Source organism: Typopeltis vanoorti, chromosome 11 (genome assembly GCF_054136105.1).
Source record: "Typopeltis vanoorti isolate ZY-2024b chromosome 11, IOZ_Tvanoo_1.0, whole genome shotgun sequence".
In the NCBI taxonomy this organism is placed as follows: Eukaryota; Metazoa; Arthropoda; class Arachnida; order Uropygi; family Thelyphonidae; genus Typopeltis; species Typopeltis vanoorti.
Genome location: NC_143559.1, coordinates 47,248,031 through 47,320,119, shown reverse-complemented (window position 1 = coordinate 47,320,119; position 72,089 = coordinate 47,248,031). Strand labels below are relative to the sequence as shown.

General features: G+C 34.0%; 1 protein-coding gene across 2 annotated transcripts; it reads right to left on the bottom strand.

The window, feature by feature from the left end:
* Positions 1-51,083: 51,083 nt before the first annotated feature.
* Positions 51,084-68,055, bottom strand: LOC150101531 (cytochrome P450 2J4-like). 2 transcript variants are annotated; one of them, XM_090400423.1, is made up of 8 exons: positions 67,741-68,055; positions 63,471-63,598; positions 60,137-60,243; positions 59,430-59,731; positions 57,434-57,549; positions 55,033-55,285; positions 54,548-54,735; positions 51,084-51,454 (listed from the first exon to the last, which is right to left on the bottom strand). In XM_090400423.1, the coding sequence occupies exons 1-8, from the start codon at positions 67,950-67,952 to the stop codon at positions 51,276-51,278; spliced, it is 1,485 nt and encodes a 494-aa protein (XP_090256549.1). In that variant the 5' UTR covers positions 67,953-68,055; the 3' UTR covers positions 51,084-51,275. The 2 variants fall into 2 exon arrangements, with proteins under 2 accessions (XP_090256549.1, XP_090256550.1); XM_090400424.1 differs by lacking the exon at positions 63,471-63,598.
* Between the last annotated feature and the right edge of the window lie 4,034 nt (positions 68,056-72,089).

Genomic DNA, 72,089 nt, shown 5'->3' with positions numbered 1-72,089 from the left:
GTCGTCTTGACTAATTACTGCAGTATCCAAAACAGTTTTGTATCATCAGCAAACAACTGAATACCTTCCTTCCACTTATTTCCTATATTCACTTAAATACAAATTAAACAGCAGGTCATCACACGTTTGTTATTTGATGCTTATACCATCAACAGTTAAAACATGTGGGGTCGTACGTCGCCTGGATGAACAAAGTGCGCGATAGCAGTCGAGCGATCGGGGTTGAATCAAAATGTGGAATCCGATACAAAACAGACACTGAAAATGACAGAACTATTATCAGTAGGAATATGGAATGTACGGACACTTTGATGTCAGAAAAACTAGAAATACTTCTCGAGGAAATGAAGAGATATCGGTGTGATATACTAGGACTGGCGGAGATGCCATGGACATCAGCAGGAAAGATGAATAGATGGGAAGTCATATGGTCATGGCATGACACCAAGAATGTAGCGTGAGTTCGTTTCCTCTTAAGAAAAAAAGCTAGAATAGCCCTGTTAGGCCACAAACCAGTCAATAGCTACAAACCACTTAGTTGGGAAACTGATTGTAGAATTGAAGCAAATATCACCACCATGTAATGAGTATTACGTGGACATTTTAAGAGAAGAGGTAGAAAAATCAAAAGAATGGGTAAAACACAACAAGAGCACTAGTAATGATAAAATCAATGGAGAAATGATTAAATATTTCATCATTTCTCCAGTGATTTTATCATTGGTGGCGAAATTATGGTTATAGAAGTGCATCAACTGTGTAATATGGTATGGAAGGAAGGGAAAATGATAGAAGAATAGCTGACATCCATATTAGTGAATTTATAGAAGAAAGGAAATAAGCTAGAATTAATTGATATATATATATATATATATATATATATATATATATATATAGAATGGAATTGATAGAAAACTAATAGCTATATTAAAATATGTTTATCAGAATACAGTTGCAGCAGTTAGAATAGGTGATGGCTAGGGGAAATGGTTTAGAACAAGCAGAGGTACAAGACAGGGCGATCCAATTACACAAAGAATTTTCATCGCACATTTAGTAAGCAATAGTTAAAATGAAGGAAGATGCAAAGGGAATATCAGTGCATGGGATGAGAATTAACAATCTGAGATTTGCAGATGACATTATTATTATTGAAGAAGACGAAAGAGAACTACCAAAAACACTGAAATTGTTTAACGAGGAAGGGAAGAGATTTGGACTTGTTATGAACTTGGAAAGAATGAAGCCAATTGTATTTGGTGAGAAGAACATGAAACAAAATATACAAGTAGATGGAATTGATATAGAAAATGTGTAGAACAATTCACATGTTTGCGAAGTAAAATGACACATGATTTGGACTGTAAAAAAGAAATAAAGATCAGGATTACAAAGGGAAGAACAAATCTGAAGGCCATGGATAACATCTGGAAAAGTAAAGTAACAGCCTGAAAACAAAATTAAGGGTACTGGAAACATTCATCTTCAGCTGGCTACTTCATGGATCTGAAACTTGAGTAATAAATAAGGAATCAAGAAAAAGAATTTTGGTATTTGAAAGAACTTGAAGAAGACGAAGATGGATACAGAAAATCACAAAGGAAGAGCTGTATCGGAAGATTAAACCAAAGGAGAATCTTTTGCAGAAGATTAAACAACGGAACCCGCAATTATTTGAACACATCTGTAGAATGGGTGAGGACCGGAAGATAAAGACATTCATGTTCGGTATTATGGATGGGGTTAACTGAAGAGGTAGAAAATACAAAATATAGATCGATTGACTATATAAAGGACTGGTGTTGAATAGGTTTAGAGAAATTGCCAAACTGTGCACTGGACAAAGAAAGGTGGAAGAAGATAGTGAACGAGGCATCGAACACCAACGGGCAGTGAACGAATGGTTCGTGATGGTGATGATCCAAGCACCGTCCCACGAGTCAACTTATTTCTCCTAGATTCTGCTCTTCCATACGCTATTACTTTTTGGAATCTGTCCATAGCTGACCCTATAAGTTCAGATGGCCTAAAAGAGTTCCATGTGGCATCCTGTCAAAGATATTTGCAAATTTAGCAATATAATTACCAACAGAAGTAAGAGAATTTCTTACTTCTTTTGATACCCGAAAATGTACCAATAATCACAAAATGAACACAGTATATCTCGATTAATTTTTGCATCTTCTAGAAAAGTTGAAAAAATAACATAAGAATATATAGGTAACACTACTTAAGGGTTCTGAGATTTTCAGTTTTGATTTAATGTAAGTATTGTTATAAAAAAATCTAAACGTATGTGCCAGATATTTCATTCTTAGATTACCTGAATTGTTAAGTCTTTACATACTCATTTCCTCTTTTCATAGTGATATTATGTGAGTGACATATGGCATATTCGGGAATACAGTCATAAACAGTTAGAATACCAAATAATTTACTTTTTTTGGTAAAGGGGATCCGTTTTTTTTTAATATCTATCACGATCGCAATTGATCATGGAATTACTCGGAAAGCATTAACACCAACACGGGTTAATGATATGAATCATTAATAGCCCATGTTAGGGATAATGAGTCGAGGTTAGGTTTAGATTACATAGTTGATTACCTATTTGTTAGGATATATTCTGAATTTTAGATATCACCTAAGTATTACTTTTTATTTAATTATTTAAATGTTAATGGATATTCGGTGAAATATTCATTAACATTTCGCGAAACACAATTCGTTTAGCGCAGAGTTTTTTTTCCTTTAATGCTGTTCTGTTACCACGGAACGCCTTTGCGTGTGATTCATAAATTTGAATGAGCATCTGCTTTGTACTTGTAATCGTCAGGTATGCAAATTGCCCGTAGCTAATTCGTCTTATTTGCAGTTGTAATCTTCCAAAACCGTGTTTGTCCTTAGGTATAAAATAGTGTATATAAAGATTTTTGGTGGTTTATGATTTGAGTATAGATTATTTGGTTCATGAATCAGCGTTAGCCTATTTTATCTGATTTAGTGAGTGGGAAAAAGAAGTCTTAAATGGTTCTCGTGACACAAAGGTCATCTAATCTAATCTTGTGGCCTCCTCTTCAAGAGGGTTGCAGCTTATGAACATTCCGCTTCCATGCCTCTCTATCTCTTGCTTCTGTAATATTCTTGCCCGTCCAATCTTTGATGTTGTCTTTCCATTGCAGTCGGGGTCTTCCTCTCTTTCCCTCCACCATCCACTGCAATACTATTCTGGGAAGCTCTCCAGAAGAACCCCCCTCATCAAATGTCCTGCAAACGCTATTATTCTTCTTTGGATACTAGCCATATAGTCTCTTTTCAATTTGGATCTTTTAAGAACTCTTCATTGCTCACTCTTTCAGTCCAGCTGATACGATCCATTTTTCTCAAGCACCACATTTCAAATGCATTCAATCGGTCACTTATGTCCTTATTGATCGTCGAGGACTCACATCCATACGTCTTGAGGATTCTTACTTTTAACTGATTTTTCAGATTTATGTTTCCTAATGTGTGCTATATTTGGAAAAACGTTGGTTTTGCTTTTTTAATTCTATGCTTAATTTCATAATTAGATCTATTGGCTTCTGTTATCCAACTCCCAAGTTATTCAAAACTTTTTATATTTTATACTCTTCGTCCATTTAAAGTGATTTCCATCCCATCATTTCCTTTCCTTGAAATCTTCATCACTTTGGTCTTCTAAATGTTTATTTTAATTTTATATCTCTCATTGTCAACCCTGTTCAGTCTGTTAAAAATTCTTTGCAAGCCTTCCTCTGTTTCGCTCATAAGTACAATGTCATCTGCATATATTATTTATCAGGTATCCGTTCATCTTTATTCCATCTTTCAGATCTACCAAGGCCTCCCTCATCATCCATTAACTATAGACATTAAAAAGGAGTGGGAAAATGCCACACCGTTGTCTCACACCCTTTCTTCTGGGGATCCATTCAGTATCCTCTCCTTCAAATCTGACCCTGGCTTATTGAGTTTTGTAAATTCTGGACTAAATTCTTATAATATTTTAATCTATTTCTATTTTATGCAAAATACCAAATAAAACAGAGTGATTAAAGCTATCGTCGAAAGCTTTTTCATAGTCCACAAAGCATAGGTATAAATCTTTATTGCAATCGATCATTCAAAGGTCATATTCTCCTCATATTTTTGTTTTATTGACCTACTGCTGAACTAAATTTTTGGAAAACTGCCTACCTCTACAAGACTACACCACAGTGTTTCTTAGTGTGTGTGTGTGTGTGTGTCTGAGAGAGAGAGAGAGAGAGAGAGAGAGAGAAATATGTAGCCTTATCTGGTTAATGCTGGCCTGGTTGGCTGAGTGGTTAGCGTATCCGCTCTCCAGCCAAAAGGCAGCGGGTTCGAATCCCGTCTTGGGCATGGATGTTATGAAAATACTAGTGGTGGCAGTCGGTGGTAGATGGCGTTGGTGTAGTTTGTGACTGGTGAATTGGCGGAGCCGGGGAGTTGTAGAGTAGGTGTCCTCCCTTGATGAGCCTTTGGACTCCCTGGAGGTCTTATGTAATAATAATAATAATAAATAATAATAATAATAATCTCTCTCTAGTTCAATCGCGATCAAATGGTCGTAATCCTGAAAACATGACAAATTCTCAATTTCAACCTTATCCTTACAATTTGCTAGAGAAACAAGTCACATACTTTTTCTTTTTACAATGCTATTCCAATGAAGGTTGAATATATCTGGATTTAAAACGAGAGAATACGTGCAATAATATTGCCTGCAAAACATCAATGAACTGTAGTTTCCTCTTCTATTAAATATTCTGCAAAATTACCTTCTTAAAAGCTACAAATGTACAGAATGGGCAAACAGATTCGTAAAGGACTTCCGCAATCTAACAAAATTTCTTAATGACAAAAATATTTCTTATGACGCATTAATCCTCAAAAGAGGGGGGGATAAGAGTCGTTCTCTGTGGCATAACCGAGTTCTGAATCGCCGAAAGAGATTCTCCTCGAGAATCTCTTTCGGCGATTCTCGAGGAGAATCGCCGAAATCTTGTTTTGCACAGTAGTTTCCAGTACAAAACAAAGAAAAGCCTTAGTCGAAATTAATAAAGCCCGATATCATATTTATGATATCATACAGTATGTTACTTCAGTAATCAATACTGAGTCCTTTAAACGCAAAGTGACAAATACCGTACTGCTATGACAGTCTTGAGAAGTACTTGCGTTCAATTAAATATAGTACTCTGACCTGAATTTTATACATAAACATATCAGAGTAGAGCACACAAGGAATTTAAATTCACAGATTATCAACACAAATATAAAACTAGTTTCGAAATCTTGAATTTTTGAAATCATTAAACAATTGAAATGCAGGAAGACCTATGTCTTGATGGAATATTTAATAAATTATTGAACCATCTCTCACATAAATAAGTCATTTATTTAGTTGTGATTATAAGCTCAATAATAATTATTAATAATAAATGATTTTCCACAAAGCTGGAAGATTGCTGATATTTTTCCAGTGGCTATACTGAGTACAGAATTAAAGTTTCCAGAAATTTATCGACCAGTCAGCTTGCTTTTCTGAGTGGGAAGAAACATCCTTTAAGTTTCCAGGTAAAACATTCGATTAAAAAACTCACCTTCACTACAGATGTGGAATTTGTTTATTCAAAAGCCACAAAATCATCAAGCTACAACCCTCATAATATTTCTAAATACAGAAGATCAAAATCAATCGTTACCGATCGTATAGTGTCTAACACAAGCTCACCAAGTGCTGGACAAATGAAGGGATGAGTAGCCAAAGACTCATTTCATCAGTCACTGAAGTCACAGTCAAGAATAATTAACTGACATTTAGTCAATTTTTATTCATAGTATATGACAATGGTACTGATATTGTTTATTCTATGATTGTAACCCGAATCACTGAAATGGATAAAACGCGTCCTCGCTGGCCAGCGAGGAAGAATTTTAGTTTTGGGAAGAGAGAGATGTCAGAGGGAGCCAAATCTGGGGAATAGGTTGGATGTTACAACAATTCATAGTGCAGATCCCTTAATTTTTCTTATTGCCAAAAACACCTTTGTGGGAAGGTGCATTGTCCTCATGAAAGATGATTTTTTCTTCAGCAAACCAGGTCCTTTCTCACGAATATTTTCGTCTAGTCTGGTTAAAAATCGGAATGATATTTCCCGGTTATTGTTTTACTCGTTTCAAGATAAGCAAATTAATAATTAATAAACAGAATGCCTTTAGTATCCGAAAACACCGATGCCATGACCTTTCCTACTGATAGAACCGACTTTGTGTTCTTTGACGCTGAACAACCGGCTTTTTTCCACTGTTTTGACGACTTTTTGGATTCTGTTGTGTAATGGTGAATCCAAGTATTATCCATAGGCACTAAATCGACGCATAAAATCAGATTTATTCTTGTTAAAACCTCTCCAAGCACTCTTCAGAGATTTTCGTGCGAGTACGTTTTTGATCTGCTGTGAGCAAGCGCGGTGCCCATCTTGCTCAAAGGCTTTTTTATTTGCAATTCTTCCTGCAAAATATATCCTGCAAGTTGTTTTGAAATACCTATAGTCTCAGCAATTTCACGCACTTTGAATCGCTGGTTATCCAATACCGTATCGTGCAACTGATCAATAATTTCAGTTATACTTTTTGGACGTCCTTCGCGTGGATCATTTTCAAGGCATCCGATTTCTTAATTGTCGAAACGAAGGAGAATAGTACCCATAGTCTTTTATGAACGTTAAATGAATTTCTTTTGACGTTAAACTTTCCTTTATAAAAAATTTTATAACCGCACGAAACTCAATTTTATTCATTTCAAGGGATACAGACATAACAATAACTACTTGATAGCATGACTTGCAATTTCAGATGGATGCTTATGACAGATGTATCAACTTAGAAAAAAAAAATCGTTCCGATAGTGTCGCCATCTATTATCGACTCCGAGAACTTTCAAGACCATCCTAGAACTTAGTCGAAATATTCTCTCAAACACAAGTATCAAAAATAGGCACGCACATTACAGCCGGGGAATAGAACACGGTGTCCCACAAGGCACCATAGTATCACCTACTCTATTTCAACATATGCATTAACAACGTTCACAACCTGGTAACAAGAAGCGAAATACATGTATTAATATGCAGTCGGCATCGCTCTACTCGCACTCTGCACAGGCATCAACATTACCGGTTTCTCCAAAGCACCGAAAGACCTAAACGAAATCACTACTTATTTCTATCAAAATGCAATTATAATTAAAAGCGGATGTTAATAATACATAATCTGCGAATCATGCGCCCGCACCACTATAGCTGTACTCTCACACAAACAGCTGCATTAACAACAAAAATAGCTGCCAATGTGCCGAGAACACTCCGTCACACAATAATGTTCTCTCTCTGAAATGTGTATTTATATTAAAAAAAAAAGAATACGTACAGTATTGTACACTGATTAATACCTGTAGAGGCGAAATAATCTTACCTTATTTTAGTTGTATATAAAACAATGAATGCATGTATGTAAAATTATTATTATTAATAATTATATAATGAAATGAAAGTTATATAATGAAAACATGAAGAAAACATGGGCCTTAGCGAATTACTAATTAGAAAAAAGAAAACTTCATCACAGGATCTTATCTCAAAACCCTTTGGTCAGGATATAAATCAAAAGGAACTAGCAGACACCTATTCAACAACTCCATCATAAACAATATCACACAACTCAAAAAACATAATCTACCAACGATAAAAAAAAATTGCCATTACAATGTCAACAGGAAACCATCTATTTTCCACCAGTAAAAAAAAAATAAGAAAAAAAAAGCAGGAACTAAAGGAAGCGCTCTTACAGCTAAAATCGAAAACCACACCAGGAATAGAAAAAAAAAACACCCCCAGAAGTTCTAACACACTTTAAACAAGTAAATTTGAATAACTCACTTCTGAGACTCGTGAGCACAATATTCTACAATGGTATTATTCCACAACAACTAAAAACTGCACTTATCACGCCAATTTACAAACATGGCAAAAGAAATGGTACACGTGAGTACAGACCTATAGCTAACCTACCAGTCATCCCCAAATTCTTGAAAAAATAACACACACTAGACAGAACTATTTACAAAAGTACCACATTATCTCACGAAAGCAACACGGATTAAAAAAAAAACTTATTAAAAGATATTTCTGACGCTATAAATAAATATAGCTCTCGATAAAAACAAGTTTGATAGTCCTCATAAGTGTTGATTTAAATAAAGCTTTTGATATACTGCTGATCAAACTACATTCAATTGGAATAAGAGTTACACTGCATGCCTGGTTCAGGAACTATCGCTCAAACAGAACACAAGTCAAAAAATAGGTACATGTCACAGCCGGGATATACAGATAAAAATCCACAAGGGCATTTCTATCATCTTCCCTGTTGATATACATTAAAAACGTTTGTAAAACTCGATGTAGCTTAGAAATATCAAAGCGCTTTACATCGATTTTTACATAGGTCAAGTCCCATGAGAACTGTAAATAACCTTGTTTGTTTCTATGTTTTTATGCTAGATATTTTTGTAAGTGACCCTATGGGAATTAATTGTATTTACTCCTTTAACTGAAGTTTCTAGAATGTCAAAAACAAAGGCAAGGTTCCGATGGCAGAGCCATCGGAACCTTCTGTAACGGCTATGCATAAAGAACGCAAGAAACTTGTTTACTATTAAGTGTATGTAAAGGTTGTTTACTTTGTATATAGCTATTTATAAAGAGCGCAAGAAAGATTGCTTTGGATAAAGTGTGTGTAAGAGGTGGTTGCGGGCTCTGAGCATAAACATCTTGGGAGAGATCCGCTAATTTCAGAAAAGTTTCCGCTTTCGACAAAACAAGGAAAAAGAATGCACGGACGAGAAGAAAGAACAAGCCAGCCTTATCAAAAGGATCAAGGAGACGTGCCGATCTTCTTTGGGGTTTACAACCCTTAGTGCAAGGTCTCAGAGAAATGTAATAAAAAGGGACTGAAGCGAGCAGAGAGGGCTTCCAGTTGTCGACAGAGAGAGGGAACCTGGTTGGCAGTCAAGAGAGAGGAGTCGTCGGCAGAAGGACACGGAAGTCGGAAAAGGAGAAAGAGGAAGCCCAGTTACTAAAGAGAGAGAACAGTCAGAACCAGAGGCAGTCGGAACCAGAGCGCAGGCGAGCTGCAGACCATAAGCGGAGTCATAACCAGAAGCAAGTGTGTCGGATGGCCTTTTGCGTTGGAAGTCAATCGGAATCAAAAGGCGCAGAACGATCTTCAAGCCTGTATGCTGAAAATTCTTGCCTGAGCTTTTTGAATACCGAAAAAAATTGCAGTCCAGGCCCGTCAGAAATCCGACGAAATCCCTTGAAGCAAGACTCTCCGAATGAAAGCCAAGGCCTGAGGTAAGAAAAGGGCATAGAAACTTTAATGCAGAAACTTTCGAAGAGTGTGTGATAAAGAGCCTCTGTGAGTTCCATCTTTATTTGAAAATTATTTTTGTAATCTAGGAGATATGTTAGATGGACTGATAAGAATTAGTAATAAGGAATATCTAAGAAAGTCCTCTGATCTGTTATTGATTGAAATATAACCTGTGAGATAACTTGGCATAGTCAGCCAATCTCTTTGAGAGTAAATTAGTGTCAGTATTTGAATTAAATATGCAGAGGAGTAATTGAGTAATTATTGTATAGTTATCTAGTTTTGATAAAAGGAAAGTTTGGTTCTTTATGTTAAAGGTCTAAAGGACAGGTAGAGAGAGTAACCTCTCTGTCACTTAATTAATATGCTTTATATTTATTGTAAATAAATATGTCTTATTTAGATGCCAGTAGAGTGCTGCTTGATCTTTATTTTACAACTGCACTATTCCTAAATAAATCGGATTTGTGAGCAGGAAACAACTAAGTACTCAAGGAACCACGACTGCGCTTTTAATGCCTTAGTTGTTTCCCGCTCACAAATCCGACTTCTTTAGGAATAGTGCAGTTGTAAAATAAAGATCAAGCAGCACTCTATCGGCATCTAAATAAGACATATTAATTAATTGACAGGGAGGTTACTCTCTCTACCTGTCCTTTAGAACTTTAACATAAAGAATCAAAGTTTCCTTTTATCAAAACTAGATAACTATACAATAACTATAAAGATAAAATATATATAGAAAAATATCACCATATTATTACACGTTCACAACTTGACCACACGAAGTAAAATATATCAAAACGCAGACCCTGCGCTACTAGTAGTCCACAAAGACATCAAAACCCTCTTTCCACAGCAGAACAAGACCTAAATGAAACCACAACCTACTTACACCAAAACTCAATTATAATGAATAGCACCAAAAAGCAATGTTAATTATACATAATGTGAGAATCATGTGCCCAGTACTACTCTCTGAAATACCACTGCTTTAAGAATTTGTTACATCCGTAACAAATGCAAATTATCTTGCTCTTTACATTAGATTGCCACTACAAATGGATAAAACATACTAAACTGCGCATGATTGCAGAAAATCCTTTCCCGTAAAAGACATGATTCCATGTAATGTAATAACAAAACAAAAAAAAATTTCATATCACGGTATCTCAATTCGCTACTCAGGTACGGCATAACAATTACACAAACGCACCAAACAGCCATATGTGGATGAAATACGGGAAATATGGGTATGTGGATGAAATACGTAGCCAGATTTGGTTAATGTCTCTTTAGTTCAAATGCGATCAACTGTCGTAACCTGAAAACATTTCAAATTCTCCATTTGAACCTTATCCTGATAATTCGCAAGAGATACAGAAAATAAATCAGATAATTTTTAAGAAATTAATAATAAACGGACGAAAATTAAGATGTTTTCTTCCAATCAGAACGTTATTCAATTTATGGTTGATTATAATGGATTGACGTGCAATAATACTGCCCACTAAACATCGATGAACTTCATTTTCCTCTGCCATTAAATCCTTCAAAATGACCTTAAAACTTAGTAAAGGACTTCGGCAATTTAACTAACTTTTTTGAAAAAGGTTTATAAACTATAAAAGCCAGCTTAGTTTATCTTGTTCAAGAACTCTTCGAAAAAGAGAACGAACAAATAACAAAAAAAAAAAAAATACCGAATATGGGGATTTGGTTGCATGTACCAAAACCTAATTCCCTAAATCAACAACAACATAAAGAAGATCTTGTCATTAACGGTCTTCCTGAAGCTACATCCACAGAAAATCTCAGAAATCATCATCATCATCATACATATCAAGGATTTAGGCCTGGCGTGGCCTGTTCCGGCCTTAGAAGTCATCGTGGAATCTTTTAAGAGGACGTAATCTTCCAATTTTCATTCTTTGAACGTGTTCCATCCATTTGTGTTTATATTTTTTAATTTTTTTCTATTACTGATTCTTGGTTTAATTCTTTCAAAATTTCTTGGTTTCTTTGTGATCAAATAGAGTATACTTTGCAGTTTTTCTCATAAACTTCATTTCTGCTGTTGTTCATCTTTGTTTGTCTTTTTGTTTTATTGTCCAGATTTCACTTCCATGCAATTAGACTGGTAGGGCTAATGTATTGTATACTTTTAGTACGGTTTGTTTTTGAACTAATTTGGTTTAAATAAAGATTTAATTACACCTGCTATTTTTAAATACTTTGCAATTTTTACGTTTCTATCTTTTTAAATCTTAGTTCTTGCTGGATCTTGTCCTTTAAAGGCCATAGTTTTGATTTTTCTGTTGATATTATCATACCATAATCTTTGGCTATCTCATTTAGATCTAAAATATCTTTCTGTAAGTTATCTTCAGAATTTGTAATTATGATTTGGTCGTCGGCAAAAAGGAGAATGTTTAAGTTCACAGTAGGAGAAAGTTTAATACCGCGATGGAAATTTTTATTCTATTTTATTATTATTTCATTTAGGTAAATATTAAAAAGAGTTGCTGAGAGGGGACATCCCTGTCGGACCCCTTGATTTATCTCTCTCGTATATGATAGCTCATGATTTAATCAAAAATACTCTCGGGGGGGGGGGCTGTAAGCCCTTGAGAGCGCATCCTCTGGGTTACGGATAGGGGAGCCCACCATGTGTGTGTGTGTGTGTGTGTGTGTGTGTGATGGGGTGGTCCGAATATACTGAATAAGGACTCGTGGACCAACACGGGTAAAAGGGAACAATCATCTTGATTGTAAGGGAGGTGGCACTCCCATGAACCGCTAGCTGGATCTATCCTCTTCTTCCTCTACTTTGAAGAAGACCCACTCACTTTAATCTTTCCTATAAGGCCTATTCGGCCAACATTTCTTATTTTATGACCCTTATGCTATTAGAGTACTTGAGGGCCATGGGGTCTTCCAATTTCTGGCCTTACAGCTATGTCCTCTCTATAAAACTTTACTATAATTCTGCTGTATTCTCCTATAATCTACTCTTTCCCCTTCAATATACCCTATTCCTCCTATGGATTTAAATTTGGAAGAAGGCTAGTTCAGAAGCTTTAAAGTTGCAGCCCTACCACTGAAATATTCCATCGTCAAGCTAGTCACCTGACATGGAGAACATAACTCTACTTTTAAGCTGACAGAAAAATGTAATCGGAATGAATCTATGGGAAACGACCCTGGAATGGAAAAGGTAAAACGAAAATCGAAACGACAAAATATAATACATATAGCAAACTGAAATGTAAGAGGAATAGCATATACAGAAATAGAATTAGACCAAATATTAAATGAAAGAAATTTTTAAAAAAATCTCAGAGTTGTAGTTTTAAATTTAGACCATTCAATTGGCATTACCTCCTACAGCATAACGACATTCAGACTGTAAATCAGATTCCCAGGAAGACAAAAAACAAGGCTGGACAGCCATAACCCAAACCAGTCATAGTTCATCTTAGAAACAAATCCACAAGAAACAATCTCATAAATGCCAGCAGACTGAATTTTCTTGCATCGCAAGAAAATTGACTAGTCTTGCTATCTGAGTATTTAACACCTTTCAACTAGGATCTGCTGTACTAATCAAGAAAAGCAAAAACAGAAAAAAAATGTCAATTTTTGTGGATTAGAGACAACAAGATATTCTTGACGAAGTCACAAACTTCAAAGTCGAGACAAATCAAAAGCTTAGAAGACATATATAAGCTGCCATAATGAAACAAAATACTCCTAATCAGATCAAAAAGAAGATATCAGCAAAAACAATATGAATGTGAACCATCAGACAGATATAACAGCAGAATACATCAACAATTGTACTTTTGACTCGCTCGATGCATGGAAACAAAACACAGTACAAAGGATAGGTATCTCCATACTGCATATTAATATAAGCTTCAGTAAACATTGGTTAATGCTGCAAGTTTATTTGAGGAATTACACCGGTGTTATTGATATATCGGTCCTTACAAAATAACTTAAAGCAACTGCTTTCCAAATTCCAGGCATTCAACAACATACTCGTAGCTCATGCTGCCAAACAAAAGGGAGGTAGAATACCAATATTTATCAAACATAAATTGATGGAAAAGAAACTGTTTATCAATTTGAGCATGCTGAAACATTTTGCATCGAAATCATCAATACCGCCAATTGACAGCATCCCATAACACAAAATGTTATTTATAGGCCAGCAAACTTAAACGTGATAAAATTCTTGCACGAACTCAATTGCTGGCTTTCACGCCAAGAAATATTCTGAACAGAATACCTAACGATAATCGGCGACATAAATATGAAATATTGCAAAAGAAAACCAGAACAACACAATACAATACTAGATAAATACTGTGACCACTTCCTGCTTAGATCATGTGAACATTCTGGCACAACCAAAAGTTACACTGTAGCTGTCATAAAGTGAAAATAGCAGACCATTACTTTTCACTTATACAGGATGTCCCAAAATTCACGCAAGAAGTAATTTTGATAGAAATCACAGGTTTTTATTTAAAAATTAATTTATGATTGATTCATAAAGTATACAGTATAGGGTTATGCATGGAATAGCATATTGGGCAAATGGCCTCCACGGTTTTCTGGCACATACGCACTCTTTTGTCGAAATTTTCCATGACCGTTTTGCATAAATGTGGCTGAATTTCGTTGATACAGCACTCAATTTTCTTCTTCAAGGCGTGGGTGATCGTGGGCTTGGCATAAACCTTAGACTTCAAAGAACCCCAAAGAAAAAAGTCCAACGGCGTTAAGTCACATGATCTGGGCGGCCAATTCTGATCACCAAAACGAGAAATTACACGACCAGGAAATGACTCATGCAGTAATTGAATTGTTTCTCGGGCTGTATGGCATGTGGCACCGTCTTGTTGAAACCACATGTCGTCCACATCCATATCTTGCAATTTAGGCACAAAAACTGGATTATCATGTCGCGATAGCGAGCACCATTAACTGTTATTGCCTTACCAGCCGCATTTTCGAAGAAGAATGGACCGATGATGCCTCCAGCCCAAAATTTGCACCAAACAGTGACACGTTGTGGATGCATTTGTTTCTCAACAATTACTCGTGGATTTTCTGAACCCCAAATGCGACAATTTTGTCGATTAACGAAGCCATCAAGATGAAAATGAGTCTCATCGCTGAAGATGATTTTGTTCGAAAATAAGCATCCACTTGTTGTTCCATAATCCATTCAACGAACTTTCTTCGCTGTGTGTGGTCATTTTTAATAACCCTGAACTGTCAGCTGTCACGCTGTCTTTTTTTTCTCGTTGGCAACACTTTACCGCACAAATGGCGCTAAATTTAAATCTGCGTGAATTTTGGGACATCCTGTATATCAAATATCCATGTTATGCTTCACATATGACAAGCATTACAAAACAATAAAAGATGAAGAAATAGTCAACCACGAAATGAAAAATCGAGAAAACAACATTAAATTCACACTGGAAGAAATATATAAACGAAATCTGCCAAGAAAATCAGAATTCGCGCACAACAAAACCCAAACTCCATGGATACACAGAACTTCTTCCTAGATATACACAAATAGGATATTCAATGGAAATAATAAAAGCGATATCCACATAACGCAGCCTTAAAAACAGAATATAAGATTACAAGAAGTCTCCTTACTATGCAAAAAGAAACTACTACAGAGACAAATTAACTTCTTCACAAAACAGAATGAAACAAACGTGGCATCTGATGAACGATATGCTAGATTGTGCTCACAATACATGTACCTACCTCTGAAATCATGAAACACAGCTTCGTGAAAGACGAAAAATCTATCGAACAACTAAAAAATGACTTTAACCAATACTTTACAGAATGCATCCACGAAATTCACAGAAATATCCCTCCAATCACAAAACCTGATCCCCCAACTTGGACCACAATCAAAACAGACATAATGGTCCCCAACCATGACAGAAGCAGAACTTCTCTCTGTAAGAAATCAAATTAAACCACAAAGGCCCAGGAATGGATGGTCTAAGACTTAACGATATTGATTAACCAGCAACGAGCCTAGGTGTTTCGTACTAAAATTAATAAATAAAATATTTAAAACCGGAAAAATTCCAAGTATGTCAAAGACTGACATACTACACCCACATATACAAACCTGGAAAAATAAATTTAATCAGTAATGTCAGATCCATAGCCACATTACCAATTATCAATCAAATTATGAAGCTGATTGTATTAAGGAAACTCGCAACATATACAGAGAACTTTCATATTATCCCCCAAAAATAATACGGTTTTTTTTTTTCAGAAAAATAAGGGAACAACATCTCTCTTTCTTTCTCCTGGAAGACTTTATGGACGTAATTAATACCGCCTTAGATTGAAAAAAAGTTGTCGATTTGACTGAAGCATTTGGAACATTCACACATCAAACCTTATTAGAAAAGCTGAGACATGCTGGAATAGATGGGCCTCCGCAGAAGTGGTTTATAAAGTACTTTCAAAATAGAAAATATATCACACGTATCGGGTCAAACAGAAGTAGACCTGTGGAGTGCCACAGGGAACTGTTCTCTCACCAACTATATTCAACATTTTATGCACTATTTTAACAACCTACCTCACAAAGTCAAGATCTTGAAATATGTAGACGATACAGCTATAATATCCATCCATAATAATGCAAGCATAGCCTAAACAAATATGCAACATGACATAAATCTGCTCATTGACTGGAAATATTAGTTGAAAATACATGTATAATCATCAACATCGACTAACCAACATAAGAAACACACAGAACGATAAAACCAGGTTGAAACAATATCTTGGAATCTACCTTGGCGCAGATCACACTCAGAACAATAACTGGCAAATCCTACGTTAAAAGACATTGTTTGCAGACTAATATACAAAGCACTATGCCAAAATATACTAAGATACGATATAACAACGTATGCTTCCTGTGCACACTACACACTAAATAGATTAATGTCATTACAGTACAAAATGATAAAGCTGATCCTTTGGGAACAAAGAGAAAATACCTGCTTTGTATATACAGCACTATCAGAACACAAAAAACTACTGACAGCGAAACACGTATGTCACTATGCAGCTATGCTAAATCATTATTTCGATGCCAACTACAGTACAACCAGAAATACATACCGTATAACAAGACCTCAGACAATGAATTATATCACATATAAATATAATAATCGCTACGGAAAGGCTACTTGAAGCTTCTACATCCCAGTTATGATTAATAAACTGCCTTTTGAATGTAGGTCTTTAAAAGCTACATCTTTTAAAGACCTACTTTTAAAGCCTGAAAAGAGACCTATGGACATATTACGAACAAGAAATACTCACTGTAAACACCTGACAAATTCAAGGAAACACAATATATTAGTTCAGGCTTTTCAGTTCAGCGACACGTCATGACATTCCGAATTATCATGTGAGTGTGGGCGTGTGGGTGTCCCTACATGTCAGACCTATCAGGTCTTTTACTTTTCAAGTAAAAGACATGATTCCATCTAACATAAAAAAAAAACTCCTATATCACGATATTTGCGAATCTCTACTCAAGTACTTTATAACGATCTATGCAAACACATCAAACATCCACGTAACAAAATTAGAAATATTACCTAAGAAAAGTGTGTCAACAGTGATTTGGAGACCTTATACAAAATAGCCAATATCATTGTTGCGATACACAGACAACAGCATTAAAAATCTGAAATGCTACATAGTATGACTAAGGAATTAATTCAACATCACTTATCGTAACAACAGAGACACATATTGCATAACACGACCAACAACAACTCTTTATATCCCAAATACTTCAACAATTCATCCAGTTCTTTTGTGAGATCACATCTGATAACCACGCTGCTCACTACCAAGGCATTTAAAACACATAGACAACTACAGAACCTTAAATCACGAAATATTGAAGCTATAATAACACAGTTAATAGAGCATTAACAAATATACACTTCGCAAATCACCAGCAGCCAACGCCTACATTCTATCCATAAACAGTATCAAACAACTTATCAATGCTCTCCATCCTCCATCCTCCATCCTCCATCCTCCATCCCTTCATAAAACGAACAATAGCTTCGAAGTATTTCGGATTAGCCCGCCTCATTTAACAAACGTATTAAGTATTCCTCATAATCATAGCCTGCAAATTATTGTAATCTGTATGTCAATACGGTGTATAATAATGAATGATGATACTGATGTGAAAAAAAAATGTGTATTTATATTCAAAGAAAAAAAAAAGAAAAAAAAGGTACTTGTAATGAGTACAGAATTTTGTACAAAGCAGGAAATGTAATATGTCTTAATTGTACATATGTAAATACTCTATGATGATAATGCAAAAAATATTATTAAAAAATTATTATACAGAGAAACCATATATATTGTTATTGTATATATATAGAGAGAGTGTAAACATGCAAAAAAAATCTGTAATATTCATCATTAATATTTTTTATAATATCCGTTGTAAACAATTATTATTATTATTATTATTATTTAAAAAAAATATTATATTACATGCAAGTATCTGTTATGCACAATTGTGTTCATGTAAAATATTATATATATATATATATATATATATATATGTGTAATATTTTACATGCACCAAGTCGATGAGGTTCCCCACAATAACAAAAGAAGAACTATCACTGGCAATTCAACAAATTAACCCTAACAAAAGACAGAATCAGACCAAAATACATCAAAAACACTCAACCAACCTATGTCCAGTTATACAAAAACAGTTAAATAAAATCTTCGAAACAGGACACATACCTGAAACACTCAAGACTGTATTAATCACACCCATACACAAATATGAAACAAGAAACATTATAAGTAATTACAGACCCATCGCACGTTGTCTGTAATGACCGAAATCATGAGAGCATAATGCATTGCAAATGCTCCACATGCGTTGAAAAATTTCGAATCTTACCCAAAACAAAATAAGGCTTTCAAAAAAAATAAAGGAACAGCAACACTCCTGGAAGATTTCACAGACCTAATAAATGATGCTGCATTACATAAAAACAGAATAACATTAGTCGTATTCATTGACCTAACAAAAGCATTTGACACACTAACACACAAAACCTTGTTAATGAAACTAATGCATATCGAAATCGGAGGTCGTCTACTCTAGTGGTTTAAACCATACATGAAAAACAGGAAACACATCACACATATAGGATCAGCGTACAGCAAAGAGGTACTGGTAACTTGTGCAGTACCGCAAGAATCTGTCCTATCTCCCATTCTATTTAACATATACACACACGACATAAGCCAACTCCCCCTAAAAAGTAAAATCTTCCAGTATGCAGACGACACGGCCATAGTATCCATTCACAACAATGCAAATATCGCTTACAAAAATATGCAACACGACATCAATCAAATAACTAACTGGTTAGCCGAAAACGGCATATATATAAACCCTGGAAAAAAAAAGCTAATGATATTAAAAAACCCCCAATCCCTGCCCATATAAACAAAATATCTCACTATCCGACATTCACCCACCTATACACTAAGTGCTGAACCTAAAACCACAACCATCACACAGGTGAAAACAACACGCTCTCTCGGACTTCACTTCGATGCTGATCAAAGTTGGAATAGCCATACAAACTACCTATACACCAAGCTCAGGATAATAGCAAGCAAACTATACCAATTAAAAGACATTGCCCAAAACACATAAAAATACTAATCTATAAAGCATTATGTGAAAACATTTTAAGATAGGCAATCACATCAAATGATTCTGCGCAAACTACAGACTTAACAGGTTACAATGGTTGCAAGATAAAATGGTAAAACTGATATTCTGGTAACAACCCACACTTTTTCAGGCAGCACGGACGCAACATAAAATATTTAAGATGAAACATTTATGCAATTACACAGGCGCGTTGAAACATTACTACAGCCCAACCTATAGAGCATGGATTCCGAACCTGGGGAGCCCGTACCCCTAGGGCATACGGTGAATAGCAGGTAAATAAGTATATTATGCTATTAATATATTCCAAAAATAGTTATGTTATTAACATTTGCGGACTATTCCATGTTGGTACTGTCTGTCAGACGAGTTCCGAGCGCCGATCTGGCAATTTCTTGAATCTTAACCGGGCATTTTGAGTTATCGGACCCTGCAGTGAGAAAAACGTCTATGCAACCTCACTGTGTGAGGTTGCATAGAGACCTGAAATGTTGCTGGTGTGGCTGACATGTCCAAATCCAACCCTCCTTGCAAAAAAAAAAAAGTTAAATTGTGTAAGCAGTTGAAGTCTTCCAAGGACATACCAACAAACAGTAAAATCAATACCTGTCTTGCGATCAGTATAAAAACATTACCACGAAACCACCGCCATCTATTATCTTCCTCAGATAAGCACTGCAAAGCTTCGAGGAAGAATTCAGAAATGCCTCCCAAAGAAAGAAATTAAGACATTATACAGAAAAAAAGAAAAGAAAGAAAATCTGTGCAAATTTCATTGTTACAAAAAAAAAAAATTAAAGCTGTTGTAAATATGTAATCAGAATTTTAATAATAAAAAAAGATTCATTTTTTAAAATTTAATCAATGTATGTATCATATGCAATCAAATAATGTAAAGTAATGTAAGAATCATGTGTAATCAAACGCACGTAATGTATGTATCATATGTAATCAAATGTATGTATGTACGCAATGTATCACACTTAATTTAAATATGTAATCATAAACTTTAATTAAAAATTATAATAATTATTATTATTATATAAAAATATTATTAACTTGCAAGTATCTGTTATTCAGAATTGTAATGTATTATAAATATTATATATATATATATATATATATATATATATATATATATATATATATATATATATATATATATATATATATATATATATATATATATATACACACACACGTGTATATGTAATTATTATTATCATATCTATGTATGTAATTTATCTGAGACATAATAAAATGTAAAAAAAATTCTATTATTATTATTATTATTATTATTATTATTATTATTGATTCAAAAAATAGCAATGTTAAAAAGTGAAATGAATCCATTCAGCATTCTCTATTGATAACAAAAAAAAAAAGTTTAAATATAATTTATGAATTAAAACGAACTGCAGATTGAAATATAAATGTAATTCTCATAATGTAGAAAAGAAGGTATTATTTCTGGGAAATTTTCATTACTCCTCTTAAATAACTATTATTTTTACGGCTATTTTTGTCTGTTTTCGTTTAGGAGTGTCCTTATTTTAAACACATCGGCTTTTTACTCAAGAATTCTTAGGTTATTCTAAGTGCATTTTAAAGGTAAATATAAGCAGATTAATAGAGGAAGAAATTTTGCACATACCTTGTTTGAAAGTTAGGATATCTTCTTTCTTCATACTTCTGCTGTTTGCTGTTAAGAAAAGGGTGGGGGGTTCGGAAACGTGGAGGTTCGCAAACGTAGAGAGGATGTTTGAGGCAAGGTGAGAAGATAAATTTGAAAACCCGGTTGTTGTTGTTTTTTTAAATAGTATATATATATTTAAAGGTGCTTTTTGGGGAAGGGGAAGGGTTATATGGGAAACAGGGTCGGGGGACAGCAGAAAAGAATTATGTGTATATTCACATAAAATTATTCCATATCCAATATCGTTAAGATGAAATATATATATCTCTCTCTCTCTTATCACATTAAATGAATCATTGTAAATATATATCGGATAAAATCTGAAATACATTGCTATTATTATTATTTATACAGTAAATATCTTTTAAATAAGATATTCACTTAACATTCTGTACTGAATATTTGTAGTGAAGAAAAATGTAATAGTAATGCTTCAGGTGTATATTTATCAATATGTGAAGATGATAATAAACTTTATAAAAATTATTATCGATTAAAAACTAGCTTTGTGAAAAAGTAAAATTAATGCATTCAACGTTCTTATTGTATTAATAAATGATATGCATGAATTGTCAACAAGTTTAACCTGCTATTCCGTCTGGCTTCTTCAGGACAAGTATGACTGTACAATAACGTTTGCTAGTAAAAAAGAAGTATATCATTTATTAACGTATGGTCAACGAATAAAACCAAAAAATAAAAAAAAAGAAGTTCTTATTGCATGTTAACAGAAAAGAACCTGATTATGTAAATAGTTAATCAAGATAAACTGTAAATAGAAATTGAAAAATAAATTATTATTATTATTGATTCAAAACCTAGCAATGTTAAAAAGTGAAATGTATCCACTCAGCATTCCCTTCTGATAGAAAAAAAAAAAAGATGTAAATTAATTTTAGAATTAAAATGACTGCAAATTGAAATATAAATGTAAATGATAAAAAATAGATGAATAGAAAAAAGTATCTATATTTATATAAAATTATTCCAAAATATATAAAAAAATAAATATTTATTTTTTATACCAAAATGTATTTATTCCAAAAAAATAAATATTTCTCTCTTTCTTAACACATTAAATTAATTATTGAAAATATGTATGTGAAAAAATGTAAAATACATAGTGTTATTGTTTTTGCATATGGAAATAAGATATTTACTTAACATTCTGTGCTGAATACTTGTAGTGAACAAAAGTGAAAGAGTAGTACTTCAGTTGTGAAGAGCCTCGGTAACTCAGTCGGCATAGACGATGCCATTTGGTCAGAAAGACCGGGGTTTGATTCCAATCCATGACTTGAGGAACCTTTATCTGATATCTTTCGATTAAGGGTGAATTAGACGGTCTCATCCGGGTAAAGAGAGTTTTTATCTGGAAACTCGGGTTTTTAGTCCCTCAGAACAGTCAAACCAGTCCCGTGAACACTTGCTAGAGTAAAAACATACATATTTAATCCTTCATACCATGAAGGATTAAATATGTATGTTTAACGAGTCTTAATGAGTGGGCATACGAACAAAATAAATAAAACTTCATTTGTACAACGTAAATCTGCCTTCTTCTTTTACTACGCATTATTCCCGCTTCTTATGCAGGGTCTGCGTGTTACTTATATGCGACTTCTTTGTTAGTACTACTCAACCGACCTGTCGCGTAGTCTGCCGCTGGGGGGTATATATTTTTGACTGTAGAAGAGTATGTTCACGGGGCCGGTTTGCCGAATGAAAAACGCCAGATAAACTGGCGGGAAAACCTCACTGCCCGCGCCCAAGACCGGCTAATTTGGCTATGTCCGAGGAAGATCCTCACATTCCTCACGTCTTCGACGGGACTCGAACCTGGAACACTGCTTCCCAAGCATATGGTTGCGAAGCGCAAAGCCAGTAGGCTAACCGCGCGGACTTGTACAAGTAAATCTGTAAATATGCAATATATGTGAAGGGGATAATAAACTTTGTCAAACTTATCAAAAGAAAAAAAAAACTAATTCATAATAACAGTCAGACAACTAATTATATCACATTTAAATATAATAACTACTATAGAAAGGCCACTGGAAGCTTCTGCATTCCAGACATGAAAAATAAAGTACCTGTTGAATGCATGAAGCTTATAAACTACAATAGCTGAAAAGAGTTTTGAAGACATAGTATGAACAAGAAATACGCAAACAACACAACTTACAAACTCATTGAAACCCAACATATTATTTCAGGATTTCCAGTTGTGATGGGTCATGACATACATTCCAAAATATTGCGCGCTGGCGTGCGTGTGTGCGTATGAGTGTGAATTAATTTCTTTCTCATCCTACAGCTGAAGTGAATATCAGACCTATCAGACATCAGCCAACGTCCTTCACGTCAATCAAACCAATATAAAATAACTAACCGGTGTCATCCTCAGAAAAGTGTACTAAAACGTTTCGACAATGCAAGCTGAGACATTAAGACATTACATCACAACCGAGATCAACACAAAGGAAAGAAAAAAAAAATCTATTTATTACATTTAAGTGCTGTAGTTACAGTGCTTAAATACATTTAAGGAAATTTATAACTATATACAATTTATATGTTATTGTATAAATACTGTAAAAATGTAAAATGAAAAAATATTATATAACATTCTGTACGAAACTGATAATATAATGGGCGAACAGGCTATAATGTAAATAGCCCGTATGACAATGATAACACTTTGTGAAACGTTTTCTAAAAAAGCAAAATTATATATGAAATAAAATGTAATATGCAGCAAGTAATCATAGTAACCACCTTGTGTAACGGAGAACTATATCGGTAAAGGATTGCTGTGATCGTTAAGATTCTGTTATATGAATTCCTCTTTGTACAAAGTATAAAGGTAATAAGAGTGAAAAGTGTAACTTTAGAAATTACAGTACTGTTGCCTAAATATTACAAAATATATATAATTTCTCTGAGAGATAAAAATGTTAAAGTAGAGTGATACAAAAGTATTGTACCGAATCGTACAGATGTTTAGTAGAAAATTGCAAAGTGTTAAAATTGTAGTTTGATTGTTTATAAGATTACAATGTAGATGCATATAAGTGAAAGTACTTTTACGCCGATATGTACACATGTATATAATGTAAACAAGTAAGTATAAATAATAAAATTAACAATGACTTGAAAAAAAATCAATGCTACCACAAGTCATACTTGTAGTAGTATGCAGTGAGATCACCTCATACCCAAACTATTCAATAACCTAACAAAAAAATAAAACATATAAACAATTACAGAACATTAAAATACGAACTGCGGAAGCTATACCAACACAGTTAATATAGCATTAACACCTACAGTACATACACTTCACAAATCGCAAAGCATTTAACACCTACATTCCATCCTTAAAAGTCTCAACCAATATAAATAGTGCATGCTAATCTGCCTGTATTCTTAAAAGCTAACTCTAGTTTCGAAGTCAGCGGGATTTGCCAATCTCAGATAGATTAAATCAACTAATCCTTATAATTATGAGAATCATAGTTGTAATTAAGATTGCAATTATTCACTAAGCACTGAACATTGACCTCTTCGAACATACTGCAATGTGCTAACCAAATAGCTTGAATGATTATGATAATAATCTCTCTGTAAAATGTATATTTATAAAAAAATGAATAAATTCAGAATTGTGCACTTAATCGCTGTAGTGACGAAAAAATGTATAATAACTATATCTTAGTTGGACATAAGTCATACATTTTATGCAAGATGATGTATATGATGGGTTTTAAATAGCATTATGAGTATGTATCAAGTATTTGTTTGCACATATGCGTAATGTTTCACAGAAAATTTCGTCCCTTTTCCTCTCATTTGGGTCATCTCTACCACTTCCTTATCTCCAGGAAACCCAGTTGACCAGACCTGTGCACAATAATCCAGATGTGCATTTATCTAAACCTCAGTAATGATAAATCTTTATCTCTGCTTGTTAATGTTTTCTTCAATAACCAAATCATTTTATGCTACCTTAGATATCTTAGCAATATTCTCTCTGAACTTCAACTCTGATTACCATCCCACAAAATCCATTCCTTCATCAATATTTTAAGTACATTAATTTGAACATTATAATGTGCAGTTATCATTTAACCATACAGTCGTCTATTTACATCATAGAGACATTGTCTTGACTAACTACTGTAGTATCCAACATAGTTTGGTATCGTCAGCAAACAATTGAATATCTTCCTTCAACTTGTTTCCTATATTCATTTTAGTACAAATTAAACAGCAGTGATCCAAGCAGGATTGTTATCTGATACATATACGATCAACAATTAAAACATTCCCGCTTGAAAGTAGCCTGGATGAACATGGTCCGTGATACCAATCGAGCTGTCGGCGTTGGATCGAAAAGTGGGATACCGAAAGAAAATAAAAAACGAAACTGACAGAACTATTATCAGTAGGAACATGCAGTGTAAGGCCACAGTGTCAGGAAAACTAGAACTACTTCCCGAGGAAATGAAGAGATATCGTGGTGATATACTAGGACTGGCGGAGATGCGATTGATAAATAGATGCGAAGTCATATGGTCATGGCATGACACTAAGAAGGATGTAAGAGTTGGTTTCCTTGATAACAAAAAAGCTAGAAAGGCACTGTTAGGGTACAAACCAGTCATGTGGGAAACTGGTTGAAGAATTGAAGCAGATATCGCCTCCAAGAATTGAATACGACATGGACATTTTAAGAGGAGATGTAGAAAAATAAATAGGCCGGCTAAAACACGAAAAACACCTGATAACATCACTAGACAAATGATTAAATAGGCTGCGATAGTATGTTTATAGAAATGCATCAACTATCTAATTTGGTATGAAATGAAGAATCCCAGAGGAATGAGTGAAATCAATATTAGTGACATTATAAAAAACGAAAATAAGCTAGAATGTATTATATTAAAATTATATTAAAATGATGGAATAATTGCTTTGACAAGTCACCTTAGAAAGGTGATGATGATGATACTGACAGAAAGATTGAGAACACAATTAAAAGCATAACTTGCAGAAGAGCAATCAGGATTTAGGAAAGATAAAGTACAATTGAACAGATTTTGACAATGCGGTTAATAGCAGAAAAAGCTAGGAGAAAAAAAAAACAGTACATATATTTGCTTTGTTGATTTTCAGAGGGCATTTTACAGTTTCGCCCACCAGAAAGTGACATTAGCAATGCTAGAATCCTATAGAATTGATGGAAATCTAATAGTTATATTAAAATATGTTTATCAGAATGCAGTTGCAGCAGTTAGAATAGGTGATGATTTGGGGAAATGGTTTAGAACAAGCAGAGGTACTAGACAGGAGGACCCAATATTACCAAGCATTTTCGTTGCACATTTAGAAAGAGCAATGGATAAAATGAAGATATATCGGTGAGAAGAACATGAAACAAAATATACAAGAGGATGGAATTGATATAGAAAATATAGAACAATTCATCTATTTTGGAAGTAAAATGACGTATGATTTGGACTGTAAAAAAGAGATAAATATCAGGATTGCAAAGGGAAGACCAAAGTAAAGCGATCAGACTGCATACGATACTAAGAATACTAGAAACATGCATGTTTAGCGGTGCATTGCAAGGAACTGAAAAGGTGGTAATAAATAAAGAATAAGGAAAACACTATGGCACCGGAACGAATTTGTTACAGGAAGATTCTAAGATTCTTTATAGAATCATCATCATCACGAACTATGGGCTCACTGCCCATAGGTGTCCGATGCTTCCTTCACTATCTTCTTTCACCTTTCTTTGTCCATTTTCGCAGTTTCCGTACATCCATTTCACACAAGTACTTTACGTCGTCTATCCATTCTTTGTATGGTCTACCTCTTCTGTTTACGCCATCCAATATACCAAACATAAATGTCTTTATCTTTTATTATTTGTTCCTAAACTCACTAGTAACCGAATTTTAGTATTTCCAAATTAATCTAGGTGGATGAGATTTGATTATATCTGATATATTTACTATCTTTAGCCATTGCATCTTAATTTTGTTTAAATTCAGAAAATTGCTTGCTATGAAGTGTGAAAGTATTCAAAACTATAAAATTATAAGCAATAAAGTTAACATCGTATACTTTTTCTGCTACTGTCTAGTTATTTGAATTTGCCTTTCAAATAACCAGACCTAAAAGGATAAAAGAGATTCTTTAGAATCTTTTAATCTCGAGATAAAAGATACTTGAAAATCAGATTTTGATAACGTGGGACCACGCGACACAAGATTGCTCTTATAAACGTCGGTTTTGTTGCGAAAGTAAATACCATTTTTACGAGAGAATTTTTTTATTTCTTTTGATGCTGTAAAATGTACCAATATTCAAAAATTAACACAGTATATTTGGGTTAATTTTTTCATCCTCTAGTAAAGTTGAAAAAACCATAAGGTAAGAATATATATATAGATAATAATACATAAGGCTTCTGAGATTTTGAGTTTAGATTTGATATAAGTATTGTTGTAATAAAATCTACAAACATGTGACAGATATTTCATTCTTAGATTACTTGCATTGTTAACTCTCTCCTTTTTTCATTTTTCGTGGTGATATTTATTTAGACACATCTGGCATATTTTGAATAACAGTCATACTAAGTTGGAATACCAGATAATTTACTTTTGGTAAACAGGATCCGTTTTAATTTACTGTCCATCATGATCACAAATTGATACTAGAATCAGTTAGAAATCAAGTTAGAGTTCACATAAGTATTACTTTTTATTTAATTATTAAAAGTTAATGAATATTAATATTCAGGTATTTATTAGTAATTAAGGCACCTATTGATACAAGTGTTATTACGCATGTTACAAGAATCCTTAGGGCAAAACTTGTCGGCCAACTGTGCTAAAATTCTTGATTTAAAATTATTGGGTTTGATAGTTGAACAGTGATATTCAACGCTACACAAGGTGGAATTTGAAGCGTATTTGAAATCTAATTAATAAACATACTACGTCCATTTTTCAGAATGTAAGTCAGCTTTTAAGCATAAGCGTTTCTTAATGATATAGTGACCGATTTTACGTGAATTTTTTTCTTTTAATCAAACAAAAAGTTAAAGATAACAGATAATAACCACCAATATCTTCTACTTCAAAAGAGCTGTACCAGATAACACCGTGCGAAAGTCAGAAAACATATCAGTCTATTTGTGCTTACTATTATCCTTAAAACAGCTATAAAGTATTCTATGGCAAGTTATAGAATGAAGTGAAACAGATTTCAATATGTTTCATTTAAACAAAAGGAAATGTGCAACCCCTCCCCCCCCCTCCACAAAAACTGTTCACTGAATTTCAGAAGAAAGATTGGCTTCTGACATCAGCGGTTTCTATAATATAAGCAGCTATAACAGAACCTTAAACTTAGAAACTTAGGCTAATTCTCCCATAATTATTAACTCACTGTGACGTGGCACACCAGTCAACAATTGCTGATCGAGAGAATCTGCAGAAAACTAACTGCATTTCAATCCAATTATGACGTCATCATTGTTTACGTCATAAAAATAAAAATAAGGTATAAATACTCTCAGTGCACAACGTACATTCGAAGGTAATCTCAGAAACTTGCAAACTGAACTGTGAGTTGGGATTAACTTCCAGGTGAGGAGAGGTGAGGGGCCGTTCGGTGATTAGCTAGCGTTGTTTTTCTTGTCAATGGTGCCTGATAAGGAGCCATTGGCATTAAACAAAGCATGCTGCATGGGATGTTCAGTGAGTGTTTCTAATTCCATCCAGAGCTCGAGTGATTAATCTCGGACCTTTTCTGAACCTTAGGTTTTCCAGGCCTCTGTGGTTCCTTGATGAGGTAGAATTTTTTGTACTAAATTACCACGAAGTAAGGAAGTAAATGAAAATTGCTTTAATGTTAATCTTAAAATTTACGAATCAATGGATTAGGGGTAAGCCATTGATTCTCATATAATAATAATTGAATTTTAAGTTCATAAGAATATATAGAAAGGAGAGGCGTTGATAAAGTCAAGGAGCTTCTGGTTGCTTAAGTTTCAGAATCGCCATCTTAGGTTACATCATATATTCCTGGAGGAGTTAGGGACGGCTTATTGAATGTTCAGAGTCCCATAGAAGATACGGAGTGAAAATGACGATCGCAATTTGGAGTTAACCGATTTTGTGCAAAAATAGTTATTGTTAGCGGGCGAAGAAGGAGAGGAGATGGCGAGGGAGCAGGAGTTACGGAAACGTGACACACTGCAATTTAGTGGCGGGTGGTGGGATTTTTACGTTGAATTAAGTTGAACGAATAAAATAAAATTAAAAAAAAAGTATTTTATTGACTTTTTTTGAATTTTGTGTTTCAAGTTTTATATATATTTTATTGTACTCTTTAAATTGAATGTTTCAATGTTTTTTTAACTTTTGCTGGTCTGCTAGGCTGAGAGATTAGTGTATGCGCTCTTAAAAATTGGTCGCTTGTTTGAATCCTTCCGTGAGATGTTTGTGTTTGATATTCATGAAATTCATGTTAGTGCTACACTTGGCAGAAGAATTTCATGGATACCAAAAAACCTTAGTCCGCTCGCGGTGCAAATATACTATAGTTTTCAAACTTATTTTTGTAGGTTAACCAGACGCAAAGAAAAAAAAACAAAAAAACGTTTTCTGCTTTTACTGTAGATAGTACTGCAATCGTTAAAGTGTCCATATTAAAAAGTGCTGAATATTCATAATGTTACAGAATACAACGAAAACTAAAATCATACATACTAAAATTAAGAGTTTATAATTTCGATTAAATTATTTACAAATGTTTGCTTTTTCATTGAAGTGATTTTATATAGGTTTTGAAACACCTTCATTAAAAATCAATTTAGTACACGTCTTTTATATTAATATAACAAGCAATATATACGTTTATCAGTTAACAAAAAATGTCCAGAATGTTTATAAAGTTGTCATTCGTGGACGTCCCCACTTCCCTCATCAACAAACACATAGTGAATACAAGAAAGAAAGCTGGTACATTTTTAGCTGCATATGAAATATGTTCAAGACTACAACCAGTTGTGAATATAAATTTATTGCTAACATACTAATAACATATACTGGTCAAAGGATGCGATAAATTTCCTACAAATTAAATTACAATACCTTTTTTTTGCAAAGATTACAAACTTTCTCAGGACGTAGTAAATTAATGTACGGCGCCTAACCGAAACTATACGGAGAGATAGTTCAGTATAGAATATATCTACCCCGAAATGCGATGCAGCTCTCACAATTGTATCATGCTGAGCGCCAAATGATTCAGGAATTCTTGAGACAAATTGATGCACTCCTACTTCATAGCAAAGATAACGCTTTTTTGTTTTCTGGAGTGGAACGTTTGGAAGAGCAGTGCGTTTCCCTAGATGGTACTGCAATCGAACTTGAAGTGTCCATATTAAAAACATTTATATTATAATATTCATAATAAACATTCATATACAGAATATTCATATTGTTATAGAATACAACGAAAAATGAATTCACATATTTCGAATTTATTTAATTTCCATTAAATTATTCACCTTACAAATAGTTGGTTGCTTTTACATTTTAGTGACTTTATATATGATTTTAAACACGTTTATTAAAAATAATAATTTTAGTGCACCTCTTTTATATTAATATAACATGCAATTTACACGTTTCCCGTTTATCAAAAAATGTCCAGTATGGAATATGTCCACCCGCACAATGCGAAGCAGATCTCACAATCGTACCATGCTTACGCCAAATGATTCAGGTTTTCTGGAAAGAGAGAGAGAGAGAGAGAGAGAGAGAGAGAGATGCCGAGCAGCAATTCTTTTTTCTATTGCGTCCCAAACATGTTATTGTGGAGTGAGTTTTCATTTAGTTGTGATTACAATCTCAATAATTATTATTGGTCATTATTATTGTTATTATTATTATTATTATTATTATTATTATTATTATTATTATTATTATTATTATTATTATTATTATTGGTCATTAATTCATTGCTAAGACTTTGGTATTTTCCGCAATGCTGGAAGATTGCTGATATTTTTTGATGAGCATACTGAGTAAAGAATGAAAATTTTCAGAAAATTATCGACCAGTCAGCTTGCTTTCCTGAGTGGAAAGAAATATCCGTGTAAGTTTCTAGGTGAAAAATTCGATTTAAAGACACCTTTACTACAGATGTGGAAATTGTTTATTCAAAAGTCACTAAAGCATCTAGCTGCAACTCTCAAAATATTTCTAAATACAGAAGATATAAATCAGTCTTTACTGATCGTACACTTTCTAATACACGCTCACCAAGAGCGGGACGAATGAAGGGATAAGACGCAGAATACTCAATTGATCAGGCATTGAATTCAGCAGTCAGGAATAATTAACTGACATATCAATATTTATTCGTAGTAATGACAATGGTATTATATAGTTTATTCTAGAGAGAGTAGAGCTAAATCCAACCAGTAATCAATCCTCTCCAGAACAAATGTTTACCGGAATAAATTTCAAGGGAAAAAAAAATAGGGAAATTTTCCTCTCCATAAATATCTTCAACCCAGTGAAGATCGACAAAAACAACGTCCGAATTATAGGATAGCTCTAGTCATCCTCCACTCAAATGAACACTGAACAGCTGAACTACATCCATCTCAATATTCGAAAATTCGTCTCCACAAATACATATGAATGAATACAGACGAATGAACACGAATTATATATAAAACACTTACGGACTACCGGATGCTTAATAAATACGTTGATAAAAACTTGCCATATCAGACATTTGTTGTTCCTAGCAAAAAAATCTCATACTTGTATTAAGAAGAATAATAAAGTCAATTTCGACGGACGAAATCAACATCAACATTGATCTTCAAAACAGAGCGTTTTACTCAATTAAAATCAGTGTCGGTTGTATATCCAGGGATAACAAAACACCATCCTTGCTTAGTTTTGCTTGAAATCAGTAAAGACTGGCGACATATATATGATCTTCAAACAGTCTCTCACTTAATGATAACAACAGAAGCCGTAAATCCAAAATCAGGTACTACATGTCATGCCTTTGAATAGTTTGACGTGGCTCATTGTTGCTGCAAAACTGATTATCATTGCTTTAAATGCGGCGACAAACACTCAGCCGCCTCCTGCAATCCAACAGGAACACAACCAGCAAAATGTGCCAATTGTGAAACCCCCATCTCCCCACTAAGAGAGACTGCATACATTTTACAGTTAAACAGAGATATCAAACTATGCATAAACTGAACAACACAGAACAACACTTCCTCATTGGCAGCAATTAATATCCATGAAACTTCAATCCCTTCAGAACTTCTAACAACCAAGAAAACTCACGCAAAATGTCGCAACTTCTAAAACACAATCCAATGTCCAATATCCAAGCAAGCCTAATAACACCAATTGCGTGGCAATCATCATTGGAGAAATTCTGGTAGACTTCAAACTGAACCATCGCACTCAATGAAGCCAAAGAAATCATTTCTAAATATACTCAGACAAGGCTGTCCCACTTCTCAATGAGTATCCGAACAAAACCCACCTCGATACAGATTAATATCTATCAACTCCAACGGCTTGAACAACAAAATGCCAGTACCACAGGAAGTCAATATATATAGAATCAATCAGATAGCATCATTATCAAAGAAACTCATCTCCATTCAGCCAACAAACCCACGATCAGGAATTAAATCCTGCTTCCCGGTTTGGATCAGGAACAAGAATGTAGCAACCTCGTAGGAATTCATATGGCAAACTCGGGATGTCCGATGATCTCTGCATAGAATCCTGCACACAAAATAGTTCTTGATTCTGATCTACAGGGAAGTACTTAAAACGGAAAAACAGTAATAATCGCTGGTAAGCTGAACCCCAAACACAAAATCTGGTACAGTAGATTCCACAAGAATGGAAAAATCTTAAATATATGCGCAGTCACGAGGAAATGTCAGTAATCGGTACCAAACAAACTTCACATACTGCACCACAGGCTGCCTGGAACCGAGATTCCAGTAGTTACGCGATACATTAGTGAATAATGTACCGCATAACTACACTATACAAACAATCAACGATCTCAGCTCAGATCATTACCCCTTCTCTTTATAGTGCAGCTATGTACCGCACAATAATTCCATCCGACAGCACTACCGCCCATGAGCTGGAACGATTTCCTGATTTTCCATGAAAACCTCGCCGAGTTCTTCACATAACTACACTGAAAACCGAAAATGCAATAAGATCCTTTGAAACTCAGCTATAATAGCACTGACGTCCGTTACTATTACTGCCAATATCAATCGAATAACCAGAGACTGGCTCTCCGAAGAAATAAAAGGCACATTTAAGAGAAAAATCAACTATGATGCCGTCAATCGATCCTGCTGAACGACAGACATTCTACAGGAATACAAATCAGTTTCACCATGCATTTGAGGAGTACAATGGGGTACGCAAATTCAACACCTAAACACAAAGGACAAGTCAATATGGAAAACTATGGAAAAAATATGCACTAGCCGGAGGCTTCTCCAACAATAAGTGAAGAATGAACCATTACGTGCAATGAAAGCCAAAGCATTGGTAGATAGCTTTGAAACAATGTAGAACAAATTACAGTTACGCATCTCTAAATTTCATCGGACAGATACACAGTCGTGTTCGCAGAGCATTCAGAAATACCAACCTTCAAAACTGGACCAAACCCGTGTCGCCCGCTGAAGTTAAAGAAATCATTAGGAAACCAAATACCAAACAAGCGTCATGACCAGATGGGAGCTTTAACAAATTATGCAAATTGCTCTCCCTCCACAAAGGTATCACGCAGTTAATGACAATGCATCATGTAATGTAAACGGATGATACATTGTCATTAGGTTTTCTAATTTTGCGAGTCAATTTGTTTTATCCAGTCTATTAAGCCAGCAGTGTATAGAACAACTGATATAGCCTAGGAGTTCACGCTATACTCAGTCGAAATGAGAGGAACCCTGCATATATGGTTCAGGAACGATCTCTGAAACAAATATATGCACACATTATGGCCTATAGGGCGCCATATTATCACCTACTCAACATATACATTTACGATGTCACAACATGATAAGAAGAAGTCAAATATTTCAATATTTCAAAGATTTCAATACTCAGACGGCACCACGCAGCTAATACTCCACACAGACCTCAACATCACCGCTTTCTCCTAAGCACAACATGACCTAAACGAAATCACAACTTAATTATACAAAAATTCAATTATAATTAAAAGCAGATGATAATAATAAATAATCAAAGAATCATGCGCCCCGCATTACTATCGCTACACACACACACACACACACACCGCTGCATTAACAATAAAAATACCTGCGAATGTTCCGAAATATCCTCCCCCACAATAATAATCTCTCTGTGAAATGTATATTTATAAAAAAAGAATACGTTCAGAATTGTACAATAATTAATCCCTGTAGAGATGAAATGATGTAACCTTATCTTCGTTGTAGTCAACTGCAAACCATGTATTTTCCACGAGTAACAATAAATGATACACAGAACTACACACTGATAGCTAATCTAACAGTCATCTCCAAAATTCTTGAAAAAAAATCACAAAACAAACGACAGAACTATTCACAAAACTACAACATTATCTCTCAAAATCAATACGGCTTCTAAAAAATGAAAAGCACAATCACCTTATTAGAAGATATTGCCGACGACATAAACATAGCTCTCGATGAAAACAAGTTTGCTGTCCTCATACGTATTGACTTACCTAAAGCTTTTGATATACTGCTGACCAAACTACTTTCAATCGGAATAAGAGGAAAACTGCATAACCGGTTTAGGAACTATCTCTCAAACAGAACACAAGTGACAAAAATAGGCACACATTACAGCTGGGATACACAGATAACTCACGGAGTCCCATAAGGCGCTAAGCTATCAGCTACCCCCTTTAACATATTCAAAACTTTAACATATTCACGCCGTTCACAACTTCACAATACGAAGTAGAATATATTAATATGCAGACGACACCGCCCTACTAGCAGTCCACAAAGATATCAAAAACCTCTTTCCACAGCACAAGAAGACCTGAATGAAATCACAAAATACTTCTATCGAAACTCAATTATAATGAATATCACCAAAACGCAGATGTTCCGAGAATCATGCGCTCTGCACCACTATCTCTACACTGTCACACATACCACTGTATTAAAAAAGAAATAGCTTCCAATGTCCCCAAATCACACCTGTAACACATACAAAATACCTTGGCCTTTACCTTATAGATTGCCACTACAAATGGACAAGACCTATACAATACCTACACACTAAATTCGGCATAATTTCAGCAAAACTTTTCAATTACAAGACATGATTACATATAACATATAACATAAAGCATTCCTATATCACGGTATTTGCGATTCGCTACCTGAGTAGCGAATCGCAGATACCGTGATAAAGGAGGGCATAACAGTCTATGCGAACACATCAAACAGCCATCTAGCGAGAATAGAAACATTACATCGGAAAATTATTTCAACAGTGATTTGGAGGTCTGACATACAACATCCAATAACCACAACATTTTTTGCATTGCCCTATATATTGCGATGAACAATATCCTGAGCATAAAAATATGAAACACTACTTAATGTTACTAAGGAATTACTTAACAACACCTATCGTAACAGTAGAGACATGTATCGCATAACACGCTCCACCACAACTCTTTACACCCCAATATCCTTCAACAATTCATAAGATTCCGCAGTGAGATCGCATCTCATACCCACGCTACTCTACAACCTATCACATAATTTAAAGCACATAGACAATTACAGAACATTAAAACACGAAGTGTCGGTTAATATTGTATAGAGATATATATCCATTGTTACTATATATATAGAGTGCAAAAATGAAGAAAAAACGAATAATTATCGTTAATATTATAATAATATACGTTGTAAACAATTGTTATGATTATTATTATTTAAAAAAATATTATAATACGCGAAGTATCTGTTTTTCACAATTGTGTTCATGTAATGTATTATAAATATTATTATTTTATTCACATAATTGATACACAGTCAAAACAAGATATCGTGTAAATAAAAATTCGACTGGTGATACAGAACAATTCAGATTCTATCCAAGAATCTAAGAATAGTCCGTCAGGTAGCATCGTAAAATATGGACTGTTCCAAGTAACGCTGTTTTTTGCAGGTCATGTGGGGTCACTTCGTTGATGTTTAATTGCTGTAAATAATTGGATAGCTTCTTTGAAGTTGTACCAAGTGCACCGATAACTATTGGGATGACTTTGGGGTGTTTAAGCTACAGTCAGCCAACTTCGATTGCCAGATCTCGATATTTAGTAATTTTTTTTTTTACAGTTCTTAGTTTTTAATGTTTTTATCACCACTGGGTACTGCGATATTAATAATCCAAACCTGTCGATGTTCGATAATTGTGATGTCAGGCCTATTGTGTTCCCGGACAATTTTTGCTGTTTCGTTTTCCAATACTGTCTCTATTTTATGCTGCCACCAGTTATCAGAAGTAGGAAAACCATGTTTTTTGCATACATGCCAATGAACTATTTCGGCCACTTGATCATGGCGGTATTTATATTCAATTTGAGCTATTTTGCTGCATGCACTGATTAGATATTCTAGAGTCTCATCTTTCTGATCGCATAATCTGCATTTGCTGTTATTACAGCAAATGCAGATTATGCAGATTATGCCATCAATAATAATTGATGTTCAAAAATTTTGCTTTGATTGCATTAGTTTGTAATGCCTTTTCTTGAGCTGTAAGAATAAATCCTTCTGTTTCCTTTTTAATATATCCTTATTGTAGCCATTCCCACGTCTTGTTCACGTCAATTTTGTTCTCAATATCTAAGAAATTGGCCATGCAAGGATTTATTTTTCGAGCGTATATATCGGTTATTTTGTTGTTCCTTTTTGTAATCGCATTTGTTTCCTGTTGCTTTTAGAAGGCCCTCTTGTAATTACGCTTGAAGCATTGGCTCAGAGCTATTGTCGATGCAACTTCTTATATTATTATTATTATTATTATTATTATTATTATTATTATTATTATTATTATTATTATTATATATTATGTGTATTTATGTATATATATATATATATATATATATATATATATATATATATATATATATATATATATATATATATATATATATATATATATATATATATCGATGACAACTACAGGACAGTTAGAAATACATACCGTATAACAAGGCCTCAGACTACTAATTATATCACATATAAATACAATAATCACTACGAAAAGGCCACGCGAAACTTCTACATCCCAGACATGATAAACAAATTATCTTTTGAATATAGAAACCTTACAAATTACAATATCCTGAAAAGAGCTCTAAGGACATACTATGAACAAGAAACACGCACCCAAAATACTATACAAACTTAATGAAACATAATATATTCGTTCAGGCTTCCAGTTCAGCGACGCATCAATACATTCCAAGTTTGTGTGTGTGTGTGTGTGTGTGTGTGTGTGTGTGTGTGTGTGTGTGTGTGTGTGTGTGTGTGTGTGTGTGTGTGTGTGTGTGTGTGTGTGTGTGTGTGTGTGTGTGTGTGTGCGTGCGTGCGTGCGTGCGTGCGTGCGTGCGCCCGCGGAATTTCTCAATGATAGATTTCGTAGCTTCCCAACACAGCAAAAAAAAAAAAAAAACAATAAATAATAACCAAATTGTGTCATCCTCAGATAAGCTTTATAAGCTTCGAGGATGAAAGCAAAGAAATTAATTCTCATCGAAGATGTATCATATGTAAGGAAATGCATGTAATGTACGTATCACATGAAAACCAATGTATGTAATGTATGTATTATATGTAAACCAGTGTACGTAATGTAAATATCAAAATGAATGTAATGTATATAATAACTGTAACAAATGTATGCAATGTAAAAAAAAAAATTCTTTTAAAAGTAAATCATGAGTTTACACCGTATGTTTGTGAAAATAAGGACACATAATATTTAGATTGCATATGTATAAATACTGTTTTATAATCACACCTTTTCAAACTTGAAAAAAAATAGTAAACCACAACATGTAATATTATACAACTTATGTAACTCTGAACAATATAATTGTAAATTATTATTATGAATGTTTTATATATATATATATATATATATATATATATATATATATAAAACTGTTATCATCATTACTATTTAAATCTCATTATATGTAGCATAAAGTGCTGAACCTTGTAAAAATATACTGAATAGATGATCATTGTACATATGTAAATATTTGAAAGAACAATAAAAAAAATTATTATTATTATTATTACATTTTTATTACATTACATGTTGTAGCAAAACTCTTCCAAGTAAAATATATTATTCCACCCAACATAAAAAAACTCCTATATCACGGTATCTGCGAATTCCTACTCAGATACGGAATAAGAGTCTTTGCAAATACATCAAACAGCCACCTAACAAAATTAGAAACAATACACAGGAAAATCGTGTCAACAGTGATCTGGACATCTTACACGCAACAACCAATATCCGACAAGCACATGGCGATACACAAAATTCTGAGCATTAAAAACCTGAAACACTGCACGACATTAACAAGGAATTACTTCAACATCACCTACCGAAACAACAGAGACACATATCGTATAACACGACCTACAACAACTCTCTACATCCCCACACCCTTCAACAACTCATATGGTTTTTTTGTGAGATCACATCAGAGATCCACGCTACTCAACATCCCACCAAGAAATTTAAAACACATAGATAATTACTGTACAGAACAATAAAACACGAACTCTGGAAAATATACCAACAAAGTTAAGAAACCATTAACACTAATATACACATTATAAATCACTAGCATCCAATGCCTACACCCCATACATAAACAGTAGCGACAACACAAATAGTGAAGGCTACATCCCACTCTCTTCATAAAAGCTAACCCAAGCTTCGAAGTAGGTGGGATTAACTTGCCTCACTCATCTACAAGTAATCCTTATATGCAGATGCAGAAATTTGTATGAATAATCACTCTTTCTCAAACTTTAAAAATAAAAAATAAAAAAAATATATAAATAAAAATTAATGAGAAATAATAATTGTAATTATTACTATTATTAATTGTTATTATTACAAATGAGAAATAATAAAATGTTAAATTGTTTTTAAAAAAAATTTAATTAATAATTAAAAACATCTGTAATAATCATCATTATGAATATTATAATATTATACGTTATAAACAAAAAAGTATTATTATTATTATTATTATTATTATTATTATTATTATTATTGAAATCTACTGAATATTTGCAGTGAACAGAAATGTAATGGTAATACTTCAATTGTATATTTATCAATAATCTGTATATGTGAAAATGATAATAAACTTTTTCAAAAAAAATATTATCGATTAAAAAGTAGCTTTGTGAAAAAGAGAAATGAAATGAATGCATTCACCATTCCTGTTGTGTTAACAGAAAGGAAACTGTTTATGTAAATTGTTAATCAAAATAAACTGTAAATAGAATTTTAAAAAAAATTATTGATTCAAAACCTAGCAATGGTAAAAAGTGAAATGTATCCACTCAGCATTCCCTTCTGATAGAAAAAAAAAAGATGTAAATTAAATTTTGAAGTAAAATGAACTGCACATTGAAATATAAATGTAAACGATAAAATGCAGAAAAACGTATCTATATTTATATACAATTATTCCAAATATACAAAAATATTTCTCTCTCTCTCTCTTAACATTAAATTAATTATTGTAAATGTGTATGCGAAAAAAAAATTAAAATACACCAAGTGTTATTCTTAGTGTCAGTTAGTTAATTTTATTGTTTATGCCTATGTAAATAACATATTTACTTAATATTCTGTACTGAACACTTGTAGTGTACAAAAATGAAATAGTATTGCTGATATTGCGAAGAGTTTTTGTAGCTCAGTTGGGATAAATGAACCCAAATCTTCCTTACCATGTAGTTGGCATGACTTGGGTTCAATTCCCATCCAAGAAACCTTTATGTGGGTTGTTTCCATTCTAGATGAATTAGCAGCTCTCCTATAGAGGCGAAGTTCCTTCATTTTTTTCTCTCCCGGAAACTGTGGTTTTTTAACCCTGAGCATAGGCAAACCTAATTATTACATGTTAATGTAATATTTAAATGTTACATTTTAAAGAAATGGTCAAGGTAAATAGTACTATAAGGAATAACACATTAATATTCTTTTATGTGACCAGTTATTTTGATGTAATATAACCAAGAAACAATGAATAACGAACATTTTCTTTATTAAACTCATTGGAAAATGTTAAGAGTATAAACTAAATCTTGTGAAAAATTTGTAGATAATTACACGATTCCAATTATTCTCTGTGAATATACTTGCAAATAATATTTCAGCAAAATATAATATGCATTTGTAAACTTAAATGAACAAAGTTTGGTGTCAAAAAAGTTAACATTTAATTAGGAAAAAGTAATGAACTTTTAATATCTATAAAATGGCATCTACGAAGAAGATTTGTGGATTTGTGTAAAGGAATCATTAACGCAGATTAAAATATTGGTTGAGTTATATATGCAAAACGATTATTGGAAACATAGATTTCTGCTTAATATATACATGAAAAAAACATTTAAGCTTTTTCCTCAGTTCTTCTGATTAGAAGTTGATATATCAATTCATAATTTTATCCCTTAATACAATTCTGGCACTAAGAACCAAATTGCAGTAAGAGTAAAGGAGTGGGAATGGAATGTCACTGTCATCCATGTCTGTTCTTATCAGATGTAGATTTGAAATATCCCACACACTAAAACAACCATATCGTATTGCCATATGTTAATACTGTGAAATTAATGCAGGGAACGAAAGGGGAAAAAGTGTGAAAAACTGAATATCTAGTAATTATTTATTTTGCTTTTTAACTGAAAACACTAATCGTGTCCTTCAAATAAGTTAATTCAATTGTGAACTGCTCAGAGTTCTACTGTGGAGTGCGTTGATTCTATTGAGAAACATGTGTAGGTTTTACATATTTGTCCTGCCAGGTGATGAAGATATTATCTACATATCTCCACCATATTGAAGGTTTAGGAGTAATGCTGGTGAAGATTTCATTTTCAAATTTCTCCATGAAAAGGTCTGCACATGGTGGTGACAGAGGGTTGCCCATGGCTAGGCCTTCTAATTGTTTGTATACCTTGTCAATATGTTTGTCAATAGAATCAAAGCACTCCACAATAAAATCAAATTTACTCTGGAAGTAGAAAACAATGCTCAGAGTTCCATGAACTGCTAAAAATGACAAAGTGTGTTTTTGTCACTAAGAACCAAATAGGAGTAAGGGGTAAAAATCTGTTCATGAAAAAACGATATTGGTTGTCCGTGGTACATACCCTGCTGTAAACATTTCGTCCATGTCCTCGAAAACCAGAACTGATAACCTCAATTAGAATGTCGGTGTCATTAGCATCACAGAAGGACAGCGCATAAACATTAAAAGGGAGGATATGAGTCATGATTAGTTACCATTGACTTTTACACCCACATAAAGGTAACGCTATAATCTAAATTTTTAAATGTTTGGAACTTAGTAACATCGAAATTAACAAAGTATACTACAGATCTAATATTTAGTTGAAATAATAATAAATAACTATTTATTTGTGCTCGCAAAAGAAGTTTGTAATAAGAAAATGCTAATACAGAGTCAAATCCTACCTTTGTCTGGTTTCCTTCAGTTAAACCTTACTAATGGTAAAGAAACATACAGCAGTTCTACTTGGGAAGTTGTAATAGAGGGATTAAGTTTAAAATTATAGTACCAGACCTAATATTCAGTTGAAATATTAATAAATAATTATTTATGTGTTGAAAAAAATACGTAACATAATGACTGAGTAAAAAAAAAATTCACTATGTGAAATTAATGCTGGGAATGGGAAAAAAAATCCATAATACCATACGTGAAGAAAAAACTCATCTCACTTGTTAGAATTCCATACTCTAATGGAATTCTAACAAGTGAGATGAGTTTATGTTTACCATTACCCACATTTCCACACTCGAACCAAAGACACAATGTGACATCATTGACAGATGATTCCCCAGCAAAATTCCAAGGATATCCATACTCTAACCATCTTCCACTGATATCCAGTAAACTTAGAAGTTGATATATCATTTCATAATTTTATCTCTTAATACAAGTCTGTCACTAAGAATATTCTGCTTAGAATTTGTAATAAAGTTAATATTTAATTAGGAAAGTAATGTAGTTTTTAAGATCTTAAAAATAACATAGAAGCAGTAAAACTGAGATTCAAGTAATTAATTATTTTAGAAAATGTGAACACGAAAGAAAAATAAATGTGCATGTCTGTTTCAGTGGGTGAGGAGGATACCACTCATATCCAGTAATTAATTATTTTAAAACTGTGACCATGAAAGAAAAGAATGTGTGTGTGTTTGGGGTGTGGGGAGACCACTGATATCCAGCAGTTAATTATTTTAGAAAATGTCTACTGCTAACTATTGACAAATAGTTTCCCATAGTTCCACACTCGAGCCAGTGACCAAAACACTTGACCAAATATCCTCCTAGAATTCCAATTTCTGATCATTACCCATAATGCCACATGCAAACAAAAAACTCATCACATGTTACTGACAGATACCGCTACATCCCAGAATTCCACACTCTGACCATTACCCATAATTCTATACTCGAACCAAAAAGACGACGTCATTGATGGATGTGTCACCCCGGAAATTCCAAGAATTCCATACTCTGTCTTATCTCTAACCATCACCTACAATTCCATACATGAACCATCACCCAGCATTCCATACGTGAACAATTACCCAGAAATCCATATGCGAACCAAAAGACACAACGTGACGTCATGTGTCCCCCAGCGACATTCCAAGCATTTCATACTCACGATGTCACTGACGAATCATATACAATGACGTCACTGATCTTATCAGCCAATGACGTCCCGAATACGTATCTTATCTTGATTTGATCTTGTTCTTTATATCCCCACTACTACTAGTGTGAAAAGCATTCAAAACTATATAAAATTATAAGCAATAAATTTAAAATTGTATAGCTTTTCTACTATTGTCTGGTTATTTGAATTTGCCTTTCAGGATCACTTTTGACTTTTAGGTAAAAGTGATCCTAATAGGCTAAAAGCGATTCTTTTAGGATCTTTTAATTTAAAGTTGAAAGATACTTAGAAAAATCAGTTTTTGATAACTTGGTTTCATGACATTGCTGTTATAAACGTTGGTTTTGTTGTACACGTAACTCATACCATTATTAATAGAGAATTTCTTACTTCTTTTGATGCTCGAAAATGTAACAATAATCACAAAATGAACACAGTATATCTGGGTTAATTTTTTCATCTTCTAGTAAAATTAAAAACAAAAACATAAGGTGAGAATATATAGGTAACAATACTTAAGGGTTTTGAGATTTTGAGTTTTGATTTCATAAAAGTATTGTAAAAAAAAACCTACAGTTATGTGTTAGAAATTTCATTCTTAAGATTATTTGCATTGATATTGCTTTACATTTTTCCTTTTCATATGGATATTAGGTTAGAGACATGGCATATTCTGGATAGCAGTCATACTACAAATAGACTAACAGATAATTAACTTTTTTGGTGAAGAGGATCTGTTGTTTTATTACTTTCCATCACGATCGCAACTTCACCCTAGAATCACTTGGAGATCATTAGCACTAACATTAGCTTTAGATTAGATAGATGATTACTTATTTCTTAGGATATATTTTAGATTTCACGTAAGTATTACATTTTATTTAATTATTAAATGTTAATGAATATGTAATATTCAGGTATTTATTAATAATAAGTTAAGCAATTGGTGAATTGGGAGGATATTCACTCATTCAATTTCTTTGTTTAAAATATTTATATAATTAGATTACATTAATGACTCTTAAGGCAACTACTGATACCAGTATGATCACGCATATTATAAGAATCCATAAGGCAAAAGTTGTCGACGAATTGTGCTCCATTTCTTGATTTAATATTACAGGTCTTTCATTTTTTGCCGAAGATATTCAACACTACACAGGGTGGAATTTGAAGCGAATATGAAATCTATTTAATAGACCTATTTTTTCTATTTTTCATAATGTGACACAGTTTTTATAGAGCGCTTCTTAATGATATATAAAAAATAAATACGAAAAGTAATAAATATGAACACACTAGTATTCATATTTATTTTCACACAAACAAGTACCCCACCCTCAACCCACTCTCACATGTAACTGTTTATTGAATTTCGGAACAAACTTTGGCTTCTGACATGAGTGGTCTCTATGAAGCAAGCGAATACAACTGAACGTTAAACTTAGAAACTTAGGCCAAAATCTCCCATAATTATGATATCACTGTGACGTCACACCAGTCAACAATCGCTGTTGACAACATGTCTTCACGTTGCTGACTGGTGAATTGCATTTCAATCCAATTGTGACGTCATCATTGTTTACGTCATAAAAATAAAAATAAGGTATAAATACTCTCGCTGCACAACGTAGACTGGAAGTTAATCTCAGAAACATGCAAACTGAACTGTGAGTTGAGATTAACTTCCAGGTGAGGAGAGGTGAGGGGACGTTCGGTGATGAGCTAGCGTTGTTTTTCTTGTCAATGGTGCCTGATAAGGAGCCATTGGCATTAACAAAGTATGCTGCATGGGATGTTCAATGAGTGTTTCTAATTCCATACAGAGCTCGAGTGATGAATCTCGGACCTTTTCTGAACCTTAGGTTTTCCAGGCCTCTGTGGTCCCTTGATGAGGTAGAATTTTTTGTACTAAATTACCATGAAGTAAGGAAGTAAAAGAAAATTGCTTTAATGTTAATCTTAAAATTTACAAATCAATGGCTTAGGGGTAAGCGATTGATTCGAATATAATAATAATTGAATTTTACGTTCATAAAAATATATAGAGAGGAGAGGCGCTGATAAAGTCAAGGAGCTTCTGGTTGCTTAAGTTCCAGAATCGCCATCTTAGGTAACATCATATATTGCTGGAGGAGTTAGGGACGGCTTATTGAATGTTCAGAGTCCCATAGAAGATACGGAGTGAAAATGACGATCGCAATTTGGAGTTAACCGATTTTGTGCAAAAATAGTTATTGTTAGCGGGCGAAGAAGGAGAGGAGATGGCGAGGGAGCAGGAGTTACGGAAACGTGACACACTGCAATCTAGTGGCGGGTGGTGGGATTTGTACGTTGAACTAAGTTTGAACGGATAAAATAAAATTGAAAAAAAATCATTATTGACTTTCTGTTATAAATTTTATATTTCAAGTTTTATATGTTTATTTTTATTCTCCTGCATTAACCAGAAAACATTAACCGTTTTAATGCTTTTTTATAAAACGTTTGCTGGTCTTTTAGGCTGAGTGGTTAGTGTATGCGCTCCCAAAAAATGTCGCTTGTTTGATTTCTTCCTTGCGATATTTGTGTTTGGTATTTATGGAATTCATCACACATCAGCCTAAAAGAAAAAAAATTATGAAATTCATCCCACTGATGTGGGATGAATTTCATAAATTTTTTCATAAAATATTTTGTGGGTGAACCAGACTCAAAAAAAAAAAAAGAAAAAAGAAACCTGTTTTTCTTTTAGCATAGATAGCGCTATAATGGTATGTGAAGTGTCCATATTAAAAACTAAAGAATATTCATAATGTTACAGAATACAATATATTACGAACTTATAATTTCCATTAAATTATTTTCCTTAAAATGGTTTCTTTTACATTTTAGTGATTTTATGCATGTTTTGAAACACTATCTTTAAAAATAAGAATTTTAGTACACCTCTTTTATATAAAGACTAGGGGGAACCGTCTCCCTGACGCCTACGCGGCCCAACTCCCCGAGTTCCGGACTGGTAGGCCGTTTCTCGAATTCCGATTACTCGAATTTTGAAGACTTGACACTCAGGGTAGCCCCTGAGTTTCAAAACGTTTCAAATAACTTGACAAAAAACGTAACACAAAAACGTTTCATAAAAAGGCTTATCATTTTATATTATAGAGTAGATAACATGCAATGAATTTCCAAGATATCACAAAATGTCTAGAATTTTTATGAAATTGTCATCTGCGGCCGCCCTTTTCTTTCCAGATGAAGAGAAACAAAGAATACAAGAAAGAATATTGGTTTTATTTTTTATTCTACTCAGGAGGTGTGATTTTTACCTGCAAATTAAAAAGTATTTACCACTACAGCTAAATGTGGATATGGATATATAAATTTATTGGTAAAAGTAATAAATTATACTGCACAAAATATGTTATAAATTTCGTACAAATGAAATTGCAATACATATTAGCAAAGGTTACAGAGGACGTAGTAAATGAATTAATGTACAGCGCTTACCGAAAAATATGTGGACAGACATTGCAGTGTAGAATATATATGTCCCGAAATGCGACGCATCTCTCACAATCGTACCATGCTTAGCATCAAATGATTCAGGAATTGTTGAGATCAAACGGGCCCACTCCTTCTTCAGAGCAAAGATAATACTTTATTTGTTTTCTGGAGGGGAATTTCGAGCAGCAGTGCGTTTCCCTATTGCGTTCCAAACATGTTCTCGTGGGGTGGGATCTGCGCAGCGTGCTGTCTACTTGATTTGATTATTATTCTCGGTCTGCAGAAGTATTTCCACTGTGTACGATATGGTGTGGCATTGTCATGCATAGAAATGATTACTTCGTTTGCAGCGCCATGAAACATTCGAACATGACGTTGCAGACGTTCGTTGGAGTATCGCTCATTCAGCTGTTCATGCCTCCACATATATACAATGATCCCAACACCGCCCTATCTATCCGTTTCAAAATCATTCCGGCGAAGGTAAACAGTGCCACTTTCACTGTAGATCAAGTGTCGTCTAGAATTGGAGGAAAGACTAAAACGACTCTCATTTGTAACGATTACTTTAGACCATTGGTGTTTTGTCAATATTATGGATACAGCACCACTGAGAACGTGCTCTACGATTAGCTGTGGATGAAGAGATGCACACTAGAACGATTCGGGCGTATGGTCCTACTTGTCGCAGACATCCTGTTACAGTTGTCGTGATATCTGCGTACCTGTGCTTGTATGGAGCTGACTTTTCGTGGTTTGTCGATTAAATTTTGCTGTTATTAATAGAAATCTGTCTTCATGCTCCGTGATAGAGCGAGAAAGATCTTTTGGCAAACGTCTAGAACACTTTCTATTCGTTTGATACGTTGCCTATCGACTGGATATAACAGTATGTACGATTCGAAACTCTCTGGGAATATCAATTAGTCTGTGGCTTTCTTCAAGCTGTCCAATAATTCAATATCGCATGAAATCATCTAGATAATATCATTGAGACATTAGAACACATCCAAATTTGCACCTTTTCCCCTTCCCTAAATGAGCTTTCTTTAAACACAATTTCCTTAGCGCAGCGTTTTGCATTTTATTCTGTTGTGTCAATGGTACGCCTTTGCGAGCGATTCTTAAATTACAATGAGTATTCGCTTTGTACTCGAAATCGTGAGGTATCCAAATTGCAACTAGCTTATTCGTCTGAATTTGCAGTTATAATATGCTACTTCGGACGAATTTGCAGATTACAACTGAGCTAAGGTTATGTTCATCCTTAGGTTTACAATAGTGTATATAACGATTTTTGATTGTTTATGCTTCTGATATTCTTCTCAAATTTTTGTTTTATAGTCCTACGGGTGACCTGCATTTTTGGAAAACTACTGACCTCTACCAGACTATACACCGCGCAATTTCTCATGGTGTGTGTGTGTGTGTGTGTGTGTGTGTGTGTGTGTGTGTGTGTGTGTGTGTGTGAGAGAGAGAGAGAGAGAGAGAGAGAGAGAGAGAGAGAGAGAGAGAGAGAGACGTGTGTGTGTGTGTGTGTGAGAGAGAGAGAGAGAGAGAGAGAGAGAGAGACTTAGTCCGATCTGGTTAATGTCTCTGCAGTTCAAACTCGACAAAATGGTCATAATCCTGAAAACATATATTCAAATTTCTCCGTTGGCACCTTATTATGACTATTTGCAAGAGATACGAGTCACATAATTAGAGACAAAAAGGAATATGTCTTCTTCCAATCAGAACGCTGTTCCAGTGAAGGTTGATTATAACTGGATTGAAAAGGACAGAATACGTACAATAATACTGCGCGCATAACATCAATGAATTGCAGTTGCCTCTTGCATTAAATCCGTTCTATATTCAAAACTACAAATATAAAGAATGGGCATCCAGATTCATGACGACTTTCGCAAATTAATAAACTTTCTTGATGACAAAATCATCCGACTTTTATAACCCATAAACATTTTGACCATCTTTTGACCATGTCGTCGTCTATCAACATCATCCTGCAAGCTCTCTGCATCGTCTTGAATAATTACTGTAGTATACAACCCAGTTTTGTATCATCAGCAAACAACTGAATATCTTCCTTCATGTTATTTCCTATATTCACTTATGTACAAATTAAACAGCAGTGATCCAAGCACGGAGTCTTCATCCACCACAACTAATTTCTCCTGGATTCTGCTCCTCCATACACTATTATTTTTTAGTATCTGTCATCAACCACCCTTGTATCTATATCACCATTTTCATATTCACGCCTATTTCTTTAGATGGCGTAACTGACAGATAAATTCCTTGTCGCATCCTATCCAGCAATATCATCTTATAGCCATTCCCTTTATCCAGTTCAGCTGTCACTCTATTATAAAAGTTAGTACGTTAGTAACCAACTAATACATGCCTGACCCTTTCACAAAACCATGCTTTCCTGCATAGAATGTCATAAACATATCTGCCCGTTCCCGAATTCTTTGAACAACTTTTCCGATACTTTTTACCACCACTCAAGATGTGCTTAATGGTCTAAATAAGACTTACTTTTTATTTAATTATTAAATATTAATGAATATATAACATTAACATATTTATTAATAATAAGTTTAGTATTTAGTGAATAGGGATGATATTATCTCATTAAATTTCTTTGTATAAAATATTTATATATTCAGGCGTTATACTGGTAAGTTTAGCGATTAGTGAATAGAGATTGTATTATCCCATTCAGTTTCTTTGTATAAAATATTTATATATTAAGATCACATTAATGACCCTTAAGGCAACTACTGCTGCCCGTGTGATTACTTATATTATAAGAATCCTTAGTATTAAACTTATCAACCAACTGTGCTACAATTCTTGATTTAATATTATAGGTTTTTCATTTTTTGACAGAGATATTTAGCAACACAAGGAGGAATTTGATATCTGATTAATAAACCTTCTTCTTCTTCAAGTGTCATCCCCTAGAAGGAGGTTGGCAACCATGTCACGGAACCTTTTTCTTTCTTTGGCTACTCTGGAACATTTATGGTAATTCAAGCCAGTCCAGTCCTTAATGTCTTCAAATCACATTCTCCTGGGTCTACCTCTCCCTCTTTTTCCATCCAATTTCCCTTCTAATATTAATTTCTGAATGCCTTCTTGTCTAGTTAGATGTCCAAAATATTTAAGTTTTCGCTCTTTAAATATTTTCATTAATGTTCGTTTCATTTTTGCTTTCTTTAAAACATCTTCGTTTTTCATTTTCTCTGTCCATGGTATTTTCAACATTCTTCTGATTGTCCACATTCCGAAAGCTTCCAATTTTTTCTCTGCCTCTTTATTTAGAGTCCAAGTTTCACTGTTGTAGAGAAAGCTTGACCAGATATAGCATTTTATTAATCTTTTTCTCGTGTCTATATTAATGTCTCTGGATGTTAGAAGAGTTTTCATATCAGTAAAGGATTTTGTTGCTATCTCTATTCTTCTTTTTATTTCTTTAATGGAATTTCCTCTGTCTGTAAACATTTGTCCCAAATATATAAAAGACTGAACCTGTTCAATTTTCTTTTTGTTAACAGTTATGTTTAGTTTCTTATTTATTGGTTCTTTTGATATAATCATGCACTTTGTTTTCTTTAGGTTAATAATTAGTCCCATGTCTTAGGTTCTGTTGTAAATTTCTGTGACTAAGTTTTGAAGATCATCTTCAGATTGATCTATAAGGAGTGTATCATCTGTATACCTGAAGTTGTTGAAGTTCCTACCTCCGAATTTTACATCCTTCAGTTCTGAAATATTTTAAAAAAACTTGCTTACTATATATGTTGTAGTAAGGTTGACAAGACACATCCTTTACTTACTCCTTTTTTGATTTCAAAGTTGCCAGAATATGTATTTTTATATCTTATTGAGGCCATTTGATTCCAATATATTTGTAATTATAGGTAGATATTTTCCTTTTAACCCATTATTTGTAGAATATGTATTAATTTCTTGTGATCTATTGAATCAAATGCTTTGGTGTAATCAATAAAACAAAGATATATGCGTTTTTGGTTGTCAAGGCTTCTTTCACATAATGTTTTCAAATTAATAAACCTACCATGTCCATTTTCAGTAAGTGATTCGGGTTTTAAATATGACCGTTTCTTTTATGATATAGTGATCCAAATAACGTTTATTTTTTTCCTATAGCACAATAAAAGGTTATGGAGAACAGATAACAACAACCAATATCTTCCACTTCACAAGAGCTGCACCAGATAACACCTTGCGAAAGGTCTGAAAACATATCAGTTTCATGGTGCGAACTACTTTCCTTAAAACATCTGAATAATAGTCTCTTCCAATAAAAACTGATAGCCGTGAACTAAGTGAAACAGATTTCACCCTCTTTCATTTAAACAAAGAAAAATGTGCATTTAATTTGACTAAGGATTAATTATATTTTCTTATATTCTAAGAAATTGATAGTTAAATAGATTCCAACTGGAGTTTATTAATAGAGTAAAATGTCATCCACAAACACAAAATCGTGGAGCTGCTCATTGATTATTCAGTATTCATATGAACAGTTTTCACATAACATCGAATTCCCTGAGGTATGCAATTTAAAATTTATTTAGGCACTCATTCCTTATATTACAATAATTATTTCCATGCACTGCGGGCTATCTTGGTACGAAACACAAGTCCTTTTTTATAGGATAATAAAACGGGTATAGTATATCATCGTTCAAATTTGGTTTATCTCCTTCAGGAGATTTCACCACAAAGTGTTGTAATATTGAGGATGCGTACATGAAGAGACTCATATTGGCAGCAGCTTCTCCTGGACAACTTCGCTTACCTAAAATAAAGAAACGAAGAATCAAATCATAAAAAAGTCCTTTTATCTTCGGACTATCTGTAACAATAATAATTAATAATAAGTGCAATAATTGCAGTCTAACTTGAATAAGGTTTGTTGTTTCTAAAATAATGGAGAGAGCCATTTGCGTTCAACTTACATTTTAAGTTGAAAACCATCAAGTAATAAATAATCTCAAATATGCATTCCAACATACTGGCAATCACAAAAATTATTATTATTATTATTATTAAGAGAGACCTCCAGGCAAAGAACTCATCAAAGGAGGCCACATCCTATTCGCACCAGCAGTAATACTTCTTCTTGAATTCATTTATCCTATCTCACAATCCAATGGCAATGATAGAATTCATTCACAACCTCCAAGAACGCCCTATCGTCCTTTCTCCTACCCTCCATAAATGAAAATTCCATCTACTAAAATCCCTATGCCTCTTTCAGAAGTTTGAAAGTCTCAATCATATGAACTCATTTTTTCCTGTTTGCTAGGATCTCTAGTCAATAAATTCTCAGTCTATTTTCAGAATCACTATTCCACAGTCGTGATATTATTTTTAACATTCTCATTTGCACCGTCGCCACTGTATTAGAACTGCTACAAAAACTAGGAGACAAGACCTGCGCACAATAGTCCAAGTGAGGCCTTATCACGGCCTTGTAAAGAGCAAAATGACTTCCTTAACTGTACATGTCAAGGTTTGTTCCAGCATGAACTTCAACTTTTTGTTTTTAAAACTCCAAGATCCGTAGAACGATCACTTTAACCCCTCCCTATTAATACGACATTAGATATCTAATCATCATCATGTTTTATTTATAATTTGTAAGATATCTAATCATAGAAAAGAAACAGAAAATCCATGTCTTTCATTTAGTAACATTGAACTGATAGCCATTTCCCAATGCCAACAATTCCAGCCTATTGAAAGTAGTCTGCAAGTGCTGCATATCAGCCACACCCCTGACTACACTGTCTATCTTTGCATCATAAACAAATAGCATTAGCTTATGATGCAAAGATAGGCAGGGTAAGCAAATAGTATTATGTCGACAAATCCTTCGTAATGTCATTAATGTACAGATTGAATAGCAGTGGACCAAGCACTGATCCTTGGTCCACTGCTATTCAATCAGTATATACCACATATACCACTTATTAATATTTGTCAGTCAGCCATTCTCTTAACCGCGCTGATATTTTATAATCCAATCTCATATTCTACAGGGTGTTCGGGATAAATTTGACATATTTATAATTAATTATATTTTTCCGTAAGTTACATGTATTAACACACACTTCTCTTCATTTAAAAGTTTGGACCCTTCTTCATTCATATACAAGATGTCAGAAAGGATGGATAGCTGGAACCCACCTGAATCATGGAAGAGAATAACTTGTATCATGATGATTCGTGCCCGCCATCAAAATAAGGATATTACGACTGCTGCCCAATGCTCCCTGAATACAGTAAAAACAATCAGGCATGAACTAGAGACTTGCAATGGTGACTACGAGGATGTAGCAAGAAGAAAGATCCCTAGCAGACGATCTGATTGCGTTCGTACAGCAGAATTCCTCGCAAATCTGCAGGAACAGGTGTTGAAGAACCCTGGCATTGGAATTCGGGCTTTGTTCGTGGAGTTGCTAACTGTAGTCAAGCCCTGGATAACAAGGGTAGGCAATGGTAGGCCGTATGTATGGCAGCAGGATTCGGCCCCTTGCCACACCTCTGGGAAAAGTCAAAAATGGTTGTCTGAAAATTTCTACGACTTCACCAGTCCAAATGTTTGGCCTCCAAACTCCCCAGACCTTAACCCCATGGATTATTTTGTATGGGGCGCAGTTGAAAAAGACACCAATCGCACTTCCAGTAATACAAAAGCCCAGTTAATGGATAAAATTAAAACAGTTTTTGCGGCCCTTCCCAGGGAGACTGTAGCATCAGCTTGTTCGAGGTTCCGAAGCAGAATTGAAGCTGTGATCGATGCTAATGGTGGTTATTTTGAGTAAATCTTGTTGATAGTATTGTAATTAACTCTGCCTGTAATGTTTTTTTGTCAATTCATTAAATTTAATAGATACAAAGAAGATTTTCTTTTTCCTTACGAAACTGTCAAATTTATCCCGAACACCCTGTACAATTTATGCACTAGACTTCCATTCTGCATTCTGTCAAAAGGCTTAGCAAAATCCAAAAGTATCATGGTGTATTTTATGGTATGTCCATTATTTTACTTAACGCAAGCATTATTATAGAACGTAAGCAAGTTGTTCAAACATGACTTTCCTTTTGTAAATCTATGCTGTTTTAACCCTTTTAACACCCTCCTGTCTCTGTCAGTCATTTTCGGGGGCCACTCTGGGTGTTCTCTTGCGCTAGTGATGGCAGAAAGCTTCCATTCGTTGATCAGATCGCCAACCGTTGATTCTGGATGCTCCAGTTGAGCAGCAATGGTAGGTATGGACATTCCCCCAATGTGGCAGCCCACGATGATACCTCTGTCGAAGTCGCTGAGTTCACGTCGTGTTGCCATACCACCTGTATTCAACTGCTCTGATGAAATATTGCTTCCTGCTATATGTACACCGGTTTTTATGTTATTAACAAACCCAAAATGCTCTATAACTTCAAATTACAGGGGTGTCCAGACAATTATTGGTAGATAGTGTATATTAGTTATGAAAAGTGCGAAAACGTACAATAATTATGAACGTTAATAAAACATGTTTGTTAAGTTACTGTTACACCGGATGACATAATTTATTCTGTAAAATATAACTTCAGATTAATTAAAAAATAAATTAAAAAAATAGATTTAATAAGTAAATAGATTTATTTTAAATAAATTTATATAAATTTAAAGACGCTTATAAACATAAAAATATTTTTATAAATTAATATATAAACATAAATATTTTTATAAATACATATATAAGTATAGAAATTTATTTAAATAAATTTAAATAATTTCTCTGAGTATGTCTAGAAATGGAATTGCTGAAAATAATCATATAGTAATACTGAAACAGATAAATAGATTCAAAAGATTGAATCTTTATTAAAAAATTACCTGAACCAAATGGTAGATATGCATCTGACTTAAGCACCATAGTTTCGTCTTCGTTAAGAAATCTTTCAGGACGGAATTCCGTAGGATTTTTCCAATCTTCAGGACTCATGTGAGCACCATATAACAGAGGAATCAAAAAGGTACCTTTTGGAATAAAATAGCCTGAGATAAACGTATCTGCAGAAGTACTACAAGAAAAGAAGAAAACAAAAAGACTGATTAAACTTGCTCAGTTCTTTAATAGTCAATGTTTGTTTTCTTTTTATTGTTTATTATAGCTTTCATTTCATCTATAAAAATTATACCATTTAAATTAATTAAAAATACTATATATAAACGTAGGTATTTTCCCGAACGGATACATTTTATGTATAGATAAGATATAAGAATAATTCATTATAAATACATAATGTATTAATATAAAATTATAGTAATATAAAAGTGACACAAATAGATCAGAAGAAAGAATAATAATACTTACTCACCATCGGAGCTCACCCAATGTATTAAAACTCAACCGAATGCTTTCTTTTATTGAAGCAATTGTAAACGGCATTGATTTGTGATCTTCCCAGAAAATATCCCTTGATTTGCCTGTCACTGTATCGATTTCCTTTTGAATTCGTTCCTGAATTTTGGGATTATCAGCCATTGTAAGAAGGAACCATTCAAGGGCTAGTGTGCATGTTGCTGATCCCCCTATTAAGAACCCCTGAGCGTTGCCTTTTAGTGACGAAACTAAAATAGAATAAAAAAAGTGATTTTTAATGTATTCTTTGTATTTAACATATTGATATAAAATACTACTGATGCTGAAATTAATCTCATTTACTTTTATTTTAAACAGTTTGAAGGTCACAGCTTGAGATCACAGCTAATAGATTACGGCACGCATAACATTTTCCTAGCTAATAATCAGAGAGCACCTTTATCATTAAATCTGGATTAGAAATAATTCCAATATAAATGCAAATTTGGCACAAACATTCACCAATCAGTGGTAGTTCGTTGTTCTTCCTACTCAAATCAATCAACCACAACAACTTTGTTTAGTTGCGGAAAATATTTGACCATCTATTACAGTGAATCATTACTTTGGAGTTCATTGATCTTTGACACGCGTATGCAGAAAGTATTTCGTCTCCCGGAACAAATGCCGATTTTAATTTCATGAAAATAATACAAAAAAGTACACATAGGAATTAAAACCGTATCTGTAAAACAGAATGTTGTACAGATGTTGCTTGGAATACAACGTGTAATAGTTGCTTATTCTTAAAGCCGAAGGATAGTTGTATGCTCGGAATGGTTTAAATGGTAAATTGAAACTTGAACCTTATATTTGTAATTTATTAAGCCTGTGTAGCTCAGTGGATGTGGCGTTTGCACACCACGGCGCTTAATCGCGCGAAGGAAGACTTTTTGGTTTCAAATTTAGTCGGCGACTAGAAGAAATTTTTCTAAGCCTTTTTTCGACCGGTTCCCGAGTTAGTCGGTCTCTGGCACGGGCAAGTGGGTGTTTTCTCCCGAAAACTCGGGTTTTTCGTCCCGTAAACTCAAGAAAATCAACCGTAGAACACGCATTATTTCAGACATCAAATACGAGTGTTAGGGTTATGGACCACGAAGTGGCAGCATTTGTTGAGTCGTTCTCTTCACTGCGTGCCGCTTAATTAGTGATAGCCTTGGGTCAGATATCTCTGATTGGGTACCAGTGGAGATTGAACTGCCCACTCAGTCTCCAAAAAAGTTAGATAGGGCTAAAACAGCCTCTCCTACTCCCTATATACGGGAATAAAAAGGCGGTCGTTGATTTTTTGATTCTGATTTATATTTCCACATTGGTAGAAAAAAAAAACTGATTGTTTGGTACTTTCAAAAGCAACTTTAAACTGATTGCTTAACATTAATGTACACAAATGGAATAGTAAATTTTAAGTTGAAATGGAACCAGATTAAGTAGATTTTTGTTGAAAAATAAAAGACTTACTTGATTCTCCCTGATTAATAAAACGGCAGCTGTTTCAACAAACTAAACACTTATAAGTATCCTGGGGACCATTAAAATGTGCAAGAGAGAGAGAGAGAGAGAGAGAGAGAGAGAGAGACAGAGAGAGAGAGAGAGAGAGAGAGAGAGAGACAGAGAGAGAGATGACGATCTAGGAACGTTTGCAGACAACTGATATCCAGAAAATTACTTTAGATTATTATATACCTGAACATAAATTATGTAAATTGTGTTCAAAAACTTATTCCATAATTTCTTCAGAGGTGTCAATGCAGATACTTATGTGAGACGGTCAGAAGCGAACTTTCAAGTCTGAGAAATGTGCTAACTTAAGCGCACTTCAAACACGAACTCACAGAAGTGTGACAATCCCTCGCAACTCGACTGATAAGTGAATCAGTAAACGACACACTGACATTTGATGAGACCGTAATTGTGTGTATGTGTGTGTGTGTGTGTGTGTGTGTGTGTGAGAGAGAGAGAGAGAGAGAGAGAGAGAGAGATTAATGTATTTTTCTTAAAGATGTTTTGTTAATGTTAATCGATGCATCTATAATAGTACTGTAGATGATAAATTATCTCCAACTCTGTTTTTTAGAACAGAAGTGGATCTTTTTTCGAGTAATTTCGACCATTATTAATCTGCATGGGGGGGTGGGGTTCTCTACCTCATATTTAGCGGTTTGTTTTTAAATCCAATGAAAAAGCTTATTGGAGTCTTGAAATATAAAATCAAGCGATAACAGTAACTTAATTATACAAATCGAAATTAGATCTATCTATAATTTCATGAATTACATGAAGAATTAAGCGTATATTAATTTTACATACACAAGGACCTTATTTGCAAAGAAATAGAATGTTATCGCGAATATTACTGGTGAGAGATGTATCCAATTTTCCAGAGCGATTCTCTATTTCCTCTAGATAGAGACTTATAAAATCTTCATTGGTTCTGCTAGCAGGATTTACTCTTCTTTCGTCTATTTCATTTCTGTAAGGGAATAGAGTTTACATTTTATTTAAATTTTCATTCTTGAATTGTCGAAGATCAAACATACACAGTGTGACATTAAATAGCGAGACAAATTTCGCGTAAAAGTAAAGAATAATACAGGAAGAAGAATACTATTAAAAATTTATTATTTTCAATATCATATCTCTTTAACTCAATACAGCTTCTACATTGTCTATTTTTTGAAATCGTTGGTAGACGTTTGTAGGTATACCGTTGAGCTTTGTGGTCACAATCTTCTGAATAACTTACACAGAGTCAACCCATTGTCCTTTGAATATCGTTTTCAATTTCGAAAAAAAAGAGAAGAAAACAAGAATACTGCTGGTGGGTGAGCATTGTGGTGGATTTGCAAATGGATTTTTCACGTTTTATGTACGATGTGCAGGTGCATTGTCATAAAGTAACAGACAATTGTTTGTTCAGTACTGCTCGTCCAATCACTCGTTGCATGCATCGTTTTGTGACAGCTAGGCTGTTACTGACTTAACCGTTTGGCCTTCCGGAATAAATTTCTTATGAACAGTTTAATGTGGAAGGAAACTATCGGTATTGTTTTCAGTGAATGTTCTGCAGACGAAAGAGTGATGTCTTGGGAACGTTGACCTAATAAAAAAAAAAAAAAAAACTAATGACGTAATAGCAACCCGCATGCGCTGCTTGGAAAAAGCACACTCTACCAGTTAAAACTATATACTATTTGAAAAAATTCGATTTAGAAAAGCCTATTAAAACTGTCTTCTTGTTAACGGGCACATTGTATACAATCAGCTTTTGGTTACAAAATATTGATGAATGTTTCCATTAGAATAGTGCTGTTAACGATTGACTTGAAGTATGTTTCCTTATTATTTCTGAAACCTATTAAGTAGTGTGTAAAATTGCGTATATTGCTGCATAAACATAAGGTTGTTAGTCAAGATCTTATTATGTTTTATAAACTGAAAATTTCAAGATTTTTTCTGTTAACTATCTATTTGAGAACGAAATAAATATATTGTATACATTTTTATCAACATCAAGGAATATTCAGGTTCTTTAGATTTTTTTATCCCACAAAGTTTGATGATTTCTGACCTTGAGTACCACTCTCTTAAAAGCACACTTTTTTTTATCCTGAATGACACATTTATCAATTTTTCAACAAGTTTGTAAACAAGGGAAATGGTCGATCTTTAGACAGAAACGAGGACATGTGCAGAATGAAAAATAAAAATACCCATAGAAGTGTATGTGTGTGTGAGTGTGTGAGTGACTGTTTTTGTGAGTGTGGGTATTTTTGCTGTTCAGAATTGTTACTGTTTGACCAATAATATGTTTGATTATTAATTGAAAATTCAATCGGCAACCATAGATTTTAATTATTTTTTTAAAATTGTATATAGAGTAGTGTAAACTACTGTACATGATTAGAAAAGACACGTAAATTGTTAGTTTAAAATCATTCACATGGCAAAAATATAAATTTCTATTAAACTTAACTAATTCAGATGAAATCACCATATACACTCCTTTCTTGTGTATCTTGAGAAGACATTATAGAAGAACAAATACCAAATAAGAAATAAATAAACATAAACAATATATTATGACTATAAGTAATATTAATAGAAGGGATATAAATATATTTTTTGTTTCTAAATGCAATGCCATCTAATGACACAACAGCGACGGACACTGACGGTTAAAATGCTTTGGTAACCACCTGAGGAGAAATTTTCCAAAATTGACACAGTTGAAATTCTGTGGAAAACAGGCAATTGTTTTTATTCTCTCTCTCTCTCTTTTTTCTTCAGATTATATCAGAAGTATTATAAATATCACCGAATGTGAAAATATGTTTTTAACATTTTACTTACTGTACTAAATCACAAAATGTTTGAAAAAGGTGTATATCCTTTTCAAAGTTCGTCCATCCTAAGAATTTGAACAGTTTTAGAAGCAGAGGAAAATAAGTCAGCAATGCAACTTCAGTGAAATATCTCATGAAAGCCTCCGAAATCTGAATTAAGGTAGGCCACAAAGGATCACCATACGATATCCTTTTCCCAAATATTATCATCCAAACAGTATTAATATTGGCTTTGCTCAAGTAATCTTTAAAAGGAAATGGTTTTCCATTCACTTTGCGAATTAATCCTAAAAGTTCGTGGATATCCTCCTGAAAATAAAATAGTCAGTTGTAATGGTCATTCATTATTATATTCACTTTATAATATTAATAGAAATCAATTATGATAATCATTACAGTATTTATTTATAATCTTAACAGCTACAGAACATACCATTTATTAAGATAATGTTTTCTATAGAATGACCCTTAGAGGAGATACGTTACATCAGACTACGAACGCTTTATTAAGTGCTAAATTCACACTTACACGAAGGTCTTCGCATTTCCAGAAGGCATCCTCTGTTAGTAGAATTACTATCTTGTATATTATAAAGGTATTCAGTTTTGGCCTATTTGAAGCTACATGCTGTTATTTAGAAATATTTATTATGAAAACATCTTTTTTTCTGATTCATTTTAGTATTAGTTAATAAAGTTATATTATTTACAAACCTGAACTTCTCTAGTAAATATAGATTTCCCAAGGCCAATGTTTCTCATTAGATGCATGGAGACTCTTCTTTGCTCTTCCCACTCTTTTCCATTTAGGAAAGCAAATCCTTCAATAGAATAAAACATTAGCTTAGGTTCATTTCATTCAATGCATTTAATAACAAACGGTAATCATTGCCAAAAGTGGAGTGGGCTAAAATATTGCTATTTAATAAATACTGTTTTTTATCTTGATTTCAGTTATCCAAGAATGTATGTGATATACTTTGGTTACTACGGGATAACATTTGAAATTAGCGTCTATTGCTATTGCCAAAATTAGGACCGACTGTTGTCATGGAAACCCAAGATAGTATACAGCGTTCGAGTGATTAGGTCTGGTCAATGTCTGAATTTGATAGAAATTGTCTTGAGAAACACTTTACACATAATTTCAAATATGTGTATTCCATACAGTTTTCACGATTTGTATTGAAGACAGACACAGGGTGATACTTGAAGTGCACATGTACTCTTATCACCTAGAAAAAAGAAACTGTTTATATCATTGAAGGTAATAAAAAAGCTTATCAGTAATATGAAGTGGTTCCTTGATATTCCTCTGCAAGCATCAATTCGATGTAGCGTATTCGAGTGTGCTCATAACACAACATCAACAGTGACTGACAACACGCTTCTGAAAATTGAACAAAAGGTTTAATTACTTTTATTTGAGCAACACAAATAACATGATTATCATACAAATATTTTTAGATCGAATATTTACAAATGAACTTGATTATTTCAAGTATTGAACTTATTTCAATACTTTAAAGTCTTTTACAGAATTTATTCATTTAAGACGTATAAATCGCGCGGTTAGCCTAGTGGCTTTGCGCTTCGCAACCATATGCCTGGGGAAGAAGTGTCCCAGGTTCGATTCCCGTTGTAGACGTGAGGAATTTGAGGATCTTCCTCAGGCATAGCCAAGTTAGCCGGTCTTGGGCGCGGTCAGTAGGGTTTTTTCCGCCAGTTTATCTGGCGTTTTTCATCCCGCAAACAGGCAAACCGGCCCCGTGAACATACGCCTCTACAGTCAAAAATATATCCCCCCCCCCCAGCGACAGACCAGGCGACGGGTCGGTTGGGAGTAGTACTAACAAGAAGTCGCATCTAAAGTAACACGCGACCCTGCATAGGAAGCGGGAATAACGCGTAGAAGAAGATTCATTTAAGACGTACACTGAAATTTCTTAGTTTCCATAGCTCAAGGTTTCCCAAACTTTTTTCCCGTGGTCCGGTTATTTTAATACTTCATCTTCGTGACCCACTAAAATTTTAATGGCCAATAGGTAAAATAAAACAGACTTGAATGTTCATAGAGTTTTCATTTATTATTATTATAATAAAGAAGCATTTACTCTTACAAAATTATAAAGAAATTAAACTAAAGCCAAGAAATTTATTAATGAGAAGTGTGATGCTGTTGTTTGTTAACTAGAAACTTCGCATTTGGAGGAAAGGATGATAATTTATTCTTAAATCCGGTTCGACTTCCAATCGGTGTCTATATTTATATTTTAGAAAAACCAGTGTTGAAAAGACTGTTTCATGCTTGTAGGTTGTGACAAAAGGCATTAGAAATTTTATCGCTTTTTCTGCAAGAATTGGGTACGCCTGTCGGCAAGACAACCAAAAATCCATCAGTGGTATTGTGTTGAAGGTGTCGTTGTGTGCCGTATCACACGAGGTTCAATTATAGATTCAATATCTAAATCCGGCAATTCTGTCTCAGATTCTACGTTCGCTGTAAAAATGTTCCTTATCCATGCTTTGTTACTGTTGACTGAAGAGAAATATTCCTTCTGACTTGCCTGAAGTCCTTGAATTACTTTATCGCGAACAAAGAGGCTGTGAAATGGTACTCCGTACCATTTCACAGCCTCTTTGAAATGGCGCTCCGTCCGCGGCCGACCCGGCCGTGGACGGAGCGCGTTTTTCGTCTCTATTAATTAAATTATTCATTCATTAGTCCCGATTAAACTCTATTTACTTGTATTTTAGAGTTTCGTGAAAAAAGGAAAACCCAAAAATGAAACACATCGGTTTTCGAGAGTTTTTTTAGGCGATTCTTGTTGATTGGCTGAAAATCCCTAGATTCGAATGTATTCGAATCTAGGGATTCTAGGAACCTAGCCACAAGGAACGATATTGAAGAGAATTTATTTGCTGAAACTTCTAAACTTTGCATTTCTTTTTAATATAAGCAATTTAAATGACGGTTTGCTATGCAGCATGCGCAAGAATTAAATCCGTAGAGGGCCTAATAAATACCTTTGAATAAAATTGAAAAAAATATATACTATATTACCTGTTTAAATTCGCATGTGAATATTACAGAGATGACCTACACTTTCTTGGCAATAAATATTCAGAAAGTCCTAGAGTTCGGTGAGATTTCCTTTGGGTTTCCAGAAACAGTGGATGTACTGAGAAGAAAGGGTTTTTACTCCTACAAAGCTATAGCAAAACGGATGACATTTTAACCTTGTCGTTGCAGTTCCCTCCTCTACGATACCAGCCCATCAAAACCTCTCAAACTAAATTTTCATTTTCTACAAAATATACAAATTAATAGCATGCCGTTTATCCACGAAGAAAATAGAATACATATTTATTTATTCCGAACTCAGAGATAATTGCTCGCTAAATTCTCTTCCTCTAATTGTTTAGCCTCATTAGGCAACGGTGTAACCGAGGAAATGTTTTTACTACTCTCCGTTGTTTGAATACTTTTGTTTCAAATTACATTTGAAACAAATTTACTTAAACATATTTCTTATATTACATGCCATTTACAAATTTTTTATAGTTAACTTTATTTCTCAAGAGTTCTACACAATTCTGTAGAACGTTTCTAATGGTTTACTCAATTATTATCCTAATATTCAAAGAAAAGTTTCGAAACAGCCATTCAGGATTCTTGAAAGTTCATTTATAGGTCCATTCAAAGAGAAAAAAGTATATCTTTATGAAACATAATAAATGAATATACTTTATTTATAATTATAAACAATCTTTAACTTGCGACCTGATTTTAGTTGACTGAGTTGTTTCTGTACATTGATGTTCACAATATATTGGCCAAAATCAAGAATAATGGCGACGAATGTCACCATTTGGCGTAACTCAGAAAGCTTGATGTATTAATGATGGAAATATCTGTTTCATTAGATGGGTTAATAAATAATTCTTTAACCCTTCATAGCAAAACTAACACTCTTTCTAAGAGTAATGAATTTTACACTAAAATATGTTAACATCATCTAAAATAAGCACTATTATAAATACGTACCAAATCCGTGTGGTACTGTAGAGTCATGCCCTGCTACTGGACGATCTAAGCAGTTTCGGTGTGACAAGAATTCTTTGATTGTTTTGTAATCGCACAGTATCACAGCACGTTTTGGACCGATGCGAATGCTAAGGAAGAGAGAAATATATATATATATATATATATATATATATATATTTATTTATATATCATCATAATCATCATCACAATCACGGGTCCAATGCCCGTAGGTGTCTGCTGCCATCTTGATATGATTCTTCCATTGCATTCTATTTTGTGCAAGATGACTCAGTTTGTGTATAGAGATTCCGCAACATTTGACAATGTCATCCCCCATTCTCTGTTTGGTCTTCCTTTTTTGTTCTTTCCTTCAGTCATCCAAAACAGCAGCATTTTTTTATTTTCCTTTTATCGTTCATTCTACATATATGGCCAAAGAGACGTAGTTTCCTTTTGATTATTATCTGGATCAGGTTTTCGTTTGGTTGTATTCGTCTGTAGATTTCCTCCTTGTTCACTCTCTGTATCCAGCTTATTCTCAAGATATTTCTATATCACTTCCTCTCAAATGCCAATATCCGCCTTTCAGTTTCTCTCAGGAGTACCCAGGCCTCCCATCCGTAGAGCATGCTGCTGAAGATACAGGTTTATACAATGCGCAGTTAAGTTTGCATCTTTATAGCTCGGCTCTTCCATATTTTGTCCATGGCTTTTAAAACAGTTGTTGCTCTGGCTATTCTAATTTTTATCTCTTTCTTGGAGTCCAAGTCATGCGTCATGTGGCATCCAAGATATGTGAAGTGTTCCACATTTTCCAGTTGAAATTTGTCTATCGTAACTCTGTTCAGTAACTCGAGGTAGTTTATTCTAATGCCATTTATTGAAATGCTTCCACCCTCTTCTTTAATCTTATCTAGTGTTCTTCCCAGATGTGTGATGAAGATGATTGGTGATATTGGGTCTCCATATCTTGTGCCTTGACTATTGGCAAACCAATCTATAGTCTCACCTGATATTCTGATTTTTGCTTGTGTTTGGCTGTTTATATCTTTCAGCAGGCAGATCAATTTATTGTCCACACCATAGGATTCCAAGACAGCTAATGTTATATTTTGATTAATATTATCAAATGCTTTTTGGACGTCCACGAAACAGCAATATATCTTTTTGTTTTTTCTTCGAGCTTTCTCTGCTATTAGTCTTAGTGCGAGTATTTTTTGCACTGTACTTCGATCTTGTTGAAATCCGGCTTGCTCATCCGGAAGATGTGCCTTCATATGCCCCTTCAAGCGCTCTGTTACTATTTTCATCAGTACTTTGTCGAGATGACTCATTAATGCAATAGTTCTGTGATTGGTGCATTCTAAAGCACTGCCTTTCTTATGAAGAACAACCAAGACCGATTTTTTACACTCTTCGGGGGAATATCCTGATCTCCATATTTCATTACATAGCTTATGTATTTCTTTTGTAACTGATTCTCCCCCATATTTTAGCATCTCGCCTATTATGTTGTCATTTCCAGGACTCTTGTTGTTCTTGAGATGTTTTATAGCCTTATTCATCTCTTCTTCCAAGATGTCATTTTCAAAGATCTCTGCTGGTGGAGAGATTGCCTTTAGTTCTTTGATTACTTCTATTACAGTATCATTTAGTTGATTTTTATACAGTTTGCTGGAATATCTTGTCCATCTGTGTATAATTTCTCTCTTGCCCATTAATACTTTACCATTTTCATCTTCGACTGATACTGATCTTGTTTGCCACTTCCTATTGACATTTCTTATAAGTTTGTAAATATACAGTATATGTTTCTTTAAGATTTATATATCCATGTTGCCTTTTACGTTAAAAAAGATGGACACGCGATTTTTCCCTTCATTCTGGTTGTTAAGACCGCCCATGGTGATAGCAAACCCTGCCCCAATGTGCTTTATTCGTGAAGTTGTACTACCTAAACAACTGAAATACTGTTGCTGCACTCCGCAAATTGGGTCCTCTGAACAAATGTCGACGAGGTCCACTATCTCCATATGCTCTGACATCAATGATTATTGATGATGGAGTCAATGAATAATCACTGTTATTCATTGACTTGATGCGAACTGAATGGTTTGAGACCTCTGACAGGTCTAACTCCGGTTGCTGCAGTGCACGTGCTGTATTAGGACACATGAATGTGCTTTACACAACTATCTGGAAAATTCTTCGGCAGATTTTGTATATCTACCCATTTAAGATAATCCCGACACAGGAGTTGCCTCGCAGGACTTTGAAAGTCGACTGACCTTTGCTTTAACATTCCTTGCTCGAGTGGAGTTGGTAGCTGTGTGGCCGTGGATGATTTTATGGGGGTTCACTTTCACCTGAACGGACCTGTGAATACAATACCCACAATTGCCGGATGTAAACCACGCAAAACCAGCATTCAATCCTGCAAACTGCTTTTCATTCACCCAAATAACTGTCTGTTGCTGGTTTAGCGCTTTGTTTATCATTGAACCATTCGTCTTTGAGGACGTTTGCCAGTCTGGTCCTGTGACCTGCTCAGTTACTGCCGAGAGGTTTCGGGATATGATAAACAATTTTGTTATATCACAGCTAGAGCAGCGCCTGTGCATAGATTTAGTCATTTTCATTCAGAATGGGGCTCCTCCACACATCGGTTGATCCGAATAAGAATTTCTTCGAGAACATTTCGTGGAAACCAGAATAATCAGCCATGCATTTCCCACTGCATGTCAGACTCGTTCACCTGATCAGACCCGCCGCGACTTCTGGCTCTGGGGATTTCTTAAAGATAGAGTTTATCGGGACCATCCTGATAACTTTTCAGCGCTGAAAGACCGCATAATGCAGCATGTGCGCAACCTTTGCAAAGTATGTTTTGCAGTTGAAAACACTTTAAAAAAGGAGGCAGTTTGTGGCATAGTATGAAAGGCAGCACATTGAACAGCTGCCCGTGAATGCATAATGGAAGTGAATAAACATGCGTTATTTATGCTTGTGTCGCTTTTCTCCTTACACACAGAAAAATTACTACATCTACATTCGGTACATCATACAGCGCAACTGGTGGTGAATTTTGAAACTACTTTTTTACCTGTACATCCGTCATAACTTGTGGCGAACAAACACGAATAAGCATGTGTAGATGGACTCGCGAATGATGAACCAGTTAGGACCGTTATACTTTAAGATACGAGTAATTCCGAAATTTAGAGGAGTTCCGAGCATGATTCGAATTATTTGTAAGTAAACTTTTAAGACAAACAGTTTGAATCACGAAGCATGATCGCGCGCTTCGCATACATGACAATAGACATATTTTGTTTAAAACTTCCTCTTTCAAGGTTAAAACATCATATAGGGAAACCTTAAAAAAAAAAAACATCGTGAAACAGAAGAAGTACTATTTGGACCATTTTCCATGTTTCATGTACAAGAAAGATATTTCTTAGGTAAATTGTGTAGGCCACGAACAATTTGTAATATCATGCATAAGGGAAATCAACGTATTCATTATAGTGTTTTATCCAATTTTATGCAGAGGTAGAAGAGATAGCCAAACTGCGCTCCGCGGACTTAATCTGCTCCGTTGTTTATTTATCGTACATCCTTTTTCTTGTTCCTGTTATTGCGAGCCATAGATGGTTTTTAGATGAATTTTATAACAATATTATAAAATTGCTGTTTCACTATCCATAGAATAGTAATTGTGTGATTCAGCGATTTCCAATTGTCTGCGTATTGTCCATGGCCGCTTTCATGCCTCAGGTGTGGTTGCTGCAGTGGCCTCATGTTTCACACTCGTCGCCACGGGCTGACACCGATGACGCTCGCAGTCACAGCGTTAAGTTGACAGTTTTTTTGAGTGCCACTCGTAAGTCGCACGTATCACGAGTTTACGTTGGTGACTATCAGTACATGATTGTTTATATTCAGATCCGGTAGCTTGGTACCGTTTTTGATGGTGTGAAAAGACATTTTCTGAGATGATATACATAAAATCACGTGACAGGTGAGTCTTATATTTGGATGATTGGGGACACTATATCAATATCGATTTTCTATTTGATCTAAATGAAATGACACTTAAAATTGCCGAAGAATTTTGCATTTCTTATTACCATTTATTATGGATGAATTTCAGAAAAATCCACTTCATTTATTTTTTCTTAGTAAAAGTACTTTAATTACGATTTAATTTGACCGATATAAAATACAGTGCGATTTTATATATATAAAAAAATAAAATAACTGTGATTACCTGAATACTTTCCCATATTTTTTCGATAGTTCATAAAATTTCAAATGAGGTGCTTGATCAAATAAAAAGATATTTCCTAAAAACGGAAGTCCAGGTGGACCCGGTGGAAACGTTTTCGGATTTCTTGCCATTTTCCATATGAAAAGCACTGCAAGACTTATTGCAACTGAAATCAGTAATTGCTGAGTAGAGAGCACTGTTTCATAAAACATGCTGACATTAAGTGTAATTTTTCAGCAATAGGATGTGATGTCAAAATAACTCTACTCTTCTAGTAGTACACGAGACCGACTACATCTGGATTGCTGCTCTTGTTTGACTATAATCTCTGGCTTGACACAGATATGAAGTAAATCTTATCACTAACTGAAATAAAAGTGAAATGCATAGCAATTATAGTAAGTGGCTCCATCTATTGTTTCTTGTTGCTTTGGGTAGAAACTATGCTGATAAATTACCAGATAAATTATAGCTCAGCTATAGCTGGCCGGATTTTAACGAAACATTGTATTCGGGATATTTAATATTATCTGTCGCCTTACATTAAAAATGTAAATCTCTAATTTCACGAGACTGGGCTCTGGATAAAATCTTTGATTACTTGAGTATAATTTATGGATATATCACGGAAAATATCGTACGTTGAAAAATTCGTTACAGTCACTACTAGACATGCACGTTAGTATTATTAAACATGCACGATTAACTTTCATTGTTTAATTCAAAAATGCGGTATGTGTTTGACTTGTTTGTCACATGATCTTTTCTCGTGTTTATCGAGGACTATATTTTAGATAACACGAGTGTGGAATATGAATGTTCACAAGTATGTTGGTCTTGTTAAGACAAGCATACTTGTGAACATTTTTTTTTCCTAACCGGAACACAACCAAATATTTATTTTATAATATATTTTTAAAGAAGGAACTGGAAAAGAGATTTCTAAATCAAACGATTTCATATCGTCATGGATTAATAGTTCACTTACAAGTGAAATTTCCTGGACCATGTGATTTATAATACACTTGCTGACATACTTGACATACATACATGATTCAATTTTCTTTTTGAATGATAAAAACTTCATCTTTAGAATCGAAGGCTTTCCTCAGCATTTGGTAGGGGGGGGGGTTCTAGGAATAGTAAAAAAAAAAGTTTGCCAATTCTCTATTTACGTTGACGTCATTATCAGATGGAAGTTGGTGCAAAGCGTTATTTGCAATTACATATGTCACAGCCGAAAGGAAGTTTGTGTAAAACGCGACTTATTACAAGGAAAAAAACCTTCATACTATTTTAGTAAATATTTCGTAATTAAATCACCTCGAACTTTAGGATGTTTATTAATAATTTCTCATGCACCATTCGATTAGTAGAATGACCTGCTTGCAAAATGTCGGCTGTGTTTACATTCAAGGACGCACTATTGTCATCATCCAAAGGAATAAGGAATTCAGACTCATAACATCTATAAAAAGACAATCGAATGTTATGATAATATATTTTATCGAAATAATGAGAACAATTTCGAATAAGCATGTTTACAGGAGACACTGAAACATCTCGTACCTCAAATGGCACACATTTTGTGTTGTTATTAAATTTAACTTCTCTGTTTCTTTTGCTCTGCATATTTCTTGCAATTATTATCTGCGAAAGAAGAGAAGACATTTGCCTCCAGGACAAGTAGGATTACTTATTGTAGGATACTTTCCTTTCCTAATCAAAAATCCTCATCAAGAATTGCATCAACTGTGCCAGAAATATGAAAATGTAATCAGGTACAATGTCTTGTCTAATATTAATTTCGTTTTTAAAATCAAACAAAAACATATAGGAAGAATGTAAGCATGTTCCATAACAATGTATAACTTAAATTGAAAGTCGAACGCTATTTTTCTGGCATCCTTAATAATAATTAAGGGGATACAAATCCCTTGTTGTTCAACTGCCAGTAAGCAAAATTCTAAGATCGAGAACTACGAATGTATGAGTTTCATATATACAGAAAAACTATCGGCGAATCCAAGTGTAAATGACCACTTGGTAGTATAACACCAAGGCAACTCAAAGCAAAGGTGGAGCAACATCTCTCACTATCCTTGATATTTTCTCATAATGTAAAAACAGTTCTACCTACTCACTGATGAGACCTCAAGAAAGGTTGAAACCGGTCTGATAAGTGACCTCTCCTCATAATGTAATTACAGTATTACATCCCTTAGGGGCTGTGTTTTTACATTATGAGAAAATATCAAGGATAGTGAGGGATCTTGCTCCACCTTTGCTTCTTGCCTTGGTGTTATACTACCAAGTGGACATTTACACTTGGATTCGCCGATAGTTTTTCGGTATATATGAAACTCATACATTCGTAGTTCTCGATCTTAGAATTGTGCTTACTGGCAGTTGAACAATAAGGGATTTGTATCCCCTTAACGTATAACCTAATTTTAATATAATAATAATAAAGTACTTTTCTAATTTTCTAAATTTTTCTTGTGAATTCGTTTCATATCGTAAAATAACATTTTGTTTAAAGTATACATTATATATTAATATTTGATGGACATAAAATACCCAATTTCAGATAATCCCTTGCTTTGCTTTATGGAAATAAGTCATCCTCATCACCTCATTATCAGCCATTATCGATTCACTGCTGGATGTAGGCCTATCGAAGATTACTCAGAAACTGTCTGTCCATGGCTCTCCTTTCCCATGTCCCTCCTGCAAATCTGATTATATCATCAAACCACCGCGATTTAGGTCGGCTCATGGTTGTTTTTCCTCTCGTGGAATCCAATCCACTACTTCTTCCATTGTTGATCTTGCCTTCCAGCAAAATGTCCAGGCCATTGCCACTTCAGATATTTCACTCTTCCTAGGATGTCAGAGACTTTGGTTTGATTTCTTATCCATGTGTTCCTTTTGTGATATAATCTTGTGATACCAAGCATACTTCTTTCCATCCTAAATTGTGTTGTTCTTAATTTTTGAATTTCCTTTGCATTTAGTGTCCATGTTTCACAGCCATATGTCAGTATAGGAAGAATACATTGGCTAGAAACTATTCTCTTTAGAAAAAATGGTAGTTGGCTTTTGAATATTGAGTGTAACTTTCCAAATGCTTTCCACCTAAGCATTGTGCGCCTTTTAATTTTGATATTTTGTTCCATTGATATCTGTTGTTCTAAGCATATGTAATAATCTACTTGTTTAAAGTCGATCACTAATGAATGAGTAAATTCGTTAATAATGAAAAGGAAGTTGTCTGAAAGCAGTACTCAGAACTGTATAATTGCATACTTCCGAATGACTACATTTGTGAGTGGTATAGATAGCAGTGATCAGTATAAAAACACTTGGTTTAATTGAAATGCATATCATAATTAAAGGGGACTGAATGTGCACACACTATTCAGCCTTCTATATGTTATTACAAAAATAAAATATGGCTTATTTGAAATATACCTCAAATTGCAAACACTGTTTTTCACTGTTATTCACTCTTTACTATTTGACCGTTCTTTCCCCTTTATACATAAATTTTTAGTAAAAAAGAAAGCTTTTGCTTTTGAGAGGGTACATAAAATACAGTGTCAACTAATTCAATTCTTTCAGTAAGTATAATTTTTTACTATTCATGAAATATTCATTATATTTATTGACTATCCTCAAAAATTCAACATCGCTGACAGTTCTGCATCTTCAAAGATAAGAAACTAATTTTTTTAGCCAGTTCTTTTATTCCATCTAAAGATGCTTTTGTTTTCGCATAATTTTTCCCGCAGTGTTTATTATTATTATTATTATTATTATTATTATTATTATTATTATTATTATTTATCCCGAAGATAATTATAGATGCAAATATGACTTTATTTACTGTTTATTTATTTACTTATTAACATCAATTTAATTATACCGTATAAAATCGGTTTGTATTTTGTCCATCAGGGAAGAGATAGAAGATCATAAGAACATATGAAAAACATAAATGTCAATAGTGCTAGGGATTATGTGGACGTCTTCTTAATAGAAATGCTGAAAAAGAAAGATCAAAATACATCATTTAATAGTATTGTATTCATACTGTTATTAATGAATATTTATTGCAGTTAGGTGATATCATTCATAATATCAGTACGTTAATATCAATCATAATAAAAAGGCAGTTAAGTTATCTGCGTAGTAAATAAACAGATAATATATTAATTCCATAATCTGATATCGCATAATCGATCACGTTTAGTGTTCTGAATAATATTATTTTCTTTCCTTTATTTTTCATGATCACATGACAAATCATATCCAAGATATTTGATTAAGATTATACGATTATCTGC

Coding starts and splice junctions, on each gene's coding strand:
- LOC150101531 (XM_090400423.1), bottom strand. CDS start 67,952: ATGTTTTATGAAACAGTGCTCTCTACTCAGCAATTACTGATTTCAGTT. Junction 63,599..67,740: donor AAATATGGGAAAGTATTCAG/GTAATCACAGTT, acceptor TCTCTTCCTTAG/CATTCGCATCGGTCCAAAAC. Junction 51,455..54,547: donor ATATCTACCATTTGGTTCAG/GTAATTTTTTAA, acceptor TCTTTATTTTAG/GTAAGCGAAGTTGTCCAGGA.